This window comes from Oryza brachyantha, chromosome 8 (genome assembly GCF_000231095.2).
Source record: "Oryza brachyantha chromosome 8, ObraRS2, whole genome shotgun sequence".
Taxonomy (NCBI): Eukaryota; Viridiplantae; Streptophyta; class Magnoliopsida; order Poales; family Poaceae; genus Oryza; species Oryza brachyantha.
Window position 1 is genome coordinate 1469847 of NC_023170.2, and position 68484 is coordinate 1538330.

General features: G+C 39.6%; 14 protein-coding genes across 16 annotated transcripts; 7 read left to right on the forward strand and 7 right to left on the reverse strand.

Annotated features, from left to right (window-relative positions):
• Positions 1-1951: 1951 nt before the first annotated feature.
• Positions 1952-3130, forward strand: LOC102709482 (blue copper protein-like). Its single transcript, XM_015840002.2, has 2 exons — positions 1952-2462; positions 2572-3130. The coding sequence occupies exons 1-2, from the start codon at positions 2024-2026 to the stop codon at positions 2925-2927; spliced, it is 795 nt and encodes a 264-aa protein (XP_015695488.2). The 5' UTR covers positions 1952-2023; the 3' UTR covers positions 2928-3130.
• A 3336-nt stretch (positions 3131-6466) lies between these two features.
• On the forward strand, positions 6467-7419 carry LOC102709761 (mavicyanin-like). Its single transcript, XM_040527051.1, has 2 exons — positions 6467-6753; positions 6868-7419. The coding sequence occupies exons 1-2, from the start codon at positions 6582-6584 to the stop codon at positions 7266-7268; spliced, it is 573 nt and encodes a 190-aa protein (XP_040382985.1). The 5' UTR covers positions 6467-6581; the 3' UTR covers positions 7269-7419.
• Positions 7420-10662: 3243 nt separating this feature from the next.
• Positions 10663-11421, forward strand: LOC102706494 (mavicyanin-like). The gene has a single exon (XM_006659036.3). The coding sequence runs from the start codon at positions 10717-10719 to the stop codon at positions 11263-11265; it is 549 nt and encodes a 182-aa protein (XP_006659099.1). The 5' UTR covers positions 10663-10716; the 3' UTR covers positions 11266-11421.
• Positions 11422-13263: 1842 nt separating this feature from the next.
• LOC102710044 (uclacyanin 1-like) lies at positions 13264-13935 on the forward strand. The gene has a single exon (XM_040527098.1). The coding sequence runs from the start codon at positions 13264-13266 to the stop codon at positions 13846-13848; it is 585 nt and encodes a 194-aa protein (XP_040383032.1). The 3' UTR covers positions 13849-13935.
• Positions 13936-16414: 2479 nt separating this feature from the next.
• Positions 16415-19003, reverse strand: LOC102710323 (transcription factor ILR3-like). The gene is made up of 5 exons (XM_006659749.3): positions 18722-19003; positions 17960-18022; positions 17786-17863; positions 17538-17700; positions 16415-16949 (listed from the first exon to the last, which is right to left on the reverse strand). Exons 1-5 carry the CDS (start codon positions 18856-18858, stop codon positions 16650-16652), a joined length of 741 nt encoding a protein of 246 aa, XP_006659812.1. The 5' UTR covers positions 18859-19003; the 3' UTR covers positions 16415-16649.
• Positions 19004-20717: 1714 nt separating this feature from the next.
• On the forward strand, positions 20718-25495 carry LOC107303351 (pentatricopeptide repeat-containing protein At5g50390, chloroplastic; the record flags this gene model as incomplete). Its single annotated transcript, XM_040527090.1, is given in 6 exon segments — positions 20718-20727; positions 20730-22781; positions 23179-23292; positions 23738-24169; positions 24452-24657; positions 24918-25495. Coding segments are annotated over 2 exon segments (2058 nt in total), but the record flags the coding sequence as incomplete, so codon positions are not given.
• LOC102706773 lies at positions 24062-25104 on the forward strand. Its single transcript, XM_006659750.3, has 3 exons — positions 24062-24169; positions 24452-24657; positions 24918-25104. Exons 1-3 carry the CDS (start codon positions 24062-24064, stop codon positions 25102-25104), a joined length of 501 nt encoding a protein of 166 aa, XP_006659813.1.
• Positions 25496-25795: 300 nt separating the features above from the next.
• On the reverse strand, positions 25796-29966 carry LOC102707051 (calcium/calmodulin-regulated receptor-like kinase 1). 2 transcript variants are annotated; one of them, XM_006659038.2, is made up of 8 exons: positions 29777-29966; positions 28425-28834; positions 27633-27786; positions 27442-27568; positions 27143-27228; positions 26987-27058; positions 26517-26720; positions 25796-26411 (listed from the first exon to the last, which is right to left on the reverse strand). In XM_006659038.2, exons 2-8 carry the CDS (start codon positions 28745-28747, stop codon positions 26073-26075), a joined length of 1305 nt encoding a protein of 434 aa, XP_006659101.1. In that variant the 5' UTR covers positions 28748-28834; positions 29777-29966; the 3' UTR covers positions 25796-26072. The 2 variants fall into 2 exon arrangements, with proteins under 2 accessions (XP_006659101.1, XP_040382777.1); XM_040526843.1 differs by having other exon boundaries at positions 28425-28839.
• A 9417-nt stretch (positions 29967-39383) lies between these two features.
• On the reverse strand, positions 39384-40327 carry LOC121055181. Its single transcript, XM_040527054.1, has 2 exons — positions 39861-40327; positions 39384-39786 (listed from the first exon to the last, which is right to left on the reverse strand). The coding sequence occupies exons 1-2, from the start codon at positions 40184-40186 to the stop codon at positions 39726-39728; spliced, it is 387 nt and encodes a 128-aa protein (XP_040382988.1). The 5' UTR covers positions 40187-40327; the 3' UTR covers positions 39384-39725.
• A 3443-nt stretch (positions 40328-43770) lies between these two features.
• Positions 43771-48566, reverse strand: LOC102707329 (organelle RRM domain-containing protein 2, mitochondrial-like). The gene is made up of 4 exons (XM_006659039.3): positions 48413-48566; positions 47140-47208; positions 46947-47053; positions 43771-44350 (listed from the first exon to the last, which is right to left on the reverse strand). The coding sequence occupies exons 1-4, from the start codon at positions 48534-48536 to the stop codon at positions 44225-44227; spliced, it is 426 nt and encodes a 141-aa protein (XP_006659102.1). The 5' UTR covers positions 48537-48566; the 3' UTR covers positions 43771-44224.
• A 1650-nt stretch (positions 48567-50216) lies between these two features.
• On the forward strand, positions 50217-54577 carry LOC121055160. The gene is made up of 3 exons (XM_040526884.1): positions 50217-50237; positions 50719-50846; positions 52488-54577. Exons 2-3 carry the CDS (start codon positions 50833-50835, stop codon positions 54499-54501), a joined length of 2028 nt encoding a protein of 675 aa, XP_040382818.1. The 5' UTR covers positions 50217-50237; positions 50719-50832; the 3' UTR covers positions 54502-54577.
• A 1787-nt stretch (positions 54578-56364) lies between these two features.
• LOC102711175 (mavicyanin-like) lies at positions 56365-57126 on the reverse strand. The gene has a single exon (XM_040526885.1). It carries the CDS (start codon positions 57124-57126, stop codon positions 56536-56538), a length of 591 nt encoding a protein of 196 aa, XP_040382819.1. The 3' UTR covers positions 56365-56535.
• Positions 57127-58496: 1370 nt separating this feature from the next.
• Positions 58497-60585, reverse strand: LOC102707605 (multiple organellar RNA editing factor 9, chloroplastic). 2 transcript variants are annotated; one of them, XM_015840304.2, is made up of 5 exons: positions 60198-60585; positions 59449-59546; positions 59289-59354; positions 59015-59188; positions 58497-58925 (listed from the first exon to the last, which is right to left on the reverse strand). In XM_015840304.2, the coding sequence occupies exons 1-4, from the start codon at positions 60527-60529 to the stop codon at positions 59016-59018; spliced, it is 669 nt and encodes a 222-aa protein (XP_015695790.2). In that variant the 5' UTR covers positions 60530-60585; the 3' UTR covers positions 58497-58925; position 59015. The 2 variants fall into 2 exon arrangements, with proteins under 2 accessions (XP_015695790.2, XP_006659103.2); XM_006659040.3 differs by having other exon boundaries at positions 58497-58933; positions 60198-60584.
• A 2508-nt stretch (positions 60586-63093) lies between these two features.
• Positions 63094-65154, reverse strand: LOC102707888 (probable NAD(P)H dehydrogenase (quinone) FQR1-like 1). The gene is made up of 4 exons (XM_006659041.2): positions 65049-65154; positions 64041-64134; positions 63686-63948; positions 63094-63492 (listed from the first exon to the last, which is right to left on the reverse strand). The coding sequence occupies exons 1-4, from the start codon at positions 65069-65071 to the stop codon at positions 63261-63263; spliced, it is 612 nt and encodes a 203-aa protein (XP_006659104.1). The 5' UTR covers positions 65072-65154; the 3' UTR covers positions 63094-63260.
• Between the last annotated feature and the right edge of the window lie 3330 nt (positions 65155-68484).

The following is a 68484-nucleotide window of genomic DNA, read 5'->3' on the forward strand; positions in this document are numbered from 1 at the left end:
CATGAGATCTCTGCCAACCATACTGTGCCGGGACCAACGTGTCACTCTAAGATCACTATTCATCAGTTGTTGCTTGGTTTAATTTCAGTGAAATCGTGGGCGTTAATTCTTGGTGACAAGACATTGTTTTTAGGGAGGACTACCTGACACCCTCTCCTCACGAGTTTAACATGTTCTCGTGAAGGCGTTAAGTATCACTTATTGGTCCGTTAAAAATCTGTGTTAAGGATCAACCTATGCAGGACATGCCCCTCATGTACAGGGCAAGGGCTCAAAGCAGAGCTTAGATCGTCTGTAAGTTACAGTACTGCTCACTGACATATAAACCCTATATCTGATAGAATGAGTCTACTCGTGGGCTCTAAGTTTCGTGGTCTTTCATGATCAATTTAGTTGAGACTTCTTCTTCTTAATGAAAAGCCATATGGGCGCATTCCCCTATCAGTCTAAGTTTTTTATAAGCAGTAAATACATACGTGGAATGATTAATACTCCACCGGTTTCAAAACAAGTAATTTGTAGCGATAAATCTAGATAAATACATATATGAATTTATAGTCAGGAATACTTATAATTGTGACAGTGCGAGTATATTCGGTGAATTCAAATGTATTATGTCGCTCTCTACTAGTATTGCTCTACTGCTAATATTGATGGTAGAAGAATCTCGGGCATTGATTTAAAGTTCTACTAAAAAATATTTTTCTTTTTAGTAGTTATTGTGAAAATTTGATCTATTGGCTTAGAAAAAAATAAACGGTTTAAATTAGTTTTAACATCAACAAAGAGCATAGTAAAACACATGATGTTAGGGCCCAAGAGTGCACGATGTACTGTACCCCGCCCAAAAAAGACTTTATATTTCATTTCTCCCACACACATCAATATACAATCAAAGAGGGTCATTGTACGACATATTTGTAAGTAAAAAATAATGTATGAATAAAATTTTTATATACGTGTTCCTAGCGATTTAAAAGCAAATGGTAAAAAATAAACTATGGTAAAAAACCCTAAATCAACTTCAAATTTAAGATTGAAAATTTAAATTTTTACTTAATTATAAGCATATGCATAAAAAAACATGAGAGTGAAATGAATAAAATGACCTAACATTTTGAAAGTCCAATGCATTTACCCCCATATTCTTGAGGCCTAATAAATTTGTCCTCTACTTTCTCAAACTCCAATGCAATAATTACTCTAAAAGTAAAAATCTTTGTGGGACAATTTTTTTTTCCAAAAGTAAATCTTTCTAGGATGGAGTACTTATGTAAAATGACAGAGATATTTCCATCAAAATTAAATCAAGTAGATATTTCTGCAGATCTGAACACACTTGGATCTCCTCCGACTCCTCTCTCACACTCCCCATCCTTGTGAAAGGGACAAAGCAAAGCAGTACTACATTCATCGAACAGTAATGCAGAAGTAGCAGCTTATCCGGTCTGAACACGATCTCCAGAAATTCAACGATCCATCAACAGCAGCAAATGAATGAATTGATGCACCGAATTAAGCAACAATAATTCCTCTATATTCATCAACAGCAGCAACTAATCCATCTGACCAATGGGCCACCCAATAATATTCATCACCGTCGATTCGGCCGAGATCCGACGGTCACGATCCGCTCCAGGGTTGATGATGATTCTGCAGAGCCTCTTATCTCTCGTTTTTTTTCACTCCTATTTATACTTATAAGCCAAAATTTAAAATTTTTAACCTTAAATTTAAAGTTGATTTTAAAGTTTTTTTGTTATAATTTATTTTTAGTCTTAACTTTTAAATCGTTAAGAACGTATAGATAAAAGTTCCGTTCATAAATTACTTTATTTGCAAATACGTTGTCTTCATTTTTATTTATTTTTTTTAAAAAAACAAACAATCGCCCCGATATCTCCCCCTGACATTGTCAACATCTCATTCGGTCGATGTGTAGCTATTCCTACTGTTACGCTAGCTATCGATCGACCAGTGTGCAATTAATGGAGGACCACTAGCTTGCTTTGCATCGCATCGCATGCAGTGCAGTGCAGCAGCTGATCGATCATGGAGGAGGAGCGAGCTACCTAGATATATAGATCATCACCCACAATTAATGTGCTCGATGCGACCCAGCAACAACCGCCGCGCCATTGTTGCATCCACCCACGCACAGATCATGATCGATAGATATAAGCTAGCAAGCGCACAGTCGATCGATCGAGGTCTCTGCTGCCAAGGTACATCTCTCTCACTCACTCTCTCTTCTGCAGTTCGGATTGCCTCTTCCATGGAGAGTGCTCGAGCTCCAGCCATGGCGATGGCGGCGGCGATGCTCGCCGCCGTTGTTCTGGCTCAGGCGCCAGCGGCCGGAGCGACGATCTACACAGTGGGAGCGCCGGATGGGCTGTGGGATATGGAGACCGACTACAACGAGTGGGTCGGCCGCCGGAGCTTCCACCCCGGCGACAAGCTCAGTCAGTGACCGAATCATCGATCAACTAATCGCAATGAATCAATTAGCTATTATTCGATCAGTGATCATAGTGTTCTTGCGTTCATGCATGGATCGATCATGGATGGCAGCGTTCACGTACTCGAAGGAGCTGCACGACGTGGTGGAGGTGACGAAGGCTGGGTACGACGCCTGCTCCAACGCCAACAACATCTCCGCCTTCCGCTCCGGCAACGACGTCGTCGCCCTCTCCGCCGTCGGCACCCGCTACTTCCTCTGCGGCCTCACCGGACACTGCGACAGCGGCATGAAGATCCGCATCGACGTCGTCGCCGCCGCTGGCGCTCCCGGCCCAGTCGCCGGCGGTCCCGGCGCCGCGCCTCCGCTGCCGTCGACGTCGTCGTCGACGCCGTCGCCGTCGGCGGCCGCCGCCGCCGCCGGAAGCCTAGTTCTTGTGCTCGTGTATGGTCTCCTGCCATTATGGTAGTAGCTAGACGTGTAATTTAATTGATTTCCTAGTTTGTGTATATTTTTGTACCGTAATTAAGTACGTATGATTTGATTTAGTTTGTACTTGATGTGGTTTTGTTTGGGTATTTATTTAGATTTTAGAGCTTCATGTCTCCTAACTTAATTAGGTTTCATTTGAGCGAAGTTTACATGGAGAGGAATATTGTTAATTCTTCTATATACGGAGAGATTGTTTAGCTTTTTCCCCGCATAATTATAAATAAAAAATAATTTATAAATAAAACTTTTATATATACGTTGTTAGCGATCTAAAAATAAAAGATGAAAAATGAATCACAATAAAAAAACCTCAGAATCAACTCTAAATTTAAGATTAAAAAATTAAATTTTAGTATAAGTATAAGCAAAAACAGAAAGACGAGAGACGAGGGAGTTGGTTGGCGAGAATTAACTTTTCATTATCGATAGCTTTTTCATAATTCAGAAACAAAATTTGAACCTCCATAAAACTTTTTGTAGCTAGCTAGGATGTTGAAATGTGTATAATTTTAGGAGCTACTTTAGTGAAGTTCAGAAGTGCATAAACCAATCTTTGGCAAGGTAACAAGTTAAACATATTATTAATTACGCAAATCTTACCAATTTTTGATAATTATAGAATCTTGCACTTTCAAAAGTTTACCAAAATTTCGGTATACGTAAGAAGCATCGTGATGATCTAGTTCAGGTGCTAATTTGACCTGTGTGAAGTGAGGTTGAATCAAACAGATTATGGAAAATATAGTTATATATAAAATTTATATTGATGTTATCGGCTACTAAGTAATAGGCTTTAATTGAGAATTGACACTCCAACATATTAGATGGCCGTGCCTTAATTAATACGAAATCATGACATGAGCAACCACTCATGACTGATTAATTATATGGATGCATATCGTAGTCTATTATTCAATTTGCATTTCAGATTTTTCAGGCATCGATCTTCAGGGGCCTCATGCAGGCATGGTTGGAAAAAGTCCATTTTACCCTTCATCAACAAAAATAAAAATCAAATAGGGTCCACGTGTTAGTGTCAATTCTACCTAAAAAGTTAAAGAGAAAAATACATTGTATATCACTCATTCTAGCCTCAATTGCAGGTTTTGACACTGACTTCATTCAATTCTACAATATGCTATCGGCTTCACCATAGTTTAGTTAGCCTCCGTTAATACTATTTATTTTTTATTACAATGACTGAAATACCTCATGGGTTAAAAACTTCCTTTTGAAAGTTTTCGACACAGAGGTATTTCAGGCGTTATAACAAATATGAACATCACTAATAGAGGCTAACTAAACGCCAATTTTAAATCGTACAAATTGAGCAAAGAAGTGATGGTATACTATAGAAATGGACAAAGTCTATGGCGAAACATAGAACCCGATATATATAAATATATCAAAGGCAATGGTATATAAGTAAATTATATCAAAAATATAAAGAATATATATATAGGGTTCAAATGCCAGTCAAATACAGAAAAAAAATAATATTACGGGACCACTTCGATCGTTCGCCTCAGCCTTCTATCCTCTCTTCTCCTCCTGCTCCTATGTAGTCTTAACACAGCCGAAATGCAGCACATCCATGGGAATGGGATGCCCTGACTGGTCTCTACCTCCACGTACTCCGTCGTCACCATTGATTTTTTCGTGTAATAATCTTTTCGTGTCAGATAACTTATCCTCCTATCGAACGGGGCCATAAAAAGGAAGGGGAGGGAGTACCACACGTGGGTCCAAAAATCCTTTTAAAATATTTTTGGGTGCGTGAATATTATCACGTGAGTTAGTATTCTATCAATGTGCCATGCATGCATGTCAAGACAAAACCATCATCTAAAATCACTAGTGGAGGTAAATTAAGCAGCTGGGTTAATTTTAACAATTAATTGAGTTGTTCTATCTAGTTTTGTGATTTAGGTAAATTGAACTGGGGCTATAGTTGAGGGAAGCGAGTAGGCAACAACTTTCTCTGCTGTAGTTTGGTTGTTCCACAGGACAGGACAGTATATTAGGCCTGGGTTGCAGCCCGGTCCGCTTGAAAACTTTATGCATGATCAGGGACCATTTAGGATATATATGCATGGGCCTTGAATGATTTTTGCACAATCCAATCTCACCATCCGGTTCCTTCACGCCTTTCCTTTCCAAAAAATAAAAGAATTAAAATAAAACCATAGACCATAATCTACACTACTTAAAAACCAGAGTCATCTATTCCCCACTCCATATCACATAAAAACCGTCGCTTTCATAAAACCAGAGCAAAAAATCAAGGTTTGTTAAAAAAAAAGTTTCTTTTTTATGAGCCTACTATGCAACACATCATTAATTATACTATATGAGTCTGTCGTAATATATGCGTATATTACTAGTTAGACAAAGAAGTTGAGATTTTTTTGGAAGAGAGAGGCATTGAAGAGCTCTATACTAGCTGCTTTTAATCTGTGTATTTTGGCATAATAATGTGCCACTCCATTCATGGGTGAAACCAGGAAATTCAAAAGCCTATGGTCAACTAAAGCTCTATATATATATATATATATATACTAGCTTCTTTAAAATTTACATGGTATTTTTGATGGATTTAAAAGGGGTTAAGGGGATAAAAGTCTAGGGATCAAACCCTAATTCTCCACCCAGTTAGTAGTTTCGGCTTATGTAGTATGATATAAAGTATTTTTTTTGAAATTTCTGCAAATTTTAAACATAATGAAAACGGATCACACATCTCCGGCCTGTTTCTGCAAAATTTATGTGTTCCAGAAGCAGTTAATTAAACTCGTATACAGATATAGCTGCTGCCTCAATCGATACGAATTCATCGTCTGTTCCCAGAACATGTAGCGAATTATTAAATTATTGATCAAACAAGCAGAACGTGCTACCTAGAATTCCCAACCACTACAATTGAATTAATCAAGGAAGGCACGAACGATAGTTTGATCAATTCTCAGGTGATGAAAACTAAATTAATTAACATATGCAGATAGCTATGCGTTCATACGGAATTTGCATGCATGCTTGATCATTTCACAGATGTGAGGTGTCTTCATTATATTTTTTACTAAGTAATCTTATCCAAGAGATTGAGTTGGGCTGTTTTCTTTTAACGATAAAAGATTATCTTAACTTTTTGATATCTACTTAATGATACAAACAAATAAATTAATTAACTACTATAAAATTAAAAATCTACTCTAGAAAAGTAGGATGATAAACTTTTATACAAAATATTTTGCAAAGTTTACTTCGTTTAACTATTCAAAAAACTTGCTCGATCTTACCATACACGTCTGCCTGCATGCAACGAGACTGGATCAACGTATACTTTTTTTAGAGAGAAAGAACTAGACGAGAGAGAGAGATAGTCAACAGTCAACACATATATCACGACCTACCTACTCTTCACACAGTTTATCACCTTCGACGCGTTCTTACTAGTTTTTTTTTTTCACACCTAACTCATCCTGCAGGTATATATACACACACATCCTGCAGCATCTTGCTCATCCTTCCAGTCACCGATCGATCAATCTCCAGTTTGCTTGGAGATCAATATCATATCGACCACCATCTCCATCGATATCCTCTCAGAGTTGCAGATAGCTAGTCCATATCCATGGCGATCATGGCAGCCAAAGCTCTCTTCGTCGTCGCCATGGCGGCCGCCGTGCTCGGGACGGCGATGGGCACCACCTACACCGTCGGAGCTCCTAGTGGCTCGTGGGACTTGAGGACCAACTACGCCCAGTGGGTCTCCAACATCAACTTCCGTGTTGGAGACCAGATAGGTACATATATTGTCCGTTTTTTCTTATCGGCTTAAACTTTTACGTTAATCTGATAGATTTAACAACATATATATATACCTAAATGTATAATTCGTGCGACTTATTAATGTGCAGTGTTCAAGTACTCTCCATCGGCGCACGACGTGGTGGAGGTGAGCAAGGCGGACTACGACTCCTGCTCCAGCTCCAGCCCGGTCGCCACCTTCAACTCCGGCGACGACACCATCGCCCTCACCGCCGCCGGCACACGCTACTTCATCTGTGGCTTCACTGGCCACTGCGCCGGCGGGATGAAGGTCGCCGTCAAGGTCGACGCCGCCACCTCCAGCAGCCCCGTCCCGTCGCCGCCGATGGCGCCTCGTCCGCGCACACCGCCGGCGATGGCGCCCAACGGCGCCGCCGTGCCCCCTGCCGCCGCCGGTGGCCGGCCCGCGCCTCCGTCGAGCTCGGCGAGCAAGCTCACCGTTGGTCTTAGTTTGGGCGCCATAGCGGCTGGTCTCATGTTCTTCTATTAGAGAAAAAAAGATATCTTTGTTTGCTTAAATTTTGAGGTGTCTGACATACGATTGATCGATCGTGTTCATATGTATTGATTGTTTTGAGTCTTTTTCTGTGATGAGTCTGCCTCATGTTTGTTACATATGTAATTTTGGGTTATATGTAATTCAGATCATTATAATTTGATTCTATTATTATATAAACGCTTATTTTACACATGATTTTTAGTATTTGACTTCAGTTTTGTCGTTTAACCTGAAATGTACTTTAGTCCAATATTGGAAATTAAACAAAAGGGAGAAGTCGAGTCGCTCCATCTAGAAGCTCATATGAACAGAAATGTATACCCTATATTATATTAATATATTCTAGATACCTAGCAAAAAATATCAATATCAATTGAATATGCACATATCAAATCTTATTGTGTTGCTCCATCTTCTACTCCCTCCGTTTCATAACGTAAAATATTTAACTTTTTTCTTACGATGTTTGACCATTTATCTTATTCAAAAAATTATAAAAATATTATTTATTTTGCTTGTGACTTACTTTATTATCAAAGTAACTTTAAGTACGACTTGTCATTTTTTATATTTATATTAAATTTTTAAATAAGACGAATGGTCAAACGTTACAACCAAAAAAAGTCAAACACAAACGGAGGTAGTACCATGTAAATCAATAGTAACATACTAACTCTGTATTTTATAATACATAATGTCATTGACTTTGACTTTTTGTCACAAATTTTTCGACCATTCGTCTTATTCAAAAAATTTATGTAAATATATAAAAATTTAAGTTATAATTAAAATATGTTTAATAATAAATTCAATCACAATAAAAAAAATAACAATTACATAAATTTTTAATAAGACGAATGGTTAAAAATATACCTAAAAGCGTTATTTATTTTTAAAATAAGTAGAGGGTATATGATTTCTTTAGAAAACATGTATCACCTCTTGCTCTAGTCTAGTGACCCAAACTACCCAACATCTCACTATCCACTACCCTCGATTCACTTAGCAGCCTCTAAGCAAAAGAGGCTAAACCTGGCCACCTAATTCATCCAACATTCATCTCCTAGTCCTGAACTCCTGATCGAAACACCGTTCATATCCAACAGCTAGATCACATCAACAACCTTATTGTATTTCTTCTCAAGAAAAATGTGTCTATTTAATGGTTGAGTAATTGGTGCATTATATGACTATTCCAATAAGATTTAGATCTTATGAGTAAGTACATATGCATGATAACATATATGCTTTTTTTTCTAAAAGTTAGAGACATGGAAATACTTTTTTTAAAAAAATTGAAGTTTATTTAAGAATCAAGAATATTTTGCAAATCTATTGTTAGTTGATGATGTGGATGTTGTAATTAAATGAGAGATAATTATGATTGGTTAAGATGTGACTACATGATGAAATTGCTATATTCTCTGGGACAAATATTAAATGCTGGAATTGTTTTATTTTAGGACGAAGGAGTACGTATGTACACCACTTTATTTGGGCTTGTAAAGCAGCTTATAAGCCGAAATAAGTCCCATAGGGAACCCTTTTTGTTGGAATTTTTTAAAAGTAATAAGACATTCTCATACTGTTTAGCCAAAATTTGGTTTAAATAGCCTTTTTGTTATAAAGTAGAGAAAGAGAACTTCACTAAACGTACTTGGAACTTCACGACAAGTAGAAGGAAAACGTTAGGTTAAAAAGTACTTAAGCCAAAACAAATGAACCTTAATTAATTTCGGACTTTTGTAACTTTTGTTTTTGAAGTTTCAACATGTAGCAGTTTTGGTGTTGACACAAGTGACTTCCTGAAGCTCACATCATTTGCTTAATTAATGAAGCAAGCATTCCCATGCTTGAGTGATTTAATTATTTTATACCACCTCTATTTCATACTGTAAAGATGCTTGACTTTTTTGGTTTCAACGTTTAACCATTCATCTTATTTAAAAATTTGGTACAAATATAAAAAAAGATAAGTCGTGCTTAAAGTTGTTTTGATAATAAAGTAGGTCGCAAGCAAAATAAATAATATTTCCATAATTTTTTGAATAAGACAAATGACAACTAAAAAGTTAAACATCTTACATTATGAAACGGAGGGAATATGTCGCGAAGTGAATGTGTGGACCAATGACATGGAAAAGTCGCATATACTAGTACTAGTACATATATTAGTTCTGATATTTTCCACTAACAAATAATTTTAATTTGACGCTTGAACAGACTACTGTGGTAGCTTTACTTTGAAACTTGAAAGCATGAACCAAGTCATCTTGTATATTAATTCAACACCTGATCGCGTGTGTATATGATTTTGCACCGTATAACCTAGATCATGAATTCTCGATCTCGAGCTTTCTAGTGAATTTGGTTTCCAAATAATGGATATTATTAAGGGCAGGTTCAAAGATAGAAACTATTATTGACTCTTCCCTCGTCCACGTCAATAACACTAACTCATTTTAAAGCGTATGTATAAAGATAGAGTTAGGTATGATTTCTATATTAATACTACAAAATATATTTTTATTACTCTTCTTTCCTTTTAATCTACTCCATGCAAAAAAAATTCTTAAATAAATACGAAGAGTCGGCTCTAAGTTATTATCACGCATAACAATCATTTTTCTCTTTTCTCACTTCTCTTTCTTTTTCACATCATTTTATTTGTTCACGTGATAAAGAAGAGAGTCAGCTAATAATTATGTACAAACACCCTAGCGCTACCTGTTTCTTCTAAGAGCATTTTTCCCATTCTTAAAGAGGTACCATGAGGTACCACTGTTTTCTAATATTACATAGAAAACAATGGTACCTCATGGTACCTCCTGAAGTATGGAAAATTGATCTTCTTCTAGTGATATGCAAACCCAGGTTAATTATATATACTAATATATGCCTATCTTACAATTTATTCAACCGCAAATTGAACAAGAGTAAATTTGGGCCGCTCAATTCATTATCAAATATTATTATATTTCCTCCATACTAATTTTTGCACTCCATCTCTGACTGGCATATACATATATATTAAAAACTCAACTAAATAATCAAATTCAGACTCAATCAAGAAGACACAGCTCAGTCAACATCCATGAAGCTTTTGATGATTTCAATCAGGTGATCATTCAGACTCGGTCGATCGATCGATGACCATTCTCACATCACACCTACCATTAATTAGCTAGCTGCACACGTTCATACTCGATCTCCTGTCTGAACGATCCAGTCAAACACATTTGACCGACCAAACCCTTTGACTGCTGACCTCACTTAACCCTGCACACGCAAGCGCTTAGCTTAAACCCTAACCATGCATGCAACCATCAGCTATATATACACACCAAGATAGATTCTTGATTGCATCACCAAAACCTAGCTTACATCGATCGATCTATTCTCCTCGACGTCGAAGCTTCAATTCGTGGTAGATACGATCATGGCAGCATCCAGATCAGCTGCTCTCCTCGTGGTGGCCATGGCGGCGGCGGCGCTTGCGACCACGGCGATGGGCGCCACCACCTACACGGTGGGAGCCCCAGCGGGGTCGTGGGACATGCGCACCAACTACGCGCAGTGGGCGTCGTCCATCACCTTCCGCGCCGGCGACCAGCTCGTGTTCAAGTACTCCCCGTCGGCGCACGACGTGGTGGAGGTGACCAAGGACGGGTACGACGCCTGCTCCGCCTCCAGCCCCATCGCCACCTTCACCTCCGGCAACGACACCGTGGCCCTCGCCGCCGCCGGCACCCGCTACTTCATCTGCGGGTTTCCCGGCCATTGCGCCGGCGGGATGAAGCTCGCCGTCAAGGTCGAGGACGCCGCCACCGGTGGCAGCACCGCGCCGTCGCCGATGGCACCTCGTGCAGGCGCGATGCCACCGGCAGCCGGTGGCCGGCCAGTGCCTCCGTCGAGCTCGGCGATCAAGTCCACTAGTGTTGGATCTCTGGTTGGTCTTATAGCGGCTGGTGTCATGCTCTTCTATTAGAGGAAGAGGATACATGTTTTTTTTTTTTTGGTCTTCTCTCTATTTTTGATTTGAGCACTCAGCTGATTGATCGTGCTCATATATACTAATTATTTTGTTCTTTGTGTTTATGAGTCTGACTCATATATATTGTTAGTTATATATATTCATATGTAAATTTTGGTTGCATGTAATTGAGCTCATTATGATTTGATTATATAATATCGTTTATGTTTATGTCACCTGATCACTAGGTGCATCTGAGTTTCTTCTCAGAACCATAGCTTATCAAGCTAGCCTAGTCCATATGAAGCTAGTGAGAGTCCGAATTATTCCGTGAACTACGATATTATATATTATATATGTACCATAATTTTTTTTAAACTAAACAAATTATCCCTTGAGCACTATTTCGTGTGGATTTGGCCTGAGGCGGTACACACGATGCCAACATGGCAATGAAATCAACACAAAAACTTAAAAAATCATAAGCACTGGAGTCAGCGACGGATCTCCGGGCGCAGCGACGGATGGACACTGAGCTCCACGTGGATGGAAGAGGAGTGGAGACGGTTGAGTCATGCCTTGCCATCATCACCATTGGTGTCATTTGCTGGGAACGGAGACAAAGAAAATGATAGTACAGAAGATCTAAGGTGGTGATTGGATTCAGGGCATAAAAATTTAGTTCATGTCGTATTGGATGAATTTGGAGTATTAAACATAGACTACTTATAAAACTAAACTAATTACATAAATGTGAACTAATTCGCGTGACAACTTTTTAAGCCTAATTAATCCATAATTAGCGTAGTTTACTATAGCATTGCATAGGCTAATTATGGATTAATTAGGCTCAATAGATTCGTCTTACAAATTAGTTCAAGATTATGGATGGATTTTATTAATAGTCTACATTTAATATTTATAATAAGTATCCAAACATCCGATATGATAGGGACTAAAATTTTTTAGTCCCATCTAAACACCCCCTAATATGTGGACCCTAGCAATTGTAAATTATATTTGATTGATTGGACTGTCACACGTAAACCATATTGGAACAAAATTGCCCGAGTTAGGGGGTAATTCATCTGATTTGAAAAAGTTTTAGGTGTGGAAGGTATGCTACTATGGTTCAGGGGGTAAGTTAGACTCTAACAGCAGTTCAAGCGGGTAATTTGGGTTTTTTTACTATATACAAATTAACCCCAAGTTGAGACCTTGTTTGGTCCAGCTCCAGATACATGATTTCTAACCGTACATATCTATGATTGCACAAATTACAATATATAGAACTGAGAAGTTATTAATTCAATAGTATTAAAGAAGAACTTTTGCAATGTTAACGAACTATAATCTAATCTCAAACTTTAAATAAATAAATGTTCAATATGATATATCCTGTCAATAGATATCTACATGCACGGATATATTCTAATAAATATGTATAAAAATATACTTCTGAAGAATCTATTTATGACTAAAATATCTTACAATATGAAACGAATGCAATAGTAAATATGGTTTAGTTATCCTTACGTAATTTAATTTCCTCCTTACGAGTTCTTGTGTTCTCTTCTTCCTCATCCTCTTCCTAGCCATCAATTAAATAATTAAATTGATCGCGTCATGAATCGAGAAGACATGCGGTGTACATCCATGCTGATTTGATAACTTCAACCAGGTGATTCAGACCTAGCTCGAGCAAGCAGCCCAGTCGACGACTATTCTAACACCCTACACCTACCACTAATTAACTAACCAATTAATTATCACACGTTCACACGATGCTGTAGTGTGACTGAGCGATCCAGTCAAACACATTTGACCGACCAACCCTCTTGCACTCACCTCACTCACTCACGCGCTTAGCTTACTTAGCTTAGCTTATAGATAAACATCCCATGGTTTCTCTCCAAAACATCCCAAGATTCACCCAATTCTTGCATCGATCTGCTGATCCCAGCTTAAGCTCGATCGATCTCCTCGATCCTCTTCTTCCAAGCTTAGTTGATCATGGCAGCTGCCAGAGCTATGTTCGTGGTGGCCATGGCGGCGGCGGCGCTTGCGACCACGGCGATGGGCGCCACCACCTACACGGTGGGAGCTCCGGCGGGGTCGTGGGACATGCGCACCAACTACGCGCAGTGGGTGTCGTCCATCACCTTCCGCGCCGGCGACCAGCTCCTGTTCAGGTACTCGCCGTCGGCGCACGACGTGGTGGAGGTGACCAAGGCCGGCTATGACGCCTGCTCCGCCTCCAGCCCCGTCGCCACCTTCAGCTCCGGCGACGACACCGTGGCCCTCACCGCCGCCGGCACCCGCTACTTCATCTGCGGGTTTCCCGGCCATTGCGCCGGCGGGATGAAGCTCGCCGTCAAGGTCGAGGCCGCCGCCACCGGCGGCAGCGCCGCGCCGTCGCCGATGGCTCCTCGTGCAGGCACGCCGGCCGCAATGCCACCTGCAGGCGCGATGCCGCCGGCGGCCGGTGGACGGCCGGTGCCTCCGTCGAGCTCGGCGAGCAAGTCTGCTGGTGCCGTGGAATCTCTCGTTGGTCTCGGCGTTGGCGCCATTGCCGCTGGTCTCGTGATCTTCTACTAGAGCCATCGCAAGGATGCATGAGTTATTGATTTGTTCCCTCTATTTTTATTTCACTTGTGGATGCTTATATTCTTTTTCTGCGATGAATTTCGTAGAGATTGTTATACTTGTGTAATTCATTGTTGAATGTAAATTGATTCATTGTACTTTAATTGTTGGATTCTATTCTGTCCTGTCATTTGAATTTGCACCAGTAGCTTAATTTCTGAGACAGTAATGGAAGCCAAGGTATATTCAGGGTCACTTGATTAATCAACTGTCACTGCACAGAGCCAATCAAAGCAGTCCTTTTTTTCTGTTGAAAATAATGTACCTTCCCATTTATTGAAAATGCCATCACTCAGATTTTCGTTTCATGACCACCTTAAAGAAAGAAATGAAATGCCAGGTTTTCCTTTCTGCATCCTCCTTTGGATACATTATTGATTATTCATCCATACTAAATGTGAATTTCACTCTCATCTAAAACAAATTCAGACATCACCGGTTTTTTTAAAAAAAAAAACAGACATGAGGGCAACAGTATTGCTGTTCTCCTGTTGGTGCAGGAGTTTTAGAAGAGGCATTAACTAGTGCATATCAATTGCGAGGCAACCAACTCTACAAGAAAAGATTCACTAATCATACCAGCTTATGATAAAAAAAAACAGGTGGAAAGATTAGAAGAAGGAAAAAAAAACTTACAAATCACCTTGCACACAAAGTGGAGTAAGGCATTTCTGCATCTCTTGTCTTCTTAAACTACAGATCCAGCTGGCATACCCACAGCTCGGACAATGTTGTGAAATATCATATCACCCAAAAAAAATAGCAATAGACAATCAAATAAAATAAATCAATGGTTAGGATTCACCATTAACTCTTACCATCCTATAGTTAAAGGTAAGATGGAGCAACTTAAGAGGCTCTTCACATATTCATGTGTGTGCAATTTCCATCAGCTTTCAATCAATTAGAGTGTTTAATATTAAAATCCCAGACACACTAATATTACTACTGCCAGATAAATAATACTCCTACATTATCTGTAAAAGTGAGAAAAAGAAAAGGAGTGGAACCCATACCAATCCCACCATTTTGTTGCCATCCAACGAAAGTCTATTTTGCCTCCCTGCTGGCCAAGGCCCATCGAGTTGCCCTTACCAAATTTCTCAAAGTCCATCTTGTGTCCTCTGTCCTCTTCGGGCCTAAAGCCCTCCTAGCTGCCACGCCCTCCTCAAAGGTCTATAATACGTCTCTCGGTTTTATTTCCCTAATGTATCCCTCGGTCTTAGTTAAGTCCAAAAAGGTCCATAATGCATCCCTCGGTTTTATTTCCCATCCATCCAGAAGTCTGGTTTGCACCCCTCCTGAAATAACCCAATTTAATATTTTTTTTCCTGGTTTGGATATTCCGTGGTTGGAGAAGAGTTTGGCGGCGGCCAGGAGCAAGCAGAGCATAGAAGGGAAGACGGCTCGAGCCGGCGACCGGAAGCGGAGGAGATGGATGCCCCGAGAAAGTCGACGGCGAGGCCATGGCCGGATGCAGAAAATATATCTCTAATATGCCACTCCCTTCATTTGATTCTTTTACTTACAATATTTAAACATTTGTCTTCATAATTTTTTGAATGAGACGAATAGTCAAATGTTGCAACCAGAAAAGTTAAACATCTCGCATTATGAAACGTAGGCAGTACCAAATAATACATTCATAACATTTACACATGGCTAAAATTAACTCTCTTATATTCTAAATTTGGTGGAAAAAATATGTGTTGGAGAAGTGTGTAATTTGTATGCCTAATATTTTTTTGGATGAATTCAATATAATTTTTTAGAAAATAAAATATTAGCATTCTCTTTGAGATCGATGCTTTTAGCCACACAGTTTTATCTATTCAAAAAATTGTGTAATTATTATCTGTTTTGTTTTGTTGTGATTTGATTTATTAGTAAATGTATTTTAAACATAACTTAGAGTATCTGAAAAAAATGCTAATATTTCGCTATCCAAACTTATGTTGCGTTCATCAAAAAAATAAATAACTTGTATTAGGAACCCATATTTTTATTCTAAATTTAGGATACAATTAAGATAATTTTAGACATGAGTAAATATTAAGAATGTATTTGGTAATCTGTTGGAGATATATTTTCTAGTCAAATTCCCAAATTTTGGTTTTATAGATCAATTTTAGACATCTCTTGGAGATGCTCTTATATTTTCTATAAGTTTACACAAACGTTTTAAATAGACAAATAACCAAACGTGTGATAAGAGCTCTTATATTTTCTATAAGTTTACACAAACGTTTTAAATAGACAAATAACCAAACGTGTGATAAGAAATCAACTTAGTAGCTCGTAAAAAACACCAAGATTAATTATCTTGGAAGTTTCTTGCAACTGATTATGCTTGTCAAAAGACAGCACGGTTAAATTTAAGGTCAAATATAAACATGCAAGACAAGTTCGTTCCAAAATCTTTTATGAAGTTTACATAACAGCAGGAACAAGGAAAAAAAAACAGAAGCTGAGTGACTGGAAATGGAATATATATGATACCACTGATGAGTGTTGATGTAGAGAACAAGAATGAGCATTCTTCTCTTTCTCCAGAAAAAAATTGCATTGTACATTAAAGGGGGCAGTAGCCTCTATAGAGCGCCACAAATGTCCGCTTACTCCTTACAAAAAACGAACTACTAACACAAGAACAATAAGCTTAATGTGAATCAGAGACGATGCCCAACCAATGGATTGGAACAACTATTCAGTTTCAGGTTACAATTAATTCACATGGCGCAATTGATGAAGCATTACGCGACAGGTGGGCACGATTCGTTGTCCTTGGAGGTGTCGACTTCGGAAGGCGGCATGAACTGCCACATTGGGTACCCTGGGTAGCCAACAAAGGGCATCATCAGCTTCTGCCCTGCAGCTTGCTGCCCTTGGGCAGGATGGAAGGGGGCAAGTGGTGCCTGAGGGAATGGGGCTGGCATCAGTGTGGGGTGAGGCATATAGGCTGGAGTTGAGGTCATAATCTTCATCTGCTGCTCTAATGTCTCTTTCTCTACTTTCAGCTTCTGCTTCTCATCGCGAAGCTCGTCCTTTTCTGCCTGAAATTTGAAGAAAGTAAATCATGAGATACTATCAGTGCAGCATCACCACACATGTAACCAGAGATGTAGTTTGCAACCAGCTGATAGCTAATTTATAATTTGTGCCACATTGGTAAATGATAGCCAGTGAATGCAACTGTTTATATACCAGAGGCTAGCATACAGATTTATCTTGGACTAAAATCTGACTGCCACAGAACACGGCCATGATAAAACTGTTGTACAGCTAGCATGACAGAAACAAAAGAATTTTTACTTTTATCCAGATCATAGATTGATCATATCATCTGAATCATGTTGTCCTCTTGGTAACCTAAATTGTGTTTCCATCTTAACTCAAATGCAATGTATTCACCGCAGGCTGACAATCACCAACAAGCACAAATCTAAAGTAATATGCAGCATCACCATACATGTAACCAGACATAAAATTTGCAGCCAGATGATAGATAATTTGTAGATTGCGCCCATCTCAAGAAATGAAATGTGTTGACCTTGACCATGAGTTAATAGTGGTTATGAACAAGCAATCCATTCATAAGCTTTTGGATAACAGAAGGTTGTATGTAAGTAAGGCTGCATCACCTTCAGTTCTTTAATCTTATCTTCGAGACTCTCATTAGTATCCTTTAGCTGCTTTGCTTCAGCACGAAGCTGAATTACCATGCGGGTAGCGTCACTTAGGATTGCAGCTTTGTCAGATTTTACTGGCTTCCCAGGCTCCAAAGTAGTCCCCAATTCAAGAAACCTAGAAAGCATAAGTAATGTTAAAAAATTAGGGTCAATCTATCTTCCGAACTTAGCAACAAAAAAGACCTAGAAGTATGATGTACCTGTCATTCATCTTATCTCTTCTGATTTTCTCCCTGCAAGCTTTAGATGTCGGCCTACCACAAGACCCTGATCTTACACTGCAAATCGCAATAGATCACCATTTAAAGAACTGATTTTGAAACACAAAAACTAATCAGCATATGCTTTAGAGCAAAGTGAAAAGGCAGTCTGACCGTTTATTACTGCCAGGTTCCTTGAGGGCATCAGAGGTGTTCACAAAGCTGCTTACTTCAACACTGTAAAAACGATTGGGAAAGTAATTCAATGGCATAGTTGAAGTTATAGTAATAAAACATATATGATAGCCGACAACAGGAAGTCTGGCATAAGAATGTTGGAAATTTAGGCAAACATAAAAAATGACACAACAAGAAGCATCTAATCTTCTTGTAGCTACTTGCTTGATGACAACCAACCTAATTTCCCACAATCAATTTACACGTTTAATTTGTCAGCAGGGAGATAATGGTCAGAAAGTACAGAAAACATAAACTACAATCCGATTTTTTACACTTTAATCAATATGCCGAGTTAGTCCTAGAATTGAAGTATTATAACCACTTACTAGTTAGAAAAGCTAAACCAAATCTGGCACGTACAACATAGTGAGAGTCGAAAGGAACACTATCCATTATCCATTGACCTTGATGAACAAGCTAGCAGCAGAGCAGAATAATAAGAACGATTTGTGTGTGCCAAAGAAAATAACCAAGTATATATACAACCAATAATATACAACCGACCATAGGAATATAGGATCTAGAGAAAAAAAAATCCACCTTTCATATACTAGCACTAATAATAATGATAATCCAACACATGCATGCATCTAAGAAGCAGCACAGGAATCCCCCGAAAAATTCCACAGTCCAACCGATTAGCGAAGAGATAAAATCTAGAGACAGTAGGATGGGAGTGCATGGCGGTACTCCTACCTGGGGTTGGAGCAGGAGGGGGAGGCGTCCCAGGGGAAGGCCCCGCAGGCGGCGGCGGGGAGGTCCTCGAGGATGCCGCAGTCGAGGAACCACTCGTCCCCGCCGCCGCCGCCCGACTCCGGGGGAACGGACATCATCGCCGCTGCCGCCACGTAAAGGTGGGACCTTTGACCTTCCCCCAGAGCGGCGGCGATCTTTTCTCGCTTTTGGTGGATTTCCGACGACGAGGAGGAGGAGGAGGCGGCGGCGAGCGATTGGGGGTGGAATTGGTTGGGTGGGGGAGATTAGGAAGGGGAGGAGGTGTGGATGACAGGTGGGGCCCCCGCCCGCGTTTGCGTGGGTGGATTTGGCTCGCGTCGCGTCTCCTTTTGTTTTTGCGAGTGGCTGGGAGAGCGGCCGGTAGGGGGGAGTAGGTGGTGGGTGTGCGGCGCGCGCTTACGTGGCGCCACCTCATTGGACGCTTACTCATGCTACACACGACATGCACATGTAGCGCGAGACATGTTGCTGTAAGAAAAAACTGAGAGAGAGTGAATTAAAATTAAAATTTTTATTTTGAGTAAACTTTGAATTTTTTATTATAGTTTTTTTAGCCTTAGCTTTAAGATGTATATAAACTTTTTATTCATAAAATATTTTTATTAGTAAATATGTTGTTTTTTTCCTAAATAAAACAATCACCCATCGGTGTTCCGTATGTTCAAAATACATGCAGATCTATTACAGGGATGGTGGCGGCTCAAGCATTTCTATCCCCGTTAGTAATATGCCGTTAGTAATATGGGAGTCTACACCATGTTTCTTTTAGCATTTTATGCTAAAATTAAATTCAAAGAGGGGCTTAACCCCTATCTAATTTATCCAGACTTCCTTAGTATTATTGTCAATATCCGTACGAGCCTATATATTAGTGTTCGTGTTTACACCGTGTTTCATAACACTAATTGGTAAGTCTAGGCCACGGTTAGATTTGGTGAGAAAAATAAGGGGCGATTGTTTGGCTTATTTAATAAAAACACAAACAACATATTTACAAATAAAAATTATTTTATAAATAAAATTTTATATACGTATTGTTAGTATCTAAAAGTCAATGCTACAAATGATTAAAAGCTTTAGAATACTAAAAATTTAAATTTTGACTTATAAATATAAGTAAAATATAAGTGGAAAGATGAGACGTGAAATTATCGAACGGTGGAATAACTTGAAGATTACTGATGGGACGTTGCTCTATGACCATATATGATATTTTTAAATTAAAGCAAATGATGCTGTCGTGACCATTGTGATGTATTGATGCTTATAGGCCATAATGATTAATCTATGTTTCTTTAAGCTCAAACGTAACAAAACCACCTGGAATTATTTATGTGCCATTTGTACTCTGGGAACGAGCAACATGAACCCAATAGTAACCTTCATTCCCCATCAAGTACTATGTAGTAAAAATTCAATACTTGTCCATTGTGCATCGCATGCAAAAGTAATCATTTTTTTAAAGTGAGAGGTGGTCTACATCCTATATACTTTTTGACGAAATTCAAATATAAAGTTGACATTTTTTTTATCTTAGTGTTTACATCTATTTTACCAAAATATACTTCAAAACGACAAAACTTTTACTATTTTAAAGGACCATGGCATTAGCTAAAATTCTAAATCGCTGTTGCCTTTAGATCATGTGTACTCCTAGTTGACACACTCGCACGATTTAACAAGTTGGCAATCATGACTTTGGTTTATTTTTTTTCCCGTCTAAAATCGATTTTTTCCCTGCCACCGCACCACACTCATCGACCGGAAAGTGGGCCCAGGTAAACAGGCTGGCCCACATGTCAGCGAGACAAAAGCGCAACCTTTCTTCCTCCCCCGAGATGGCAGATAAACCCCCGAGCGGCGCGCGGGCTTTCTTCCTCCAATTCCACCCAAAACCCGCAAAACTTTGCCTCAAATTCCCCCAAATTTCGACAAAATTCGCCCAAATCAACTCGAATCCGAGCTCGCTTCCCATCCATGGAGCTCCAGCTCGCGCCCCTCTTCACCCCCCGCCTCCCCGGCCCCCCGCCCTACCTCCCCAAGGCCACCGCCACCACCGCCTCCTCGTCGTCCTCGTCGGCGGGGGAGGCCCTCAAGCCCCGCCCGCGTCTTCCGCCCCAGCCCGTCCTCCACCACCACCACAGCCGGCGGAGGGACCTGGGCCCCGCCGCGCTCGCCTCCCTCTGCGACGGCATCGAGAGGATGGTCGCCGAGGGGAGGCACCACGAGGCGCGCGACGCGTTCCGCGGGGCCCGGGCCGCGGCGCCGTTCACGCCGCTGCGGGCGTCCACGTACGACGCGCTGGCCGCCGCGGCCTCCGCGCTGCGGGAGCCCGGGTTCGCCGCGGCGGTGCTGTGGCACGTCGAGAGCTCCGGGTTCGAGCCCGACCAGCGCGCCTGGAATCGCGTCCTCGGGATGCAGCTGGCCTGCGGGATGATCGCCGAGGCGCGCCAGGTGTTCGACGGAATGCCCGCCAGGAGCGAGGCCACCTGGGGGATCATGATGGGCGGGCTGGTCGATGCCAGGCGCCCCCGCGGCACGCTCGCTCTGTTCCAGGAGCTCTGGGAGGAGGTGGGTGGGGATGCCCTCTCACCGAGGGTGGTGGTGGTGGCCGTCCGTGCAGTGACAGCATTGGGATCGGTGCTTGCAGGGCAGCAGCTGCACTGTTGCATTGCCAAGACAGGGATGTACGATGACCAGTACCTGTCGTGTGCGCTTGTCGACATGTATAGTAAGTGTGGGCAGCTCGATGAGGCGAGGCGGGTTTTTGATGGGATGCCTCAGAAGAGTGTTGTTGCATGGAACTCCATGCTTGCAGCGTATTCGCTTCATGGATGCAGCGAGGAGGCATTGGATTTGTATCACAGCATGTGTGAGAGTGGTGTTCACATAGACCAGTTCACGTTCTCCACAATGCTTAGGGTTTTTTCAAGACTGGGCTTGCTAGAGCAGGCAAAACAAGCTCACGCTGGCCTGATTCAAAGAGGGTTGCCCCTTGACATTGTTGGGAACACAGCGCTGGTAGATCTGTATTGCAAGTGGGGGCGGATGGAAGATGCAAGGAACGTTTTTGAGAGGATGCCTAGCAGGAATTTGATATCTTGGAATGCACTAATAGCAGGTTACGGCTACCATGGCATGGGGCATAAGGCTGTTGAGATGTTTGAGGAGCTAATAGCTGAGGGAATTGCTCCAAACCACGTGACATTTCTAGCAGTACTAAATGCATGCAGATTTTCTGGCTTTGTTGAGGAAGGGAAGAGAACTTTCCAGTTGATGACTGAAAATCGAAGAATGAAACCACGTGCCATGCATTATGCTTGTATTATTGAGCTTTTTGGTCAACAAGGGCAATTAGATGAAGCCTATTCAATGATAAGGAAAGCACCATTCATCCCAACAGCAAATATGTGGGGTGCTTTGCTCACTGCTTGCAGGATCCATAAGAACACACAGCTTGCTAGATTAGCTGCCGAGCAACTGTTGGCGATGGAACCTCAGAAAATAAACAATTATGTTGTTCTTCTCAACTTGTATATTAACTCTGGGAGACAGACTGACGCCTCAAAGGTCATTGAGACTTTGAGGAGGAGGGGTTTATGTATACATGCTGCTTGTAGCTGGATCACTGTTAGGAAAAAAGATCACATGTTTACCTTTAAAGATAGTCTCCATCCACAAAGTTCTGAAATCTATAAGAAGTTAGATTCATTATTGAAGGAGATAAAACAACTTGGTTATGTTGCTGAGGAGAATGAATTGCTCCCTGATATTCTTCCTAATGAACAAAAGATGCTAAAAATTTACCATAGTGAAAAACTTGCAGTTGCTTATGGCCTTATCAGCACATCTTCATCAACTACCTTGAGGGTCACCCAGTGCCATCGGTTGTGCCATGACTGCCACAAGGTCATGAAGTTTGTGACACAAGTTACCAAGAGGGAAATTGTTGTAAGGGATGGTAGTAGGTTTCACCACTTCAAACTCGGGACTTGCTCTTGTGGTGACTACTGGTAACTAGGTATATCCATCTAGGCCTCACCCTTGACAATGTATTATTCTGTTCAGAATCAAAAAAATTGTATGGTTGCATGAGGTATTCCTAAATCAAACATTTTTTCCTGGACACTTATGTTCTTGCCTTGGCATTATAACTAGAGGTAGCAGAACTATAAAGACTTGAGTTCTCCCTTTTAATGGCTATGCAGAATGCCATAAATATGCAGCTATATTTCTTGGGAAATATTTTGTTTCACCATTATCATATAACCCAGCAGTAAACTTCAGTCATGTTACACGATTTTGTCATTTGTGATTGTATAATTTGATTCTGATATGGTTTATGTTTCCTATGCTGATTCTGCGTAATTAGTAGTGTCTGTCCTAAGTATGTAAGCTAACATATATTTTGCTGGCAGCTGCTCATTCCAGAGATTCTAGAACCAATTCTGGACAGGAATAGCATGGATCAATGAGGACATAGCAGTCTATCGGTTTCTCAATGGTTTGTGCAGCCTAAAGCTTGGTAACTGGTAAGTTTGAAAACTTTAAATTTCTTTGAAAGAGTAAAATACAAGTTTATTTTCACTGATATGCTTGTATGCTTTCTTTCTTTGAGACAAATGACTGTTCGCAAAATTTCTGCTTATCTTGGCAATAAGCGCGTCATATGCTTTTATCACTGTGGGGGGCAAGCTAGCTTTTGTGATGTGCAAAATACAAGTTTGATTTTCACTGATATGCTTGTATGCTTTCTCTCTTTGAGACAATTTACAGTCAGCAAAATTTCTGTGCATATCTTGGTGATAAGCACATCATATGCTTTTATTACTGTGGGGGGCAAGCTAGCTTTTGTGATGTGCTTAGTAGAAAATTATTTTTCTGAGCATGATCATATCTGTATCTTCCCTGTGTTTCCACACGCTCCAGACCTTCTGTAAAAGCAGAATCTACAAAAGTAGCCTGAATATGTGACAGATGACTTTCACACTGGAGATGCCAATCTTTGCTTGTGTTCTTTAAGGAAGGAATAAAGCTCAGATGTAACAAAGGATCAAAGTAAAGCATAATACTTTCAGCATCTATTGACAGCTAGTTTCTACTCAGTTCATAACTACATCATAGTTGGAGAAAAATTCTCCTTTTCTACTTTTGCCTTGGCTCTTTATTCAACGATTACCAATAAAAAGGGGCACACCTCCCTTCATTGTATAAGCAGGCAATCTTCCTCCCACAACTGCTCTCAGGTTATCTTGCTTCCATAACTTCTCTCGGCTGAAAGAAGCTCGAGCACACGCTGTGATGGCAAGATCAAGAATTGGGGCTGCTCTTCTTGTCTGTGCAGTGATTTTAGCACTAGATATTACTGCTGGCATACTTGGAATTCAGGCTCAGGCTGCTCAAAACAAGGTACTATTCCAAGATAGTAGGGGGAAAAAAATCTAAAGTTTCAATTTATTCTAGGTTTCATAAAAGGGTTTTCTTAAATGAAATATTTTGCACAATATGCTGTATATTTTTAGATGGATTCAGTGCATCCAATGAATGTTTGCGTTTGCAGCTGTCTTCCACTATACTTGCATGGTGGTTCACTGGTTATTGATGTAAAATAGCCAAAGATGGCTGACATATTTTTCTTTTTCAATCTTCCACAGTAAATATTAAATGACTGTTGGTGTTTCTTATTGTTAGGTTAAAAAGGTGACGGTGCTCTTCATCCAATGTGAGAAACCTGTCTACAGAGCATACCAGCTGGGCCTCGCAGCTGCAGTACTGCTTGTAGTTGCCCACGCAGTGGCCAACTTTCTCGGTGGCTGTGCCTGCATCTGCTCTCAGATGGAGTTCATCCGGGCATCCATTAACAGGAAACTGGCAGCGACTCTTATCGTGCTCTCTTGGTAACCTCCCTTTTTCTTTTACTGAAACGCCCGTTTTTGCAAGAGGCATAACTTGGATGTATTACACGTGTGGACTAAAATGCACCCCATTGGAGCAAGTAGAACCATGGTATGAGATGCATATAGATCCTGCTAAAGAAACATCACCAACTTGTTACTTACCACCAAATGACGAAGTTGATACAGTTCTTGTTGTTAAAACTTAAAAGCGTTGTGTTATTGCGACTGGCATCGCCATTGATTGTTCGATTTTGTAACAGGCTTGCTCTCATTGTCGGATTCTCGCTGCTGGTCGCTGGTGCCATGTCCAACTCCAAGTCGAAGACGGAGTGCGGGTTCGTGCACGGCCATACACTGTCTCTCGGAGGTATCATGTGCTTCGTCCACGGCGGGATCACTGTCGCTTACTATGTCACCGCCCACGCAGCAGCATACGAACTTCCTTAAAGCCATTGGCTACGCAATGCAAAGCTTTGGGCATCACACGGGATCGTACAGGCAAAGCTGATACCTTTATCACACGAGATCATCACCTGATCACCATTCTTTCCTTCTTTTTCTTTTTCCCTGCTGTTTTTATTCATTCAGTTTGTGATTCAGCTTTTGCAACTGATGGAAGCATCGATCGAGTTATGTGTTGTATTGAAGTAAAAGAAGATTGATATACTTGTGCTTTGACTATTACAACTTCCTCTCGCCTTGAGTGCTTGGGAAAGAAATGAGTTGATCATAACATCTATTTGTTTGTTTAGAAATTATTACGCAGAATATAATACCAACGATTGGTATATGGTGCAAAGTACCCCCAAACTGTGAACTTGTGTGAAGTGTTGTACTTGTATCAAATTGTATGCAACAGATTCGAGACGAAAGTTAGAACAATAGGTTGTTATTATGTCGAACAGAGTCGCTCAAACATCGTAAACAATCTTTGTGTTAATGGTATTCCCCCACCACACAAATCTGTAACTATTCTGCAGCACAAAACAATCTTGGACCCATCACCCATTCCCACAATGTGTAGCACTCTAGCATCACATATGGTCACTGAGCCAGTTTCTTCATGAACAGAACATTATTGTGAAGGGAAAGCACTAGTATTTTGCTTCAGAATTTCATCATATCCAGAGAAGATTAATGGCAAAGAAGGCAACAATCAGCAGCTTCTACTATCAAAGAGGTTACAATGCTATGCAAGTCTATACATCAACCACCACTTACAATCGGCAGCCCTCCACACCAGTTACAGGTCACCACTAATGCTCAAAACTGCACCCTCTCTATCCAATGGTGTCACATCCTTGATCCTAGTATTTTCCATATCAACAAAACAAAAGAATTGCACAGACAAAAATTAAAAAAAAGAAGTGCCAAGATCACAATAACAGCCGAAAATGTGGTGTCGTTAATTTCGGTCAGACATCTGCAAGATCAGAGACGCTGCCAACTGATTCCTGTCTCTGATGGCCAGAGAGCGAAGACTGAACCTCAGATGCTTCCAGGTCGACGGATTCATCATCTGCCCTGCCTGCTGGAGGCCTCTTCCTCTGATGCTTCCTGCTCTGGCTGTGCTTCACCACACGGATCAGGGCCTGGACAACGTCTCTCATTGCTGGCCGCTTGCGGGACACTCGGCTTACGCATCTGTAGGCCACAGCAGCCATGTCGTTGAGCTCCTCGATGTCGAATGCGCCTTCTAACCGAGAGTCTGCAATCTCCTCCCACCCTGTTTGGCCATCAGCATTGATTGCAGCCTGATGATGGATTGCATTTTAGTCAGCATTTACAAACCTTAATGTTACTAGAGAAAATAACAATCTTCAATGTGAAGACTTAAGGAACTAAGATGGTTTACTTACAAGCTCCACATATTCCATTAGACCTTGTTGAGGGTTCCTGCCAGCAAGCATTTCGAACAGCAGAACACCGTAGCTGTATACATCGCTCTTCTTTGTGAATGACCGTGAGGATACATATTCAGGATCAAGATATCCATAAGTTCCTCGTATGTTGGCTCCATTTCGAGTAACCATTTCTTCTCTTGATAATCCAAAGTCTGCAACCTGGCAAACAAAATTTCTCATTAATCTGAGTTTAAAATATTTTTAGTAACGTAATAAATCACCATATGCAGTGGTGTTCAATAAGTACTGTGTTTTGAACTACCAAAACATAGGGTAGTAAACTAAATTTTCAGGAATTTCTTCAAAAAATATCAGATTACTATGTACTACATTGACTACATCACTAAACTAGATGCTGAGTTGATGAATATAGGTGCTTAATATCTCATTGATGATATGATGAATGGCAGAGATGTTTCACATACCCTAGCATGCATAGATTGGTCCAGCAAAATGTTCGGTGATTTGATGTCGCGGTGAACTACTGGAGGAACTGCCTGCACTGAAGCCAAATGAGATCAAGCATTCTGATTGCATTTCATAGTGTATCATGCTTCCAATCATTAATTACAACAGCCTACCCCATCATGTAGGTACTCCAAGCCCCTAGCAACATCCAAAGCTATGTTTACCCTCAAATCCCACCTGAGAGGTGCAATGTTTTCACCTGAACCATAAAAAGAATCGTTCAGAAAACAAAACAAAAAAAAAGTACACTATCAATCTAATGTATATATCCTTGAACCATCGTTATTAACTATTCTTGTTCATATAAACAGTTATATCAGCAACCAAGCATAGATGTTTCAACATAATACTTAGTAAGACAGAGGTTCTTTCAAGAAAGTGTAGCATGCTATCATATTGAAATAATGAATACCATATAAGTGTGATGCAAGGCTCCCATTTGGCATGTATGCATATAATAGCATATGCTGCCCTTTTTCAGCGCAATAGCCAACCAAATTCACCAGGTTCCTGTGGTGCAATCGTCCAAGAAGTAAAACCTGAAATTAACAGTCTATCAAATACCAAACAGACAGAGTTTCTAGTGTATAAAGATTGCTATACCTCAGTTTGGAACTCCTTTTCACCTTGCTTTGAATTATTAGCAAGCACTTTAACAGCCAGAGTCTCACCAGATGACAAATCAGCTTTGTAAACAGGACCAAAGGCACCTTGCCCCAACAATGTAGTGAAATTGCTGGTGGCCTTTTGTAGCTCCCTAGAAAGAGAAAACTATGGACTTCAGAAAGTGATATAACATACCTAATGAATGGCTTGCAAAGAATGTGAAGGGCACACAATTATGTAGAAACTAGAAAGCAAAATTGTGTGACGATGACTGTATTGATATTTGAGAGTATAAATTATAAATATGTGAGGCAACAATACCCGACAAATTCGTGTGAAGTTTGTACCAGCAATTTCTTGTTCCTTTTGAACTTGAAATCATCAAATATAATTACTGACATTTAGTGATTTAATTGCTATCCAGTAATCGTTTACGCCAGCTTCTCTCCATCTAGAATGCTAGAAATAAATCTTGAGAATTATCATTATGCAACCCCTCCCATGTGAGTTATCCAGGCTCTGATTTCATAATGGACACTTCTACAGTGACGCTCAAAAAAACCAAATGTCAAAAACTAAAAGAACAGAATTGGTAGTTGAAGAAATATGAGGGAAGTCAAAGTAGGATAACCAACCACCACCTATGAAACTTAACAGGCATCTATTATCAAATGTTTCAGTAATAAATGAATTGTCTCATGACAATTACAACGCTAGATCAATTGTTCAAAATACAAATTAGTAAAACGACCATGAATGTGGAAACTATGATAATGCAAGAAGACATACTTGTATGCATATTTGGGTATTCCAGAAGCTGAGATTACACTCTTCCTACCGGGCCCTTCCAGCCACAAAGATTCTCCACGATCTTCAGCCTCCCTCGGTGATTCCTGCCCCGTAGTCGAGTTCGAGAGTATCGCGCAAGCATTAACACCATTGGAACGGATTGGGATTGTTGATGCCCTCCTTGAGCTGCTACTCCTTATCTGTGCCTGAGAACGCCGATACCTCAAGCACAGAAGTATACCAACTGCCAGCAGCACCCCTATCACCACGCCAACCGTGATTCCGATGATCAGGCCTTCAGAAACCCCTTTCATCCTCCACATTTGGGATTTGCCCACAGATCTTAGCAACTGAGATGTTGCATCCACCTCATGGAAGCTCCAGCTTGGAAGAAGGCCAAACAGCTATGTCTGTCCTGCCAAGAAGTACAATTCAGAATTGCCAAAAGTCCTGAACGTGTGGGCATGTGTCTCCATGCGTTAGGTGGATCTTAGGGTCAACAGCAAGATATGTATATGCAAACTGTGGATATGGAATTCGATGGAAGCAGGATACTGCCACTGCTATGTCAAAACAATCTTTGGTCAAACTTTGCCATCCAACTCATGTCACATCAAAGAAAATCAGACCTTTCACAACCAAGGTGACAACTCTGATAAGATACAAAGCTTAACACCAACTTGAACAAAAAAAAAAACTACTCTTAATTGGACAGAAACAAGTCAGATACTATTACTGGTGAGCAAAGTTTCATACTGAAGCATTAATTATGAACTACTCTTGTCATTAATACCACCACTAAAACATATCTGAATACATCTTATTAGAATTCCCATTCTGATATGACGAAAGAATCAAAGACATACAGACATCTCTCAAGGAAATCATATTACTTCCTGTACAGAAGTTTTAGAACAATAGCATAGAAAAATGAAACTTTTGATAGCACGAACTCAAGAAATGCAACTTAAATCCAGGCACAATACAACCTATGAACAGAAACCACATAATCACAGAGGGGGAACTACAGATTATAGGCTTGACGCTAGTTGTCTCCACAAACATCAAAATCATCAACGCAAACGAAATGTTTTTTTTCCATATTTCACTTTCAAATCGGAAACATGTGGGCTTGGAACTCAAGGAGAAGAAAGAACTCCTTCAGACAGACTGACAACGATCCTACATCGAAGGAACAAGAACCCACAAACACAAAGTCCTCACATAAACAAAAAAGAAACGGTGCGACAGCACTGAAAAGAAAAACAATCCAAGAACAGAGGAACGAACAGAGAACTGCTCATGCCAATTCAGAGTTTCAGACACCAAGAAACCGAATCCAAGAAACGTACGATCGAGCAAGGACAGGGCGAATGCGGCGGGAGACGGGGCGAATCAGTGCTTGCTCGGCTCCGCGAAACGCGCGGATCTCGACACCGCCGCTCCTGATCGGAAATGGCGGCGCGATGGGAGGAGAGAGATCGATCGGGGACGGGGAAGCACGGTGCTCGCCTTGGGGTTGAAGAGACGAGAGAGGGAGGGAGAAAAAAGAGAAGACTTTTGTGAGTGTAACTTCCTGTGGAGAATAAAGCAGACAAGAAAAAAAAAAGAAGATGAGAAAAGAAAGTTTTCGAAAAATGGGAGAAAGAAAGTATTGAGTGTACTTCAGTAAATATACCCTAGTTCAAAATTGAGATTTTGTCATCTTTATGCTTTAGCTCAGTGGATTGGGCAAGGTTCTTTTCCACTGCTCCCTAGCTGCTAGATTATTATTCGCACGTTTTTTAAGCTATTAAATGGTTTGATTTTTTAATTTAATATAAGTTTCTTTAAAATTGTAAATAAATATATTTTAACTCTGTAATCATTAATTTTTTAACTAATTATGAACTAATTGTCTGGTTTGAGTGATCAGCGGATGCCCTAAGACAAGTAATGCCTTGTCCAGTAGACTACTGATACAGTTCATTTATGATCTTGTAGAATTGGTTGCATTATAGACCATGTTTGAAACATGAGAAAATATGTTCTTTCTTTTGAATTAGAATCCATTGTTTCTATAGGATTGAACATTTTCTCCTCAACCTTTTATGTTCGCACACATGGTACAATTGAATATTAGAGAATTATATATGTACCAACAAAACTATTTTTTTATTTTTCAACAGAACCGAAAATTATGGTTTATCTTTGCTAAAATATAAAACAACATGAGAAAATGTGGTTAAAAATATTGATAAAATACATAAAAAATATTTTCTTGCAGTGATGATTGATATTAATATATAATCTATTTTAGATAATTGTCCAAATGTGAGCTGATAGGAATACTCTTGGCCCCTCGAGAGATCCAATCTAGAATAGAATTCATTTCTATAGAAATTTAGGTGATGTTTAGTTGCCAAAATTTTTTTTGATAAAAACATCATCGAAACGTTTGACCGGACGTCGGAAGAGGTTTTCGGACACTAATGAAAAAACGAATTTCACGGTTAGCTTAGAAACCACGAGACGAATCTTTTGAGTCTAATTAATCCGAGCACATATTGATTACTGTAGCACGTATGGCTAATCATGGACTAATTATGCTCAAAAGATTCGTCTCAAGATTTCTTCCATAACTGTGCAATTAATTTTTTAGTTCATCTATGTTTCATGCTTTATTTAAATATCCAAAAATTCGATTTAATATTTTTTTAAAAAAATTATAAACTAAACAAGGCCTTAAACTCACTGTAACCACTTGAATACCTATCCTTTCACGTGAATATCTATGAAAGTTGTTCAAACCCTTTTATCTTTTTCGTAGAGTGCTTCCGTTGCAACAGGCAGTATCCTCGAGACATGAGCTCTTGTCAGCACCCAATGTCGCCGGTGGGGCCACGTCGTCAGCAACCTCGCTCATGCCACAAATTTACCAAACTACCCCTCATTCACCTGTTCTTTCCGGCGGTTGTTGACTTTTCTCTCCATCTCCGCGAGTAACCGACAGGCAACGTGTACGATATATATCTCACTCCATGTCCCTGACGAGTGGGCCCCACGCCCCTCTGTCCCACACGTCAGTGGGAGTGGATGGAGCAGCTGCAGCAAGTAGGGTTGGAGAATGGGCCGTGCCGGCCAGTCCGGCGATCAGATTCGGCGAATTTCAACTGCTCTAGTAGTAGTACTACTACGAATTTGGCATAAATTTGCGGCATTTCAGCACAACCAGGACTACTCCGTAAGAATTCAACCTACTACTCCATACCATAAGGGTGCATTTTTGCACCGGATATGTTTGACGACTGTCTATCTTGTCTTAAGAAAAATTATGATTGGTATTTTTATTGCTACTGGAACATGAATAATACTTTCAGGTATGTATTTTTTTATAAAATAATTATAATTTTTTTAAAGTAAGATGAACGGTTGGACACATCAATTTACAAATCCAGTTAAGTTGAAGATAGTAAATTGGAGTGGTTGACTGGTTGTTGGTTAGGGAGCAGGACTCAGGACAAGAAAGTACTTGCATGCATGCTCATCTCTCTCAGGAAAAGGAGAGTACTTTGCAAGTTTGCAGAGTCACTGGTTGTAGAGTTGGTAGTACTATCAACATATAATCTTATTTGTACTGAATATAAACGATTTATTATGTAAAAATAGTGTTTCAAAATATAAGTAATTTTAGTCTTTATCCAATCATTCATTTTTCATTTAAAATTCTTCTCCTTTTATTCACACTAACCTTTTCACTCGTATCTATTCCTTATTTATGGAAAAACATCAGTTTTTCTTACTAATCCTAATCTCTATTAACAACTTAAAAATATTATGGAATATGAGCAGATGGCATGAAAGTCTCTTTTAGCAGATGTGATATTGACCTAACAGCACCTGCCTCCTTTCTCTCCAATGAGTATTGGCAACCTGCTACTTCAAAGGTGAACATTACAATGCATTTTTTTTGACATATTTGTGCCACTAGATCTACTCTTTTCGTCCGAAAATAAGTTCACTTTTAGTTTTTTTATATAACATTTGACTCTTTGTCTTATTTAAATTATTTTGCGATTAATATTTTTATTGTTATGAGATGATAAAATATGAATAATACTTTACACATGACTAATTTTTTTTTGAGTTTTTAAATAAATTTTTAAAATAAGATGGATGGTCAAATGCTGGACATAGAAACCGAAAAGTAATGTTTTTCTAGAATGAAGATAGTAGAACGGATAGACAGATGATAGTGCCATGATACAATGAGTAATTTTAGGTCCCACAATAGAATCGATCGGTTGCTGACGTGGTATATAAGTAGCGTAAATATGTACTATGTAATACACACATGCACACTGTGAAAACTATGACCCTATTTCGTAGCCTAACTACTAATTTGAGCCCGTTTTGCCAGTTTTGTCCCTCTCTTTTTCAAAAGTGGATTCACTAGCCCTATTAAGTACCAGCAATGGTGTTAATTTAGGTCAAAAAATGTCACTTCTATCATTGCTCATTTGACCCTACTTTCCAAATGCTATTGTGCTAGTTTAGCCTATAGTTCATACAGATTTGCACTTTGGGAAATGTTTTGACAAATTTGTGTCAAATTTGAGTTATTTTTATTTGGTTTGTGAAAAATTCAACAAATTTTATTCCATTTTGATGGTACTTTGAAAAATTTGACAAAACATTGATGGATTTATAATATTTTTAAAAGTTTATTTATATTTCAAAATTGTTAAAGGTCTATCACACTTGTAATTGAAGTATTTTAAAAAATTCATTCATATTTCAAATTCGTTAAAGTACTATCAAATTTGTTAAAGTCCTGTCAAAATGGAATAAAATTTCAAATTTGAAATATTTTCAAAATCTTATTCATATTTCAAATTTGTCAAAATTCTATCAAAATGGAATAAATTCATCAATTCAAAGACATTCATCAAACCAAATAAATTAAATCAAATTTGATACAATTTATCAAACCATATACAAAGTGCACTCAGGGTGTGTTATTTTCCCATTTCCCAACATCTACTCCTTCATTTTTCATGTTCATGCCTCCTGAATTGCGATGTGTTTTTCCTAAAAAATTATAGGAAAGTTGCTTTTAAAATCATATTAATATATTTTTAAGTATTTTTAGTTAATACTTAATTGTTATGTGTTAATCCACTACTTTGTTTTCTGTGCATAGGTGAGAGGCTCCCAACCCTCTCTGTTGAACACAACCTAATTTGTCATTAATGTTATGCCAAACTAGCAAAAACTTTGGAAAGTACGGTCAAATGAGTAAGAGCACAAGTGATACTTTTTTGACTTAAGTTAACACCGTTGTCTGTACTTAATGGAATAGGTTTAGACGGTGAATTCGTTTTTTTTAAACAAGAAAAATCTAACAAATACCATTGACAAACACTTGATTCTAATAAATGTCATCACTGTTAGGGTTACTTTAACTTTTTCCGTTAAGTGCTAAGTATGAACAATGTATTTATCGGCAAAAAATGAATGAAAACCTAACGACAATGACAGTTTTTAGATAAATTCGTTTGTACGATGGTATTTTATAGAACTTGCATTTGTCAATGGCATTTCTTAGACTTAATGTTTGTCAATGGTATTTTTTTTTTAGATTTTCTCTTAAAAATGGTCAAATGAGCAAAATTGCAAAACGTGATCAAATGTGTAGCATAGTCTACAAAAAGGCATCAAATGCACAATTACCCCTATTTGTAAATCCTTTGATAGCTTAGCATTTTATATTCTTTACTTAATACAATGTGTATGTAGCATGAGCCCGTCGGTCTTTGTGACAAATGTGTTTTCCCTAAAATTGCACATCGAATTCCTATGACACGCACTCAAGGAGCAATGGCAATAAAGGGGATCAAGTATCAAAAGCAAGGTAAATTAGCTATAGGAGGATGTGGTATTTGCAGCAAATCGTCTGATAGAGAGAAATCTTAAACTCAAGGTGAAATTTCAGGTGATATTTGCAATTGTCCCTTAATGTAATGCGCATATATCACCTAGGTGATTTGACCACATCAACAAGAAGGACGCATGTATGTAGATCTGGACTGAAAGGTCAAAAATGCCCTAAAACAACATCTTAGCTCAATGAGTAACATATGTAGCTAAGTTTCTAGTTTGTAATCAATTAAGCAATAAAGATATAGGAGTGTATATGTGTGTTGGGAGCAAGGGCACATGGTCACTGCAAGTACTAAGATGTACCTAGTGACCGTGCTCACATGACCATGCTTTGAATTAATTGTGTAAGCCAACGCAGCTGACTTGCATGAACTTACATATAAACTAACTATATATAACTATATATTTCTCATGTATCTATGGCTTCTAGCTACAGTTTAATTATATCCATGTCACATGTGCTTACATGCAAATTAAATGCTCCATTTGCAGATTTGCCATGTAGGATTGTTGTATGATCTATAAGATCAAGATTGTTAATTGTGGTTGATTAATTTGTTGCACACGATTAGTTATATGTGTCCAATTAATGCGACCGAAATCGGTGAAACAAGGTCCAATTAATGTGCCTAATTAAATTAAATCAAGACTGAAACTGGAATAAAAGATCACTATCAAATTAAAGTTCAGACAAGAAATTAAAGCTAGCTAGTTGGTCAGTTTTGATTGCTGCCTGTATAGTATATATGCTCCCGATTTGTAGTGCGCATATAGTTATTCTTTTGAGAAAATAATTATTCGATCCTTGTCTGCCAACACTAGCTAGTGCCTGGATTAGTGCGTTGATGATCTTTTTATCCGTTTAAAAAATTATATACTTTAACCATCTAAGTTATTTTATTTTGGATTTGTCCCGAGTCAATTTGACCAAACTTAAAGAAGTGGATTTATCCATACGTTTAAGTTTGACCAAATTTTATATAGAGATATAACGATGTTTTCAAAAAAAAAATCGATGGTGAATTTAGTAAAATTATTTTTATGTTGTAATATCAATATATTTTTCTATAAATTTTATCAAACTTAAAGAAGTGAATTTGGGATAAAACTAAATTAATTTATAATATAAAAAGAACAGGGTACAATGCATTGGAATTATTTAATTATCCTGTCGCGGGCAGTTTAATTATTATTATGATGCATAAAAGCATGCATGCAACAGTTCTTCTCGAAGTAGTTAATTAAACTTTCACATGAATTGTGCTGCAAACTTCTGCAAATTGCAGGTTAATTGATTTTGTTGTCTCATGATACGATGCATGCACTTAATCACGGGGAAATGATGAAAATTAGCTAGCATCAACAGATGCAATCCTGACACTAATTGCTGCACTGCAGCAGCACTGTAGCCATGCGTAAGCAGAATGGAACCTACCGTGATTCAGTCACACCTTCTATATGTTTTGTTGTTTATGTCAAATTCAGATCAGATTTCTATTTTAGTACTGCCTCGTTTCGTATCATAAGTCTTTATAGCCTTGTCTAAATTAATTTATAGATAAATATATATAATTTATATATGTGTCTATATTCATTAGCATAAGTGCTAGAAAGACTTACTGTTAGAGATATGATTCGAATTATTATTTGTAATATATTTGGATTATATTACTAGTTCTCTACGAGGTTTTTTATAACCGTTTCCTACTTGGAGTAGGAGTAGGAGTAGGATAAGTTTCCTAATAGGATTCTGTCAACCTTTTCCTATTAAGACTCCGTGATTTCCCCTTATATATATCCCTTGTAAGCTGCACGGGAAGGATGCGACGGCCCGGTGTATTCCCCTGCTATTGTAATCATTACCTCATAGTGGTTATTGCCGGTTGGCGCCCGTGGTTTTTTCCCACAAGAGTTTCCACGTTAAATCCGGTGTCTTGATCTATTATTCCCAACAAGTGGTATCAGAGCCAAGATCCAATCTACCCGGTTTGCAGCGTTCTTCGTCGAGTGTTTACGGCCGGCGGCAGCGTTCGTCCTCGATGTGAGCGGCGATACAAATTGCATGCATCTCTTCTGTCGGGGCGTCCTCACGCTCGTCCACTCCCTGTCCTGCACGCATGCACACCACAGCAAAGGTGAGGAGCAGCAAATAAAAAGTACAGCAACAAGTAGCATCGCTGGATTTTTTTTTCCTGCCCTGGCTTCAAGTTTCTTAGAGATTTGCCACTAAATCCACACACCAACATATCAGGAAGTTTTTTCTCTGTTCAACCTATCATATTTTTGATTTGCAAATTCTTCTCGAAATCTTTCCCAAATTAGACATTGAGAAGTTTGATAGGTTCTGATGAGAATTTGCAATCCGCCATCGCTGGCTGATTCGTCAGACTAGATCGATTTCTGACGTCAACATTGGCGTCCGTTGTTTTTTCCCGTAAGAGTTTTCCACGTTAAATCTGTTTCTCGGTTATACGTCTATTTCCCTAACACTTACGTTATGAAACTGAGAGAGTATTTAACTACTCAAATGGGTAGTCGTACGCCCTCCTCACTTCTGCTACCTTGCATGCAGCGTGCCAGCCCTGCAATAACGAAACCAGAAAAAAAATCGGTTGGATTGGATCTTGGATATAATAATCCAAGTTGGTGGTTTGGTTGAGTGGATGGGATGAACCAGTTTTTTATTTGGTTGGATGTATCAAGGTAGATAAAATAAAAATAATAAATTATTAATCCAAAACAAAATATACTTGTTATCCTACGATAATTGATACTCATTAACAATAAAATGTATTGACTATCTATAATTAACACTCATCTTAAAATGATAATCACTAATTAATAATAAAATATACTAATTATCACTAATTATTTGCTAATGATTCTAGTTGCGAGGGTAAATAGTCTCATCCAACCAAATTAGTTAGATTCATCCATCCAATATATTTAAGGAATATTTTTTGGGTGGCTACCATATCCACCCCTCGTCCACGAATCAAACGCTGTAAAAAACCTGACGCCTATATCTCATCCACTCATATCTCTTAAACCAAACACACCCTAAAACAACGAAAACAACAAGACCGATTATCGAGGCCGCCTCCCGACGTGTATGATCTACTATGGCTGATGACATGTACCTTAGTTGCAGCACACATCATCACCTAGGATCCATGGATTTAACCAACCCATGCCATATTGGATTGGCAATCCTATTCACTCGAGAAATGACCGGAAAGCCCCAAAACTAGATCCATTTGCTCCACTGTAATTTTCCATGTATATCTAGCACTATATAAACATGTAAATCGCCCATACAAAGGGCAAGGTGAATACCACAAAAATCCCAGCTCTTCTAATATATCTGTTGGAACACGGTCCAGCAGGGATTTAATTTTAGATTTGACATAGGTGCTTGCAATTATGGCTAACTACTCTTTTAGTGTTATGTGACGTATCCATCGGTAGCGAGATGTTTGTGGTGACTTTGTCAATCTCACGAGATAGTTAGCTCTATCTTCAAGGGCGCTCATAGGGGTAGGGTGTATGTGCGTGTGTTCATAGGAGATGTGTGTGTTACAAGTGTCTACATTTGTATTATGTTTCGCAAAAAAAAGAGAGAAAAACAACCATTGATTTTTTTCAAGATCCAAGCATCAACTTATTTCTAATAGGCTCATATAACGGTAAATAACCTATCGTATAACCCAGTACTACTTTCGTCCTTTAATCTAAGGTCCAGATTCATCGGTAGAATCTCTTATATTAAGACGGAGGTAATCTCTTCGTCCTATAATATAAGTTATCTTGTCATTTAAATTTGTCTCACAATATAAGAGATTTATATCATGAGAATATTTTATTTCACATCAATCAATTTTATATCACTTTATTCTTTACCTATTCCCTCCATCCCAAAATAATTGTACTATTTTAGTTCAAATTTTGAAAATTAGGAAAGTTAAATTATATTGGGATGGGGGTATACTAACTTTTCTACCACTTTATCTCACATCAATAAACTTTTGTACTACTTAATTTTCACACCTACCATATTTTTAAATATGATTTGTACTATGATACATTTTTTTGTAAAAGGGGGCATAATCTCTTATGGAGTAGTATCTGGTTACAAAGCATGAATATTAAATATATAATTAAAATAAAATAAAAGAGAAAATAAAAAGAGACAAAGTTGGCATGGACCCAAATGCAGCCCTAGATAAATAGCTCATTACTTTGTATGAAGCACGGGCTAGGCTTTATAGTCCTGAAGAATTAATTGCTGCAGAATATATATTTAAGGGTTTTGTAATACTAGTAAAAACATTTCAGACTACTCGGGTTTAATTAATGCATGTCCTTCCCAAATGCTCCTTAATTAGATTATGCATCGATATCCATCCTTTCCACGGAATTCTGGTACCGTTATTTCTTGGCTTGTAGCGGAATCACGTGTTTTTAGGGCAACAACAATCATAGCTCATATAGTAATTGTCTGTGCTTTGCTATGGAGAAAAAATTATCATATTATTTAAGATAAATAAAAATATATTTACCCATCGCTTTGATTTAGAGAATATTTGCCTTAACTAATTTTATATGTGGCTATCTATCTAGATTTGTTTATATATATATATATTAAGAAGATCATGTGGCAATTTGTAAAATTAACAACGATAGTAAGTAGGGTAACAGATACACGGCTAACACTACTATCTTCTTTTAAAGAGTTATATATATACACGCTTCTGAGCAAATTTTGTCATATATATCTCGATGCTAAGCCAGCCTTATGAGATCATACTTAAGTCCAAGCAAATATACTTGCACAAAATAATTTATATTCTATTTATCACCACTATATATACACATTAATAGCCATTTTGTACATAACATTTACACACTATGGGAAGAGATGACATTACAAGATCATGCACACATGGTGATGCTATATATCATGAGCAATTTTACAGTTTTCGAGAAGATATCTTTTTTTCTAGTTAAATTTGGTATCTTAGGTATTATGAGGTACCAAATTTTACATTAAAATTTTGATATCTACTCAAGTACCGTAAAATTTCTCAAATATCATATATGCATGCATGCCGCATGCATGTTTACGCTACTACTTACAACGGAACAGACACAAATATATATCGATCTATCAACACACATAATACACATCACATGTACATATATATATACAAGTTAAGCTAGCGGAACAATGTTATTTGATTTCCTGGATTAATTCATGTGTATAAATCCTTAGTTCTGCAATAAGTAGAGAATAATAATCTGTATATATGCTTGATATTCCAGTTCGCCCTGCCACTTTTCGTCATCATCGCCGGCCGCCGCCGCCCGACGCCGCCACGTTCAGAAGAGGAACGCCGCCGGCGCCGCAAACGCCGGCATGGACACCGCCATCTCGATGTGCCTGCACGCACGTACGCATGCATCGATCGATCATCATCTATATGTCGCAAGCTGTGTTCATCGCTACCTACCTACCTGTGTTCATCGCTGTGTGCGCGGGGAAGAACCCTGGCGGCGTCGCGGGCGGCGGGCCTGCCGGCTCTGCAGGCGGCGGCGGAGCGGCCGGCGCGGCCCTTGGCGGCGGCAGCGTCGGCGGCGGCGGCGGCGGTGCTGTACTCCTCGTAGATGTCGCCGAGCGAGGGGCGCCACTGCGGCGAGCCGCCGAGGGACCTGGCCCTCCTCCGCCGCCTCCTGGCCGCGGCGCCTCCGTCGCCGGCGCCGGCGCCCGGCAGCGCGGCGGGCGGCGCGTCGTCGATGGGTCCAGCACGGCAGCCGCAGGGCACGAATGACAGGAGCCTCATCAGCTTCCTGCGCACCCTCCCCTCTATCTTGCCCTCTCTCTCTCTCTCTCTCTCTCTCTCTCTCTCTCTCTAGCTTTCTAGAGAGAGAGAGATGAGAGCTTTGCTTATATTTACAGTAATGCCCTTGGCAGTGGGTGGCCAGGGCTACTACCTGCAGTGTGACAGACATGTTGGTGTGCACAATTTATAGGGTTTGCAGATGTGGCGAATGGCAGAAATGCCCTGGGGTTTATCATGGTAGCTAGGGCTAGATTGGAGAAGTGAAATTGGGTAATGGCATGCATGAAAGGGAACCTATTTTCTTTTCCATGGGAGATGTGTTATAAGAAAGATTTCAGGGCAGGCGTCGGTCTTCCGGGTGTGTTTCTCTGTCACGTGGTGCGGGCAACGTCCATTCTCATCCTTTTGTTTCTGCTTATATTTGTAGATTAAATTTTAAATTTTGAACCTTAACTTTGAAATTGATTTTGGAAGTTTTCACCGAAATTTATTTTACTGTCTTGGCTTTTAGATCAATAAGAATATATATTAAAAGTTTTATTTAAAAATTATTTTTTGTTTGTGAATATAACGTTTGGCTTTTTTTCATAAAAAACCAAATAATCATGCACGTAGGAGGGGATGATAGTATTGGATAAGTTGCATTGTCTTGGTTAGGATTAATGTTCGTGTATGTGTGTTGGAGATTAAATTATTAATTATGTATTTGGTTGTGTTTTGAACGATCTGTTGGCAACCTTCGGAAGGGGATTGGGAACTTAGGAGGAGTTGGAGTGATTAGTAATGGAAATTAATTCTTATTCCCAGTGCCTTCTTTAATTTAAAGATGAGAACCTTTGTGTTTAAGTGAATTAGATTTTAAGTGACCATAGACGATTTAGATTTAACATGTTATACTTGGATAGAAAATTCTCACCCAAATTTCATCCCATCATAGGTATTAAAAAGCTGGAATCCTGATATCTCATAAAACTTCCATCCATCATTCGGACAGGCGACTTGATAGCTCCTTGTAAACTCCTATTCATTTCTAACAATTCCCCTCTACCAAATGCATGGAATGATATATATATATATATATATATATATATATATATATATATATATATATATATATATATATATATATATATATGCATGTACGGGAGCACGAGGTTTCTCGTTTTTCTTTAGGCCTCCTTTGGGTTGTAGGAATTTTAGAGAAAATTGAAGGATTCAATTCCTATAGGATTTGTTTACTATTCACTTCTTTGGTTTGGAGGAAAATGGCATAGGAAATTTTTCTTTGCCCAAGATTTCATAGGAACTTTATAGGAATTTGAACATTCATTAGAAGCTCTTTTTTATTTTGCCTTTGAGAAGTCCAAGGCAAATCAATGCATGTGACTTCAAATAATCATAATATAAACATTCATCAAAGCAACAAAAACTATATTTTATACTTAATTAGCGAGACTCATGTGTGTTATTTATTCATGTGTTCCAACTTCCAAACAACATGCACGATGTTTTTTCTGTATTTTTCAATCATATCTTTTCCATATGCAGTCCTATTATATTGCTGCATTTCCTATTCTCATGTTTTTCATTCATGCGTTCTAAAGGAGCCCTTACTTTATCAGCACGAAGAACTAGAAACTTGCTGGCTCTAATTAATTAATAATTTGACAAATAGTACTAATCTTTAATTTGTAATTCATTTATAGAAAATATATACATGACAGACCAATTATTCTCATTAAGAGAACTGAACACTAGTATTTCAAAATTCATTGAATTCAAAAAAAAAATCATGTTCTTGCTTTCTTGTTTTAGTACTTCAACCTCACATATTCCTCAATCGTACTGGTAAGTTAAATGAACATAATGTGTATGGTAGAGTTTTTTTTTTCATTTGCATATATTACAAGTAATAATTATTCATGCGGGGTTTTAAAGTAAAAAAAAATCGTTTTTTATATTTTGAAAAGAAAAAACATGGCTATAGCCTCTAGAAGGCCAATTAACATTTTTAAGAGCCCCTTCCTAGAGCCAAGATAATATAATACTCCCTCTGTCCCTAGATATTTGACGTCGTTGACTTTTTTATATACGTTTGACTGTTTATCTTGTTTAAATTTTTTTATAAAATATGTAAAACTATATATATATGCATAAAATATTTAACAATAAATGAAATGATATAAAAATAATTAATAATTATGTAAATTTTTTGAATAAGACGAATAGTCAAACGTATATAGAAAAATCAATAGTGTCAAACGTTCAGGGACGGAGGAGGTAGTAAATATCTAACAAGAACCGCACCAGTGATCAGTACTACCACGTTATGGAACGGTTGATTAATTATAATTAATCATGGGCATGCAATGTCTTTTATTAGAAAAAAAAACTTATGCTTTGCAATAAGGCCTTACCAAGGATTGCAAAAGGTACAAAAGCATAATTCAGCTGTTCCTCATCAGGGTTTGGTTTCAGTCCCTATTGACACATTTATTATAAAACAGCATTTAGTTAATAGTAGATAAAGAAAAGAATGGATATATTGGCCCTGACAGAGGCAGCTCCTGATCATCGCAAGCAACCAATCGAAGGCGTCGTCGGCAGCATCACACGTTGCGCGACGGGGTGGCTGCCCTGCGTCGCCGGGCACCCGCATCTCCCCCTCATATCCAGTCAGCATCTTGCTTAACCGTGACAGCAACCCCTGTGGCGACCATTCCTGACAAGCTCAGCCTCAGCACCACCCCCTCTCAAAACTCCCTCGACAGCCGCCTCCGCTCAATGATCGCCGTCGTCGACCTCCGTCGCTCGACGACGAACATGAATCGGGATTCTGATCATGTGGTCAGCGCAATCCGTCCGTCTGATTTTGCTCTTGAGAAGGGTTTTTCACGTAAAACCCCATGGTCGGGTTAATCCTGACGTCAGGGATGGTAGATGGAGCTTCGCCTCAGGAACCGTAGAAGCTTCAGTGTACAAGTGGGCAGATATTATGCTGCCACGGTGCGCGGTGGCGTCGCCGTCGGTGGTGTTGACGACGGCGGTCGCTGCCCGACGCCGCAACGGCGGCCATGGGAATGCGCAAGGAGGCGCCAGCCGGAGAGGGGAAGCATCCAGGGTTACAGGTGGGCAAATCACCAGTGGTAAGAACAAGATGCAGTCATGAACAGTGTAGACTGCATCAGCTGGCACTAGCAATTAAAAAAAATGCATTGTCCAGAAAATAACTCAATGACAATAATGCACAACTGAAAATCTGAGATCAAATACAGGAATAAAATGTGCTCCTGAAATGTCAGATTGTGACTGAAGGAACACCAGTGGAGACGCCGGCATCAAAAGGCAATTGGCACGGCGCCTAGGGCACAGGTGTACCAATGTTGAGAGCTTAGAACAAAACACAGGGAGATGCACAGTGCCAAACCACATCAGGCAAGAAAAGGTGATAAAAAGAAGATGGCAAAATCAAATGCAGTACAAGAGCAGCACGCAATGCATACAAGTGCATGCACTGTTGATCACGAATGAATTGTACTGTGCAGATCAGCATCCATGTCACTGTCCAAAGATGAGGGCTGATCAAGGAAAATTAGGTTGTACCTTGTCATATGTAAACGTGTTCTTATTCTGGGCTACGAGTCATTATCCAGTACATGAGCAGCACATGCCACCAGCTGATAAGGGCTACGACAATTCAAATGAAAGGGTAATAACACCAACACAACCAGCACCTCATGAGTCAGGACAAGCAGGACAGGGGTCATTATTAGCAAAGGTTTGAAGCTGTTTGTGTCCGTTGTGCATTGATAGTAATATTGCTTGGTCCATATTCAGTTTGACAAGTGCTTCTCCATGCGGAAGCCATGGATGCAAGCAAACGACCACTCCAACACGATAAGAATATTGGATCGGAAGCTCCGTTCACACCTGGAACAATATGATATAGATATAAAACTAAATATAGAATCAATAACTTGTCGATCCGCTGTGAGCTCCATAGCCTGATAGAGGGCCCCAAGATTATTGTATCTTCATCTATTGCGCACCCCAGGAACTGGATGGAGGGCCCCATGATTGTTGTGGCTGTGAGTTCATTTCTGGTTGCTGCTGTGGTGGTCTGGGTCTAGCATATTCGGCAAAAATAACCCAACCATCGAGAAACTGCATATAACCAGAGATACGTCAGAAAAACAGCTTTTGCAACATTGATACATTGCAGCTAGGCTCTACAAAAAAAATGACCAAGGATCTTTCCAGTAATTACTTTCAGATCATCCATCCACACCAAATAAAAGCTATATTTTATTGCTTCAATGTGGTAGAATTTAGTAAAGTGGAGGAGGCAATAAGAATTGAGAGTTCAGCCACTCAAGAAAGCACAAATAGCTATAGCATCAGATGTCATGTGGTGTTTCGTCAGATCACTTAACACCCTAAACTATTTTTTGGCACATTTTACAACCCGAACTATTGAAAACGGTTTACTTTACTCCGTAAAGTTATTTCTGTTTTTCTTTTTTGTTTCTCTCTATATAAGTTGTATTTTGCACTAGAATTGGGTAGAATTGATAGGTTCATCACAAGTTCACAACTTACCTCTCAACGTTTTTGAAATTTTTTAATCACTGTTTGTGTAGGTTGAAAGCACTTAATACTGATTTAAACATCATCCGGTCATCTTTTCGCTTTTTCAAGGAAAAAGTCAAACGGCATATTTACAAACGAAAAATAATTTATGAATAAGACTTTTATATACATGTCCTTAGCGATCTAAAAGCCAAGAGTGGAAAATCAACTCCGAATTTAAGGTTGCAAATCCAAATATTGGCTTATAAGCATAAGCAAAAGCAAAAAAATGGGGGTGCAAGATTTTGAAAAGTTCAAACAAGTCATGTAAAAAAATTGAAAATATTTTGGGCCTTTGATAATGGGGCTATCTATGGCTCTAAAGTAATTCATCCTAAAATAAGAATTGCATAAGGAAAAAAAAGTGAAATACTACTAAGCCGTAAAGTGAACCATTTTAATGTTTTAGGGCAGTAAAATGATCTGAGAAATAGTTTAGGGGTAAAATGGACTTCTGTCCGTACACAATTTTCTTATATTATGTATGAAGTATTGCTCTAGTGCGAAGCATTCAACAGTTAATTCTACACATAGACATATAGAGTATCATTGTTAATGAGGACTCACACTGACTATAAAATTTTAGTACCTATACTTCTTTAAAAGACTCAAGTGTTGGTGGTGAGTGGTGAATCTGCCATCAAGCATTAACTGACACGTGGGGTCATGAAGTTGGTAAATTTGTCACCACCTACTCCAACTATCGTCTAACATGTGGGGGCTATTGAACAGAGACTTATGTAGATTATTCATTCCCAAGCTATGGACGAGGAGGAAAAAGCATATTCGGCCTACTCCGTGCAACGCATGGGTATTTAGCTTCGTCTAAATGTAAAACAAAAGAATCAAAGATACACCATAAGTCCAAAATGCAAATCTTATATTAAGATTCTAAATACAGTGCAGAATCATCAGTTCGCTATTTTTCCTGAAGAAATCAGTCCAAATTTCTTTGTTTTCAATAATGTTAATCTCCTATGTTCCTAGCTGCTAAAATTGTCAAAGCATGTCTGGGTCCGATTCATGGTTTTCCAGTTGCAATAAAGTAACAGTTCATAATGATAGCATACACGAAAACAATGTAATTATACTTAAGCATCAAAAGTTTAGCATACACCTTAAAAATTACAACAGAAATTTATCAAGATATCCAGCATCTAGTACAACACAGACAAAATGAGTGCATGAGGTTGATATCTGTGCTCTTACGAATCTTGCACATTGTAGTTCTGGATTATTCACACAAACATTTTTTTAATAACGAACATTTGTTTTGCATTTTTGTTCTTCAGGAGATGAGCACAACAAGAAAGATTATGCGTGGAAAATATATCGGACAGTTCAATTGTGGTGATAGACCATAGGTAGTTAGCAAACTGTGCGACCATAACAAAAACCTTACACATGGATGCGGCTGCCTGCTTGTGCAAAAGACAAACAGCAAACATAAGTGACCACGTTGCTCTCAGTTTATCAGTCTCAGAGGACAAACTGTCCAGCAAAATGTGAAGCTCATGATGTTCACCCCAGAGCATGTCCAAGTTATTCAATAGGACTATATTATTGCAAAGTGAAAATACACTTTAACAAGTATCTGGTCAACTGGGATGCAAATATATACACATCAGTACTGTCAAAATGAGATACTGCACAATTCTACAACATGACACATATTTTCAAACAGTCTGTTGACAAAGGGTGCCGAAGCAGGATCCCTGGACGCTACCCTATTCCATCTTGTCTTGCTTTCTCTGAATTCCACATATCAATTTAGTGCATATACTAACTGGCTATGCTCTGATACAACATAATCAGGGTTTTTACCATTTCCAGGTTGGTTCATACTGGTTGGAAAGAACTGGTATTTTCACTATTTCCAGTGGCAGCCAGTGAAATTAGGAAAATCTTGTATTGTAAACTTTAAAATTAGACATAATAATTAGAGAGGTAGAGTTATATTATATATTCCATTCATTGAATCCTGAGAACCGAGCATTATATAAACAGTAAGAGTTGAACAGACGAGAATTGAGGAAAAAAACACCAAAGCAGCGAGACAAAAGAGGGAGAAATGAAATACAGTATTTGTGGACCCACAACAAATTCTGACTAAAATGCTACGAAAACATACCTTTCCATCCATTCCTTCTATTCCTTTAGCTGCATCTTCAACTGTAGCATACCTTACGAAGCCAAACCCCTTAGAGAACCCAGTGACACGATCTGTGACAACTCGAGCTGCAATTTGAAATCAATTTGGAAGAGAACTGAGTATCTTCAAATATAATGCATGAAAAGAAGGGGTACATTCTAAGAAAACATACCATGTAAGACTTCCCCAAACTTTGCAAAAGCCTCTCTAAGTCCATCTGTTGTTGTACGCTTGCTTAAACCTACAGACAAGGATTATAAGACTCCTCCAGGGATTGTGCACAACACAAGGCTCAACATGCAAGGAAGCATCCAAGGAAAACATTCTGAACTTTCAATTGTAAGACAGTAAAACAGGGAAAGTGGCACTAGCTTTAAGTAGGTACAATAATAATTAAACATACAAGCTGAGCAAGCTTGCACACATTTTGCCACTACAGATAAGGAATTTAGGTAACAAAACTATAAGTCAACAAGATTTAAATGATTTTTAGCAAGTGATTTCTATTTCCTCAGTTTCCTACAGCAAAGTTCATTGTGTCAACATGTATGATCAAAGAAGCAGCAAGTTGGAAAAAGTTTAAGCAGTAAGTGAGAAATGCCAGATACCTGAGACTCAAATGTTTATGTTTATGTAACTAATTCAAAATCAAGTTTCATGAAGAGAAGGTGGAGGGGTATGACAACTACTGTTAAAATAGTCTGGACCAGCAAATCCAGCATTAGGTTACTTTCAACCTAGGATGAAGTATTGCTGGTCCATCAGTCATTCCACTGGCCACCTAGATCTGTCCTATACCCTCCAATCAAAAAGTCAGACTACAAAAAGGAGTAGTCGGGATAAAATTAGCCCTTAAAAGTTCCATCCAGAAACATCAAAAGAGATGTATGCTACTATGCTCATCCAACATCATACTGCGCCTGCCTTTGACGTTAGCTAAATCCACACCATACTTAGCAGCATACCACTATCCAGTACCTATGAGCTCCATTGCTTCGCTTTTGCTTTTGCTTATAAACCAAAATTTGAATTTTAAAACCTAATTTTAGAGTTGATTTTGTGGTTTTTCCGCCGTGATTTATTTTACAACATTTTCCTTTGAAACACTATGAACATGTATATAAAAGTTTACCGATAAATTATTTTTCGTTTGCTAAAAGCCAACTGCTATGTATTTATATGGGCTATTACTACGATCCTATCTCCTGATTTTCCCATCAAGCAGCTTTGGACTCCCGTTTGCAGCTCAGGACCACCATGAGATCTTCTAAGCTAAGCCATCCGGCCATCCCAGGTTCCCTACAGAACAACCACAACAGCTACCTCACCTGACCGCGTACGGCAACCGCCGCGACCACTTCGCCGGTGCCCCCAGACGCGACTCGGCGTAGGCGGTACGAAAGAGGAAGACAAAACGCGCGCGCGCGAGCGAGAGAGAGACGTACCGGAGACGAAGAGGTTGGGGGAGGGGTCGGCCTTGGGGGGAGGGGTCGGCGGCTTCGGCGGGGAGAAGGCCGAGATGGAGAACATGCGCCGGAATCCGGACCTCGCCGCCGCCGCCGCCGCCATCGCCGCCGCTGGAATTGAGGAAGCAATTTGGGGATTCGATTCCTCTTTCTTCGTGGGGTTTATGGGTTTAGGTCATAAGGGTGAAATGACTATGATGCCCTTCTCTGACACTAGCATAAACCGTACTAACTGGATTTTTTTTCTTTAGTTTAAAAGAGTAAATCTATTTCTTTCGGGGGGGGGGGGATTTCTTACTGCATGAATTTACAATTTAATGATAATGTATTTGGCAAATATTATCTCCATACCTTACTTTATATGGTAGAGGTAGTAATGATTAAAGGGTGTGTTTGGTTAACTAGATATTTCTGGATGGGGGATGATTGTCTAGTTTTTTGAAACGTTTAGTTTGCGTGCGGAGCTGGATAGGTTCAACTGGGAAAAGAATATTTCATGAAGATGTTGGGTTAGTGTATTTGGCTAAATTTATCAGAGTTTAACCCCTTCTTAGCATTACCATACATTTTTCAAAGTAATACGTAAATAAACCTATTTAGAAATTTATCTTGAAAATAAATCATATGTTTCGCGTCATACACGTAGGCACGGAGGTACTGCATCTTCGTGATTTGGGGTTTGGCGTAGAGATCCCTGCCACTTGGACCAAATGAAATGAAATATTTAATGTGTAGGATCGTTATAAACTACAGTTACTTGAGATCATTATGATTATCATCGAACACTTTATGGAGCCAAACAAAACAAAACCATTCTAGAAAAATTAGGGGCCCTGTAATGTTGCTCATTGCTTGTATTGAAATTTTTAGGGGCCCTGTAATGTTGCTCACCTCACACATGCCAATCGATGCCCTAGATTGCTCATGCTTTTCCATGTGCTAATTACCTATTCCTTTTGCATGCGTTTCCTAAGCCGGAAAAAGGAAAACTTGCATTTCCGTTTGAAAGAGATGCATGCATTAAAGAACATTTCAGACTGCACTTATGAAGTTGTGCAAAGATGAATCAAGTATGAAAATAATCTAGTCAGGCTTCCAGGAGTTTAAGACCAAAACAGGTTTATTTAAAAAGAAAAAGTCAGTCAGGTAGAATTGAGCCACTGGGAATGGGCGCGGATCAGCGCACGGGTAATCCAAGATTAGCTAATCATAATCAAGATGATTAATGGAGTTTCACTTGATTGGTCCCGTCGAGCAGGTGAGATTATCATTGCCAGACCCAGTCACTAATGTGTTGAGTGTCTCAAAAGATTTTGGAACTGGTCTCATATATGGGCTTAATTTAATCTTGCCATCTTTGACAAGCTAAGTGGTAATAGATTAATTATTAAAATATATAAAACAGATTAATATGATTTTTTTAAAAAATAACTTTTCTATAGAAAAATTTTATAAAAAATACACCGTGTTTAATAGTTTAAAAAGAGTGCGCGTGAAAAACGAGAAAGTTAAGTCAAAATCGTGGGTGGGGAGTTAAGTCAACTGATGCGAGAAGCTTCCAAAATTTTGGAACTCGTCTCATATACGTCCTCGTAGCAGAGGGTCGTGAGTCCTGACCTGCAGCTTCATGCCGGCGTCGCCGCAGAGATGAAGCAGCGCCTCCCGAGGCGGCCGAGCTCGACGGCGGAGATGGCGCTGGAGGCGGAGCAGGCGTCGTAGCCGGCCCGGCCCCTTGGTCACCTCCACCACGTCGTGCGCCGCCGGCGAGTACTTGAACGCTGCAGTGAGATTGAAACCAAACAAGGTCAGTTCTTTCACGTTTTGAATATGAGAAAAAAAATTAATTAATAAATGTCTAGGTTTAAGAAATACCATTTATGAATTTACGAGTATTAGCTGATTTACTAAGGAGTAATTTTACCATCCGTGAAAATATATCAAGAGATACCAAATTTTACATACAAAACGGTGTTCACGTGTTACCTCTCCTTAAAATGAAATGTCTAACTAGCTGCTTCCTCGCAGTTTACTCGCCTGCCTAACTAGCTGTCTCCTCTCACCATTGCATCTTTGAATCAAGCATAAGTCCATTGCCACAAGCAAAGCCAACTAATATGCTTTTCGTTCAGCCCAACCCAAGCAAGGAATCGAGTATGTATGCATGAAAGCTGTCAAAGTGCCAATCCTGAACCTGAAAGCCTCAGTTTCCATGCCCTTTATATAACACATATACATGCATCATCATGAGCTACATATTAACTACATTTTTTTTTCTTTGACCAAAGTTGAAGCTGTCTACGTTATCTCAATCTCACAATAAAACAAATTGAAGCACTGTCTAGACGTCAGTTGATCTGTCGCAAGATGTGGTGTTGAGAAATGCTGCTTCTGACCTACATATGGATCAATACAGGTATTAATATCAATCATTTTCCTTCATAGTTTTTCTGTGTTTTGGTTGAAAGTGTGAATGTGCTGATTCTGTATGGATTGCAATTTGTGTAGCATAGACGTCTTATTTACTTTTAACTTTGCAACATGTTAATATGTATTTTAAGGTGCTCCAACTTACCTGTAAGAGGTATTGATAAATCTTAACCCTTGATTATTTGACATATATTTTGTGTTATAAAAAAATATATTTCCTTCTCTCGAATAGAATGACAGTAAGGAGGAAACATTAATGCACAACAGTGCCCTTTCCAAGCTTATTTGTGCATGCATGCATGTAACAAAAGGAAAATTATTACTGCCATATATGGATACATGCATCCACAGAAAGCAACTAAATTAATACCAGCAACCATGGGGAATGTCTGTTTTTATTTGAAACAAATTAGCAACGTTTCTTTCAAACCTCAAATTTCCAAAAGAAAGTTAATTAAAATTTTGAAGTGGTTATTTATGAATTACTCAAAATATCATAGAATGAAACAAAAAAAATCGAATCAATTTAAAGCATGAAGATTGATATTTAAATAACTTCATATAAACAATTATATTAAGTATAAAATTTAAATATTTAATGCAATTCACCTTATAAATCAAAATATGCACTCATGTTTATAGATAAAAACGGTTTCAAAAATGAAAAAAAATGTCTTCATACATTTTAATTTGAATTTCAATATGGCAAGAAAAAATTTTTTTCCCTATATAGCTTATAAACGAGTATGCATGACACATGCTTATAAATAGCAACTGAAAAACATATTCCTTCCTTTTTTAAATCTATTACCTCCTTAGACGTAAGAGGAATACCAAACGTTAGATCAATGTCACATTAATGGACTAAAATAATCTTGGAGTACCGTAAAAGAACTCACATAGTTAATGTTTCCTCTGGTTTGAGTTAGTAGTCTTTCAGCTCTACAGATGCAGGCAGAAGAGAGAATGGCTCCCATCGTTTTGATTTTTAGAATAAAAAGCGAAAACGCGTTTTCCTAAAAAAAATAATTTACAGATAAAACTTTTATATACGTGTCCATAGCGACTCAAAAGCGAAGGTTATAAAAAACACAATAAAAAACCATAAAATCAAGCTCAAAATTAAGTTTTAAAATTTAAATTTTGGCTTATAAGCAGTAGCATCTGTGAAACGGTGGCGTCCAATGTGCATAAACACTACCGTTTTTGGCAGGCTAATAATAATTTAGTCCGTAATAGTTATATACACACACACAGGATTTGGGCAAACCACACTTGTTTAAACTCTTGAAGTGTGAGGGAATAACTATTAATTCTATCCCAACATGTATACTTTTTTTATAGTGGTGGTAACAATGAATCAGGAACCACACCTTACCTGATTGTAAATTTTGCAAACCACCCGTTGAGCTTCACAGTAGTAAAAAACAAATCAAACTAAGGTGAACATTTGTACATCAAAATTAAGACCGGTAACACATTTCATAGAAAATGTATTCTTATTTATGTAGGGAATACCATAATATGTTTCTTCAATCCCTAGCAAAGCACGTGCATTCAGCTAGTATCTGTAGAATGAAAGAAAAAACAACCATTAGTATTCTCTGAATTGTGTGGTTGTGATCAGGCTGGCAGCTCGCGTAGAAGAGCTATGGAATGAATGGGAGATCCAAGTGTTGGTGCTGGTGAGCTTCTCCCTGCAAGTGTTCCTCCTCCTGTTCTCGGGTACCAGGAAGCGCACAACCTCAAAATTCCTCCGCATACTCCTATGGCTGGCGTACCTGTCGGCCGACACCGTCGCCATCTTCGTTCTTGGCCATCTGACCCTCCACATCAACGGCGGCCTGCGCCATGGCTTGGTGCTCTTCTGGGCGCCGTTCATGCTCCTCCACCTCGGCGGGCAGGAGACGATGACGGCCTTCTCCATGGAGGACAACACGCTGTGGAAGCGGCACCTCCTCGACCTGGGCGTCCAGGTGGGGTTGGCCGCCTATGTGGTGGGCAAGCAATGGCAGGGAGACAACGAGCACCTCCTGGCTCCCATGGTGCTCATGTTCATCTCAGGGACCATCAAGTACGCCGGTAGGATATCGGCACTCATGTTTGTTGCTCAACTGACAAGCCGTGGAGATATAGTTCTCATGATCAACAATAGGCCCCGGTCGTATCAGCACATTACAGATTACAAACATCTAGTTCTTGAAGCCAACAGAAGAATGTTTCCATCCATGGTCTTCCTGTTAGATATAGAGTCAGGAGTGGCATACAGGCATATTATATATGAGTACTTAACAAGAAATCTCCTATCAATAGTGGAGATGGAACGTCGAGTCCAGGTCTGCTACAAACTAACCGAGCTCCAGCTCTCGATGGTGTATGACAACCTGTACACCAAGCTTGGAGTGCATTTCGAGAGGGAGGAATGGCTGAATGGTTGGGTCCTCCAGCTTGTTACATTCGGCTCCACCTTTACAGCCTTGTTTCTGTTTGCCTGGGCTGATATAAGAGGTAATCTCTTCAACTACAACAGAGCTGATATTATTGTGTCTTACATTCTGCTGGGTGGAGGTGTCATTCTAGAGGCACTCTCCATTTGTATTGTTATCTCATCATTTCGGGCAATGGAGGCAGTTGCATATGGGGGAAAATTTCATGACATGATCATCAGCATCGTCAGTCGTGCCCATCCGGAGAGCAGATCACAATGGTCACAGAAGTTGGCACAGTACAGCCTCATCACTGGGTGTATGCAAGACAAGAAGCTGAAAGCTGTTGGGGGTGGTTTATTGGAACGCATGATGCGTGCCACCGGCATCAAACCCAGCAGTACTAACACGACGTCGCATGCCGATGTCTCTTATGAGCTGAAGAAGCTCCTCCTTGACAAATTGTTGCAGGTCGCAGACAGAAGAAACACAGATGATGAATGGGACAGCAGCAAGCTCACCGGCCAATGGGCAAGGTTGGAGCTCCAGAGCAAGATGCAGCTAGAAACCAGTTCGATTGCTCATCTGCAGGAGCTGCTCGGCGACAGCCTTCAGCGTGCCGTCAGTTTAATGTTCTCTGTCCTTACTTGGCATGTAGCGACGGAGATATGCTTCTTCTCTGATGAAGATGAGATCGGCTGCGACAGATCATCGTCGAGAGGCCCAAGTAGATTATTATCTAATTATGTGATGCACCTTTTTGCAACATATAGCATGCACTCTGGTGGTCATGCTGGACGCATTATGCTCCAAAGTGCCCAGAGATTCATCACTAATGACTGCCTGTCACACCGTCAGCTCAAAGGACTGGATCAAAGTGCTGTTGCCAGACTAATAGTTGACGAACTGCAACTTAAAAGACCAGCGGTATCACCATTCCTAGAAGAAAAATTGGTAGACGGTAAGGCTGCATTACTCCTGGCTTTCCAACTTTCGGAGGAGCTGCTTAAGATCGAAGAAGCAAATGATCGATGGGATATCATCATGCTTGTATGGATGGAGATGGTTTGCTACATGGCATTACATTTCTCGGTTGGGTTCCACACTGAACATCTAAGCCAGGGCGGAGAGTTCATAACTCATGTCAAGATTCTGGTACATAACCTGTGCCTTCTACCTTTAACAAATCAAGATTCTACAGTCGCAGGCCACTAATTCTTGGCATGCTTCTCGACCATGATATGTAATGCAAACTATGTAACGTAAGATCATAGTCATGATCAATATTGTGTGATGAACAATTGGCTTGTAAATTGATAGAATTTGGTTTGAAACGGTTATGGTGTTGGTGTGAATGTGTGTGACTAATGTGGGTCAGGTTGCAATATCTGTGCTCAGAAACGGTTGGTTCGTGTCTATGTGTGCAGGTGACTCGAAGACAACTGTGGTCAATGGCTGTTAAGGACCATGACTAAGTTCAGGGAGGAACCGAGGTCTGGATGGTCGGGATGTCATGTGACATGGTTGGACTAAAGTTGTGATTCTCGGAGGTTAATATCGGTCGACGGCAGTGGGATCGTGACTAAGCTCAGCGAGGAGCTGAGGTCCGAACGATCGAACATGCCGGGTGACAGTGTTGAATACGAGATGGCACATGTGGGATGAAATCATAACGGGTTTTATATGTTGCATGTGTAAGCGCCGGAAAAATCGTGAAGCAAATCGGATTAAAATTGAAGTTTAATGGACGAAGAAATAAAAGGAAAGAAAGAGATAGAGTTGCGCTACAGTACCGCGCCGGACTGTAGCACGGTTGGTGTCCTGTACGTGCGCAAGAGAGATCGGGGTCTGTACGTACGTGTACGTATGGGCTTGTTGGCCCGTGCGGCATGGATGCAAGGCACGATCAATTCGGTTTCGACGTGCGGGCGTCCGTGAGCTTTGGAGATAGAGAGAGATTTAATTTTTGTTCAGCGTGGGACTTTGGTTCAGTCGGCCGTGCGGCTGCGAGCGTCGGTGACCGAGTCCGAGTCTGATTGATATATTTATTTTATTATAAATAGGTACCGAGGGGTATGTTCTCGGTGTGTTTTTTGTGAGATTTAGTTGTTGATTTTAGATCGACAATTTTGATAGGAGTGCTGTTGGTGCACTTTGTAAATACCAGTTAAAATAATAAAGTTTAGATATTCAATCTATTTGTTCTGCTTTCATCTATCGGTATTTCTGTGGATCTCGACGATCTGATCTACGGCATAGGAGCGGCGTGATCAAATTAATCTCAGGAGTGACGACATAGGATGACGTTACTAGAGGTAATCGCAGGAGCGGCTAACTCGACATAGGATGACGTTACTAGAGGTAATTTCTACCTTTAGGATGGTGAATCCTAACCATTGATTTATTTTATTTGATTATCTATTGCTAAATAATTTCTACCTTTATTTGATTATCTTTCTTTTGGGTGATATGATATTGACAACGTTGTCCGTTGCTTGTGATAGCTGCTGGGAGCTGTGGGTATGCCAGCTGAATATGTAGTTTAAGGAGACAAGAGATGCCTTACTCCACCTTGTGTTCAAGGTAATTTGATCATTAGCTGAAATAATTAGTGAATCGTTTCTCGTAGAGTTGATTGCCTCACAATTGATATGCACAAGTTAATGCCTCTTCTGAAACACCTGAATCGACATGAGAACAGCAATGCTGTTGCCCTCATGTCTGATTTTTTTTTAAACCGTGATGTCTGAATTTGTTTTAGATGAGATTGAAATTCACATTTAGTATGGATGAATAATCAATAATGTATCCAAAGGCGGATGCAGAAAGGAAAACCTGGCACTTCATTCCTTTTTTTAAGGTGGTACATGAAACGAAAATCAGACTGATGGCATTTTCAGTAAATGGGAAGGTGCATCATTTTGAACAGAAAAAGATGGCTGCTTTGATTGGTTTTGTGCAGTGACAGTTGTGGGTGATATCTCTGAAATTAATCAAGTGACCCTGAATATATATACCTTGGCTTCCATTACTGTCTCAGAAACTAAGCTATTGGTGCAAATTCAGATGAAAGGACAGAATAGAATCCAACAATTAAAATACAGTGAATTAAATTACATTCAACAATTAATTTCATAAGCTAGTATAACAAGCTCCACGAAATTCATCGCAGAAAAAGAATATAAGCATCAATAAATGAAATAAAAATAGAGGGAACAAATCAATAACTCATGCATCCTTGCGATGGCTCTAGTAGAAGATCATGAGACCAGCGGCAATGGCGCCAACGCCGAGACCAACGAGAGATTCCACGGCACCAGCAGACTTGCTAGCCGAGCTCGACGGAGGCACCGGCCGGCCACCGGCCGCCGGTGGCATCGCGCCTGCAGGTGGCATTGCAGCCGGCGTGCCTGCACGAGGAGCCATCGGCGACGGCGCGGTGCTGCCTCCGGTGGCGGCGGCCTCGACCTTGACGGCGAGCTTCATCCCGCCGGCGCAATGGCCGGGAAACCCGCAGATGAAGTAGCGGGTGCCGGCGGCGGCGAGGGCCACGGTGTCGTCGCCGGAGTTGAAGGTGGCGACCGGGCTGGAGGCGGAGCAGGCGTCATAGCCGGCCTTGGTCACTTCCACCACGTCGTGCGCCGACGGTGAGTACCTGAACACGAGCTGGTCCCCGGCGCGGAAGGTGACGGACGACGCCCACTGCGCGTAGTTGGTGCGCATGTCCCACGACCCCGCCGGAGCTCCCACCGTGTAGGTGGTGGCGCCCATCGCCGTGGTCGCAAGCACCGCCGCCGCCATGGCCACCACGAGTACAGCAGCTGCTCTGGCCGCAGCCATGATCGTCGTGAGATTAATTATATCCACGCGTAAGCTTCGACGATGAGGATCGAGACCGATCGAGCTTGTGAATTGTGATCGATGCAAGAACATATTTATAGGTGATGGTTGATTAGGTTAAGCTAAGCTAAGCGCGTGAGGAGGTCAGTCAAGCTAAGTTCATGCAGGGGTTGGTCGGTCAAATGTGTAGTGTTTGACTCGATCGCTCATCACACTCACGCGTGTTACTTGTTCCTAAATTTTTTTCCAATAACATCACATCGAATTTTTAAACACCTAAATAAAACATTAAACATAGATAAACAAAAAACTAATTGCACAGTTATGGAAGAAATCTTGAGACGAATCTTTGGAGCCTAATTAGTCCATGATTAGCCATAAGTGCTACAGTAACCAACATGTGCTAATGACGGATTAATTAGACTCAAAAATTCATCTAATAGTTTATAGGCTAGCCGTGAAATTCGTTTTTTCATTCGTGTCCAAAAACCCCTTCCGACATCCAGTCAAACATTTGACGTGACACTTCTCTCAAAAATTTTCTCAATCTAAACACCCCCTAATTAATTAATTAGTGGTAGGTGTTAGAATAGTCGTCGATTAGCTACCACTGACGAGAAAAACTTTACCTTTTTTGTCTCGAGGATTTAACCATCTATTTTAATTGATAAATCTATAAAAAATGAAAAAGTTAGACCCACATAAAATAGTATTTATATTTTATCATCTAATAATAATAAAAATATTAATCGTAAAATAAATAAGACGAAAAGTTAAATATTATATAAAAAAAATCTATTTTGAAATGGAGGGAGTAACTAGCTAGGCTGCTTGACTTGGTCTGAATCACCCTGGTTGAAAGCATCAAATCTGCATGGATGTGTACTAATATTTAATTGATGGCTTAGTTTGTGGTTCAATGCTATGCAGGAGAAAAAGAGTGCGAATAGAGTAATGTTGTAATATCATAGACTAAATTTGATTTTTTTTAACTTAATTCAACGTTTTAGAAGTTTAATAAGATATTTTCTAAGAAAGTGGTTTTTTAGCTTTTTATTTCTTTATTTTGTTTGGAATTTATAAAGAAAAATCTATTTGCAGCTTTACAACTTTTTAGAAAAAGGAAAAGCTCTAGATAATAGATTTCAAACTGACAAACTATGACATTTTTATATATTTGAAACTTGCACTTTATCCATCGGACGGAAACCATATTCATTTCAGTTACATGGCATATCTACAACAAGTCTTGACATCTCATCACCCCCTTGATATCATGTTAACTGTGGGCTACCATTTCAAGTGAAGAAAATGTTAGTAAAGACAGCAGTGAAAGATCATGGCAGAGCCATTCGCTCATCACATTCACATAGCTTTCAATCTCACTGCGATTCAATGATCCCAAATCGCAAGTCTCAGGTTCATGAGCAGAACAACGTGAATACAATGCCTAAAAAATCAGGTTCAGTTCAAGAAAGTTCACATCGATAAGGATCAACAAATTCCACACAGCTAGGTAGCAGGGTAACACAGAAAAAAAAATCACAAGATATTTGAGTAACATCTTTAGATAGATCATATATGTCTCTGTCACATTCAGAAGTCATTCCACCCAAAATATCAAGAGTGATCCACATGATCCAAAAATTCCAAATCCAGCTGCATGGGTCGCTTGCACTGCTCTGGATGATATTTTGGGTTGAGGAATGGTTTATCTGTCAGAGCTTTCCCGTGTGTGACACCAACTGGTAGAATTAGCTATTAAGCAAGTTCTTTCTTTCCATTACGTAGATGAGTGTCTGCAAAACTGGCATAATAAGGACTTTATTTCTGGATCAATTACATAACAATCTATAGCAAAGGGCTGTTTTTTGGATTGCATTTCTACCTCAGGAAGAGGCTGACTCAGGCTGAGCTGCCTGTTGTCTTGGTCTCCTGCTTGCCGGGGGTCCATCTCTTCGCCTTTCGTACCGCCTGCTTTCATATTTCGATGTCCTCCGCTCTTTTGGTTGGTAGGTCGGGTACGTGCATGGAATTATCTCTCCATTTATGTATTTATCACCTGAATGGTGAAAAGGCAAAAGGTTGAGTTTTGTTTAGTAAGAAGCAATAACAAATTAATTATGCAAATGACCAGCTGCAGAAGATGGTGTTGCACTAACCTCCATAGTCTTTGTTCTTGACATCAATGTAGGAATCAGGGAGTACCCACAGAACACCAGGTAAACCTACCAGTAATTGAAGATTAGTTTGAACCAGGGCAATCAACAAATGCTTGTCATAATTGTTATATACTAAGACAGCCAGTATATTAGCAAATACCCTTGAACTTCTCTGATGTTTCCTCATCCACAGTGCACTGGAACCCAGTGTAGGTGGTTGTGCTGAAGGCGTACATGTTCTTCTTAGCCTCCTCCATGCTGCAATTATAAACATATGCTCAGGATAGATGCCGAAATATTTTGCTAATGTAGCTTATCAAGCAAATGAACTAAAGGCCTTGTTCATACTAGATACAGCACTGATGCTAAGTTCACTTATGTGCGGCGATCACCAAACATTGCTCTAAACAAATAAGCAGCCACCCCCTATGTCCACAGCTCCACGCTAGACCTCTTAATCCTTGTCAATTGTCAAGCACACACGTGTTGTGCGACATATCAACATGTCTACCATTCTACTAGGCACTTGTTCTTCAACGAAATACCGTACCAAAATTTGCATATTAACTTCAGAAGGATGAAACTAACTATGGAATCAAACCAAGGTAAAACCTTTTACACCTCCAGCACAAAATATGTGCTCCACCATGCCCGTTTCAACTATTACACTTCACCAGAAAAACCGGAAGTGCTTTATCTTGACACAATTGGCTGGGTTTCAATAAAACTTCTATTATCTAAGAAAATTACAACTGAAGCAACATTTTTGCTCGAGCGAGAATGAGACAATATTTCTCCCGAGAAATCCAGATTGCAGCTCGGCCAACTAATGAGCCCTCGCAATTAGGAACCAACCAACTAGGTTAATCAAAGAAAGCTACAAAGCGATGATGAGGAGGAGATTAGGACCTGCCGAGGACGGTGGCGAGGGTGTTGAGGTAGGTATCGATCATCTGCTCCCGCGTGGGGGCGGGGTCCTTGGGGAACTCCATCACGATCAGCCAGTGGTTGTAGTCGCACCCAGGGAGCAGTATCGTCTCCCTCTGCTCGCTCCCCGCCCCCGCCACCACCGGCTGCCTCGCCTGCCCGCGCCGCGCGCCGCGCTTCACGAGCGACGGGAACGCCACCCCAGAGCGTGGGAAGAGCGCGCAGGAGGAGGAGGAGGGCTTCGGCGCCAAGGCGAAGGCGAAGGCCTGCGCCGCGAGGAGCGTGGCGGCGGCGGCGGTCGGGAGGGAAGCCATGGAACTGGAGTGAGCGAGCAAGTGAGGTTTACGGGTTGGGGATAAGGTGGGAAGAGGAAGAAGAAGAAGAAGAGGAGAATAAAAGGGAAGAAGAAGAAGATATTTTCTTATTTTTGGGTGAGGGTTTAAGCCTACTCTTATGTGGGCCGGGCTTTTTCCCTGGGCTGGGTTAATGGGCCGAAAGTGAAAGGGCTTCTTTTATATGTGTATATATAATTAACAAAAATAAATTTTTGTTGAAAAAAATCACAAAACTAGATCGCAACGCCCAGGCAGTGGGCGATATATATATAAGGCCACTAGCTAGGTGATATACTTGATGCGGCAAACGTCCATGAATGCCCCATAGCAAGCCGTAAACGCTTAAGAGAGAAGAGGATGTTGATTTCACAAGCAGCCCTTTAACGCCCTGACGAGTGTTTTATTCACTCTTAGGAGTCGTCTATAAAATTGCACCTTCTCTCCCCACTCATAAGCTGGAACATTCTATAGGTAGCTAAGAAGGCCGCCTATAATTGTGGCAAGCATGGTTAGCCTCCATTCAACAGCCACCAATGGATATTTGCCATGTCAAATATATAGCCCAACTAGTATGCGTTTTATATATATCATCCATTGGCTAGATGTTGGGGTTTAGTTTTGTATTGTTTTAAAATAAAAATATATTACTATTATTATACAAATATATAAATAAAATTCTCTTATATGGGTTTAGCTAGATGATGAGGTTGACTACAGATCAGAGATGCAACAGTTTGGCACTCATTTGCCGTGTCTGTCGGTGTTGAAGGAACGCGTTCAGTAGCTTCAGCCATCAGCTTTAAGATCCTGTGGGCGGAGGTTCATTCCATTGTGAATTTTGGACCTATGGATCCACTGGTTTTTATTATTTTTTGAATCTTTTTTGAATTTTAAATTAATTCATCTTAAAATTTATTTTCAAATCTGAAACCAGGCGTGACCAAATAACACTATCAATAAGTTCAGATTTAAAAATAAGTTTTGATAGAGTTTAGTATTCAAACTAAAAAATAAAAATGCTCTGTCAAAAAAAAAAGTTCAAAAAATATTTAAAAAATCGCATCCAATCAGAAACATTCAGTTCTGGATTCTGGAAAGCAAGGGGCAAAAATCAATGCTGTTTCCTTTGTTTACTGTTCCAATGATGCAGAAGAAGCTTCTGCTGTCTTTGGATGACAGATTCTTGCAGGTTTGCAACTAATCAGCAGCAGCTGTGCATTGCATGGTGGGGCTTGATATGGTATCTGGTGCACCAACTCTTCCTTCCATCTGCTTCCTTGCCTGCAACTCACTTATATACATCACTAGCAAATTAAGCATGAAATTTTTTAAAGCATTGTATAGTGAAGAAAAATGTGGAAACAACAATAGATGTGAGATCATGGTCTCATGGAAGCCTCCAAATAGCTAGGATGCAAAACCAGTCACTCAATGTGCACTCAATCATGCCAAATCATGCCTATAGCTTTCATAAACCAACCTTCTTGCAAAAGCAAGGGTTTCTCTTGTCTTTCCCTCTTGTTGGTGGGACTCTAGAAATCTTTAAAAGTTTATAGTGAATATATGGTGCTGCACTCAGGGAATTTTTTTCCTTTTTCATATGCTGTATGCAGCATTTATGTTTAGTGGTATGGACTTGGATTGATGCCTTTATGTTTTTACTTTGTACAGTGGTTTCATGATTTCATCGAATCAGTGATTACCACATGATACTTCTCCTTGGTCAAATCCTAGAGAGCATATGAGTCCTTTTTATGGAAGAATTGAGTTTTTTTTTATGGACTCCAGTTTCTAGTAAATTACTTTTAATCTCTTAACATAACGTAATTTCTCAACTTGATGCTTCTAGAATGTTTAAGAACGGTAGTTTGTTAAGAATCTATGCTAATCTATGTCAAACTTTTCCTTTGGAGAGCTTTAATATCTGAAAAAAGGGGATGAATCACAAGAAATGTCATGTGTCTTCACCAGAAAGGGGACAGGACAATTGAGTTCACCAACCGCAGAACAATTTGTAGTCATACCTTTTTTTTTATTGAAAAGAAAATGCAGTTTCTTCTAGATTGAAAATGACCATGCCCTGCTTCTGGTTCAACATCCAGCTACTCCTCCCATCTCATGAAAGATATGTCTGAGGCATCAAACGAGCATGCTGTGGAACTTTAAGGGATGATTAGATGACACAGCATAACAAGAAAGATGTGACAACTATTTAAGGAATCATCACAAACACGCAACAGTATAGCAATTGATCACTGCAATCCATCAGCTTCAATTTGCTAATACACTACAATAAATTTTAAATGCAATTAACTGGTCCACTTGAATGCCTGAAAATTAGAAATTTAAATGTCACTCAAATGGCATATGAAAATTAGTCACTGTACATGTACTGAAAATAAAAGAACCAAATGATACTCACATAACTTCAGAAAAGTAAGCGCACAATTTTATCAACAAAATTCATCACAATTTTTTTTATCATGAAACAATATAGAAGTAATAGAGCATATCCACATGATTCAGGATGTTTCCTGCTAGAATTTAGTAAAGCAGGAAAAAGTAAGGGATCACATATATCATGGCAAAGTATTGGGCAACAACCCAGATTACAGCTCCAATGGTGCTCTGAGGTCAAATAACAAATTATCAACTTGAGAGCTAAACTTTATTTCATATGGATGATCAGGCTCAAACATAGTCTAGGTGATCACGCGGAACCCTTGAGCTTCTTTGCAATTCCAGCAAAGTATTTCCCTTGGTGGAATGCTTGTTGCAGCTCAAGCTCAGTGGCAACCCTTGATCCATCACCAGCAAAAGTGCCAGACCCATATGGGGTTCCACCCTTCACCTGCTCCATCTCAAACATCCCAGCACCAAATGTGTACCCTACTGGAACAAAGATCATGCCATGATGCACTAGCTGAGTAATTGCTGTCAACCTACAAGATCAAGAGGTGAATTTCATCAGACTCCATGATTGTTGACATGGCTTCAGCTGGAAGTACTGTTCCATAACACCACTATCACAGGTCAGAGCAAAGCATTTAAGCATATATTTTCCATGACACCATGAATGATGAACTGTATACTACAGGCATCAACATTTCAACATAATTTGGAGGAAACTCTTACGGAGTAGTTTCTTGGCCACCACCCTGGGAGCCAGTGGAGTAGAAAATTCCCGCGGGCTTGCCCGCGAGCTGCTGTGTCCTCCATAGCCCACCAGTAGCATCCATGAATGCTTTGAATTGAGCAGCCATCATTCCAAATCTAGTCGGGAACCCAAAGATGACACCATCAGCCTCGGCAAGCTCTGTGGGTGTGATGATGGGAACATCTTTCTTTGGAGGAGCACCCATCTTGGTGAGTACATCATCAGAAAGAGTCTCTGGGACCTAGTCAAGAGTATAATTTTCTCAACATGTTAAACAAAACATTCGGTTAATATATGCAAAAGCTCTTGATCACTGTCATGGTTACTTCATACCTGCCATAGCTTGACCTCAACGCCTTCAACAGAAGCAGCACCTTTCTCGATCTCCTCTGCTAGCTTTGCGACATGACCATACATGGAGTAGTACCTGCAAAATACAAAAGTTCATGAATAAATATAAGATATGCTTCTGCTTCGCAAGAATGCCTGGCTATTGCAGAAGAAATGATCTTCAGACTAACATCCTGAAGAACCATCCTAAAGCAACAAAGAGATAATGTCACACAGACAAGAGCAGAGCAAGATCCACAGGATCACCATACGCATGAAACAAACTAGCAAAGGCAAGCACGTCTGACAACTCAAAGGCCGTTCCTTTCATGCCTAGAACTTTTGGTGCACCAGCGAACAGCACGGTAAGACGAAAACAATGAAATGAAAAGGCTGCCATTCTACTAGCTAGTGAGCACAGAATCGATATAATCAGAACAAACTAACCCATTCCAATGCAATCTAACATATTCAATGATAAAACAAGAAACTTCCAACAAGAGAGTATATCCCAATAGGCGTTAAACATCTGACGAATTCATCCACACTAGAACTGAAGAAGCGATATATAATTTCCCAACTATTCCATTCCCATACAGTCTAATGAGCTTGACCACAATACTCTCTGCTGGTAGTATTCTATTACCAGTATTCTCATCGATATAAGAATCTCGACCGATAGATTTAAAGCTCTACTAGAACTGAAGAAACCGGCGTACACAGCCACTACAGAGATAGCTGAATTTCACTGACACGCATCACTCCGGCACGAGCAGAGCAGGCAAGGAATCATCCAAAACGGATCCCAAAGAACGCATCTTTCGCGCCCCATTTCACCGCCCAAACCCCACCCACATCCCCTCCCGCCTCGCTCGTCGAGAATCGATGGATACACTACGCCCCGAGTAAAAGAAGAACACCCACACAAAGAAAAGAAAAAGAAAGAGGTAGCCGCAAGCAAAAAAAAAAAGGAAGAAAATTCGCTGAAGAAGAGTAGGTAGGGGAGCTCACACTATGTAGATCTTGGCGGCCATGGAAGCAGATTTCTGGGGGTGCTGTGGATCGCAATCGGAGACTGGGAGGGAAGAAGGGATCGCGATGCGGTGAGGTGAGTGAGGACCGAAGGAGGACTTGGCATTTATAGCTGATGGGAGAGAGGTCATCGCTGCGTTGTTCTGCCAGCTGGGTCTCAATTAATTACATCCCTTTTAATTAATCTGGATTATCAATAAATGTTTTGTTCTCTACAAATGATTTTATTTGGGTTCGCCTATTAATCAAATGTTTGAGAATTTTAATTTTATCAATTAAATCTGGTCACTTTTATTGAATAATAATTTAAAGATATGCATATAAGTCAAAAATCACATACATGCTCTTTCCTGACCCCACGTGCATTGCGCGTGTGTTTGACTGAAAAATAAAAAAAAAATCAAACGTTTGATCAATAACAAAAGTGGTTTTATTTTATTTATTATTTTAAAAGTGGCTTTATTTTTTATTTCCATTTATGGTCAACATCAATGTCTTTTTTAAAAAAAGTTCCACACTTGTGGTCAATATAAACATAAGTATATATCATCGTCTTTCAAAAACAAACATGCCCTAGTTCCCAAATATAAGTATATTTAAACTTATGTTTGCACATTTCTGTTGCTAGTATTAAAACATCCTACGTGATTTGATGAAGAGCGCGGCAACAAATTAATTTCTTTTTTCTCCTTTCTGCGAGGATTCAGCAAGCAATTATCTGCGAAACTACGCAGCTGTGCACTGTTATTTAAACTTAATTATGTTTAACTTAAATAACTGCAGGCGACACCTTTATAATATTTGACACGTTAATCATAAGAAAGTTCATGAAGTCTTATTGTACTATTTCGATGAACAATTCAGCATCGACATCTGTCGAAAAAAATATGCATTGAAATCTACGCCAGGTAAATACTAATGATCACGACAACACACGAGATGCTAAACATTTGGAGAAATTTGTATATTAACAAAATTGATATAATTAGGGGCCAAATAAGCAGCGTCCGGACCGGCCCATGAAGATCAATCTAGCCGTTTGCAGCCCAAATGTGGGGCATTACTAGGCCCAAATAATTTGGTGGCCCAATTTCCCATTTACATAACACAAACTTGAATGTTGACATATTTTGGGAGGGAATGGAGGATCTTTTATTTTCTAGGATTCTTCCGAGAAATCTACTTGCAATCATCCATAGAAATATTATTATTAGTAAATAGAACTTTGGGTCACATCAATTTTATTTTGAACCACCTTCAACCTATCTTATTCACTTTGGATCGAGAAAATTTATTATTATTTCGGTTTGAACCACCCGAACAACATTTGTAGCCACGTCTAACCTCCCTTTTGGTAAATTTATAGACTGCATATAATGAAAGTTTATTGATGCACCGAAGCCGATGTGTTCAGGTTGTGTGTACTAACCTCCCTTCTGATAAATTCATAGACTGCATATACTGAAAGTTTATTGATTTACCGAAGCCGGTGTGTTCAAGTTGTGTGTACTGAAAAGTTGTTCTAGGTAGTCCATTCTGTAATAATAATAAATTTACCCGGTATAAAATATAAAGATAGGTTTAAGTGTGGTATAAAATGAAACATACGCAATAAAATACATACCAAAGTGTAATTTTGTCTATTAAATAAAATAAACCACTGTCATGAACAATGTGTCATAGTAGCTTGCAACGTCATGTTTTTCTTCCCACGCGAAAGAGATTGCCCAATAGAGCCATCGTGAGTGGTATTGTTAAAAGGTTAGATTTAGACCTGAGGTGAAAAGATTTGTTTTTTTTTTTAAAAAAAGAACGGGTTTAGGAAAATGTTACTCCCTCCCGTTAAATTTATTTGACGTCTCTCAGTGTTAAATTATTATTTTTACTAGTGGGGCTAAGATATGATTTACCTAGCATGCTCCTAGTACTACCTATCTACCTTATTACAAATATTACATTGGATCTAGATCCTCTATATTACAGCATACAATATAATATTATTTATGTAAGTGGAACAGTAAAAAAAATCCGTAAATAGTGACACAAGAACCGCAGACACAGTATTTTAGCACTATAGTATCACTGTAGTATTAGTGTAGCACCCAAATCTGGTCCGCCCATTTTTATCCAGTAATTAAAAAACAGCCTAAATTAACCACAGCGTTCCTAGTACTACCTTATTACAGATGATGTACTCGCTCCGTTCTCTTTTATATAACGTTGGTCACTTGATTTTTTTTAAAAAAAAGAGAGTAAAACAGAAAAATGCAGTGCACAATTTCCTTTAGCAGTACGAATAATGAAATAATGCACAATTAATCTGCACTTGTCATTTCTGAACATAAGATTCAGCTGTATGAAGTAGAAAATAATGAATGCAATTGACGTTAATTGTAATTGATATATGCACATCGCTACACTCTGGACATACGTACAATATTGCACTACCTCACACGCCTTTTGAATGAGAGAGATACTACGTATGTCTCGTCATTGCTTGTATTGTACATGAAGCTGATGCAGAGAGGCGTGTGTATTCTTTCTGATCTGAACATGCTGACCAACACAGATTAATTTTATTAATAGTATATTTTTGGCAGGGAAAAATAGGGAGCCTGTGGATTTGTGTGAAATGAAAACTAAAGTTAATATGTTTCAGATAATATTGAAAATGTTTTGTATCCCGACCAGAATCGACCATTATATGGTGTTGGAATTTGGCCATTTTCATGGCCCATTCAGGAGAAATTTCAAAGCAATTAGTAGTGACTATTGGTTTAGTCTCACCTTGCTATTTATGGTGGTGCACACCAAGATAAATAGATGAGCTCAGTGGTGGATCTAGCCAACGAGATTAGATGAGTCTGAATACTTTAGATATAGTTTCAGCCACTCTTTTTATTAATCTTTACTATAAAATTTTAAGAAGACTTTCGTGGGGACTCTAATAACTTTAACGGAAGTAGTGAGGACTCGAGCCCCGCCACCCCATGTTGAATCCGATCCTGGGTGAGCTCATGGCGATGGCTGAAATAAGAAAGCAATGGGAGAGAGAGTGAGCTAGCTTACATACACACGCGTCTGCATATCCACGTTCGCGTGACTTGTGACTTGGGACGCGCGACCGTGTTGTGGCGGCAAATCAAAGCATATATTTTTGCCACTTCAGTCTCTCACAAAATTTAAACCGGTCTATACTAATTAAGAGGATTAATACACAGTTAATTACCATAATCTCATGATTAATTGACTCCCAATTAGCGGGCGTCATTAGAGAGGAAACAGCTTCTTGAGGACATGCGCACCTATATTGGCCCCCGGAGACGTCCAAGTTTCATATGCAAAAATGTTCTTTACTTCTTCTTGCTTCAAATTGGAAAGTTGTGCTATGGTGTTGAGCTGCTAAATCTCGCTA

Bases quoted from the DNA above. Each gene is read 5' to 3' on its own strand.
- LOC102709482 (XM_015840002.2), top strand. From the start codon at position 2,024: ATGCAGTGCAGTGCAGCAGCTGATCGATCATGGAGGAGGAGCGAGCTA. The intron at 2,463-2,571 runs GTCAGTGACCGA...CATGGATGGCAG, and splicing joins CCACCCCGGCGACAAGCTCA to CGTTCACGTACTCGAAGGAG.
- LOC102709761 (XM_040527051.1), top strand. From the start codon at position 6,582: ATGGCGATCATGGCAGCCAAAGCTCTCTTCGTCGTCGCCATGGCGGCC. The intron at 6,754-6,867 runs GTACATATATTG...ATTAATGTGCAG, and splicing joins CCGTGTTGGAGACCAGATAG to TGTTCAAGTACTCTCCATCG.
- LOC102706494 (XM_006659036.3), top strand. From the start codon at position 10,717: ATGGCAGCATCCAGATCAGCTGCTCTCCTCGTGGTGGCCATGGCGGCG.
- LOC102710044 (XM_040527098.1), top strand. From the start codon at position 13,264: ATGGCAGCTGCCAGAGCTATGTTCGTGGTGGCCATGGCGGCGGCGGCG.
- LOC102710323 (XM_006659749.3), bottom strand. From the start codon at position 18,858: ATGATGTCCGTTCCCCCGGAGTCGGGCGGCGGCGGCGGGGACGAGTGG. The intron at 17,864-17,959 runs GTCAGACTGCCT...TGCGATTTGCAG, and splicing joins GAACCTGGCAGTAATAAACG to TGTAAGATCAGGGTCTTGTG. The intron at 16,950-17,537 runs GTGATGCAGCCT...TTCAAATTTCAG, and splicing joins ATAAGATTAAAGAACTGAAG to GCAGAAAAGGACGAGCTTCG.
- LOC102706773 (XM_006659750.3), top strand. From the start codon at position 24,062: ATGGCAAGATCAAGAATTGGGGCTGCTCTTCTTGTCTGTGCAGTGATT. The intron at 24,170-24,451 runs GTACTATTCCAA...TCTTATTGTTAG, and splicing joins CTCAGGCTGCTCAAAACAAG to GTTAAAAAGGTGACGGTGCT. The intron at 24,658-24,917 runs GTAACCTCCCTT...ATTTTGTAACAG, and splicing joins ACTCTTATCGTGCTCTCTTG to GCTTGCTCTCATTGTCGGAT.
- LOC102707051 (XM_006659038.2), bottom strand. From the start codon at position 28,747: ATGTGGAGGATGAAAGGGGTTTCTGAAGGCCTGATCATCGGAATCACG. The intron at 27,787-28,424 runs GTATGTCTTCTT...TTCTCTTTCTAG, and splicing joins ATACCCAAATATGCATACAA to GGAGCTACAAAAGGCCACCA. The intron at 26,721-26,986 runs GTATGTGAAACA...TTTGTTTGCCAG, and splicing joins ACCAATCTATGCATGCTAGG to GTTGCAGACTTTGGATTATC.
- LOC121055181 (XM_040527054.1), bottom strand. From the start codon at position 40,186: ATGAGGCTCCTGTCATTCGTGCCCTGCGGCTGCCGTGCTGGACCCATC. The intron at 39,787-39,860 runs GTAGGTAGGTAG...ACGTGCGTGCAG, and splicing joins GCACACAGCGATGAACACAG to GCACATCGAGATGGCGGTGT.
- LOC102707329 (XM_006659039.3), bottom strand. From the start codon at position 48,536: ATGGCGGCGGCGGCGGCGGCGAGGTCCGGATTCCGGCGCATGTTCTCC. The intron at 47,209-48,412 runs GTACGTCTCTCT...CCTTGTCTGTAG, and splicing joins CCCCAACCTCTTCGTCTCCG to GTTTAAGCAAGCGTACAACA. The intron at 47,054-47,139 runs GTATGTTTTCTT...TTCAAATTGCAG, and splicing joins GTTTGGGGAAGTCTTACATG to CTCGAGTTGTCACAGATCGT.
- LOC102711175 (XM_040526885.1), bottom strand. From the start codon at position 57,126: ATGGCTGCGGCCAGAGCAGCTGCTGTACTCGTGGTGGCCATGGCGGCG.
- LOC102707605 (XM_015840304.2), bottom strand. From the start codon at position 60,529: ATGGCTTCCCTCCCGACCGCCGCCGCCGCCACGCTCCTCGCGGCGCAG. The intron at 59,547-60,197 runs GTCCTAATCTCC...TTATAATTGCAG, and splicing joins CTCGCCACCGTCCTCGGCAG to CATGGAGGAGGCTAAGAAGA. The intron at 59,189-59,288 runs GTTAGTGCAACA...TTCACCATTCAG, and splicing joins CAAGAACAAAGACTATGGAG to GTGATAAATACATAAATGGA.
- LOC102707888 (XM_006659041.2), bottom strand. From the start codon at position 65,071: ATGGCCGCCAAGATCTACATAGT. The intron at 64,135-65,048 runs GTGAGCTCCCCT...TGTATTTTGCAG, and splicing joins GCCGCCAAGATCTACATAGT to GTACTACTCCATGTATGGTC. The intron at 63,493-63,685 runs GTAAGAGTTTCC...TTGATCTTGTAG, and splicing joins GGTGGCCAAGAAACTACTCC to GTTGACAGCAATTACTCAGC.